We start from the raw sequence: 72089 nt of genomic DNA on the forward strand, positions 1-72089 counted from the left end.
GCCTAGAAGTGGATACTGAGACCCGTCAAGCTGTAACCAAAGTTTACCACAGCTTCCTGGATGTTTTCAGTAAAAAGGGTGCAGAAACTCTCCTTCCACATAGGCCATACGATTGCCCAATAGAACTTCTTCCCAGGGCAGAGATCCCTTTTGGAAGAATTTTCCCATTGTCAGAATTGGAATTAGGGACATTGAAGACTTACCTTGATGACAACCTAGAAAAAGGGTTTATCCGACCCTCCACCTCCCCGGTGGGTGCAGGAATTTTCTTTGTGGAGAAAAAAGATCACTCCCTATGTCCATGCGTAGATTATCGGGCACTTAACAAAATTACAATTAAGAACCGATATCCTCTGCTTTTAGTGCCAGAACTGTTCCAAAGACTGGGGTCTGCAGTAGTGTTCTCCAAGCTGGATCTTCGGGGTGCCTATAACCTAGTCCGCATTCGGAGTGGAGATGAGTGGAAAACCGCCTTTTGCACACAGTTCGGGCACTTTGAATACTTAGTTATGCCTTTCGGCCTTTGCAATGCCCCTGCCACATTCCAACACTTCGTGAATTACAGTTTCAGAGACTATCTTGACATATTTGTTATTATTTACTTGGATGATATTCTGATTTTTTCCTCCTCCTTAGCTGAACATCGAGAACACATTAAAAACGTTTTAACACGACTCCGACTTCACGGTTTATATGCCAAACCTGAAAAATGTATCTTCGAACAACAGAGCATCCAGTTCCTTGGTCTGATCATTTCGGTGGAAGGCATTAAAATGGACCCTCAGAAGGTTTCTGCCATTCTGGACTGGCCAGCCCCTACCGACAGGAAAGGAATTCAATGGTTTGTGGGCTTCGCAAACTTCTACAGGAAGTTCATAAGGGGATTTTCCACCATCATTTGCCCCATCACAAGATTAACCAAGCAGCCTAAAGTTCCAGTGGACTCCTGAAGCTCAAGCAGCCTTTACAACTTTGAAGGATATGTTCATCTCAGCCTCAGTTTTAAAGCACCCTGACTTGACCCTGCCAGACATCTTGGAAGTAGATGCCTCAGAGATAGCGGTTGGGGCAGTGCTTTCCCAGAGACAAGGACCTGAATCCCTTCTGCACCCAGTTGCGTTTTTCTCTTGTAAGTTATCCGAAGCAGAGAAGAACTACGATGTTGGCGATTGAGAATTATTTGCAATCAAGGCTGCGCTTGAAGAATGGCGCTATCTTCTGGAAGGAGCAGCTCACCCGATCCTTGTTTATACAGATCATAATAATCTGGAATATTTAAAGACTGCCAAGAGACTCAGACCCCTCGGGTCGAAGAACACCAAGCCTGACGCCTTGTCGCGAATGTACAATGAACCTGAAGCTCTTTTGTCCCCAAACACCATCCTGTCTTCAGGAAGCTTCCTCCTGCTCCAAGGGGATTTACTTTCTCAAATCAAACAAGCTTCCATTGGTGCTACTTCCCCGCCTGACACCTCTCTACAGGTCAGAGATGACCTTCTATGGTATAAGGACAAGATTTTCGTTCCCCAGGAAGTGCGAGTTTTGGTCCTTAGTTCCTGTCACAATCACATGCTGGACGGCCGTTTCGGGGTGCACAAGACCTCTGAACTGCTTCAACGCACGTTCTGGTGGTCACAGTTACGGAAGGACTGTAAGGATTATGTGGAGGCATGTGCTACCTGCATCCAGAACAAAGGCAGCAGGTCTAAGGCATGGGGCTTGTTGAAGCCATTACCTGTCCCAGAGAGACCATGGAGGATGATCTCCATGGATTTCATTGTCGAGCTGCCACCCTCAGAAAATTGTACTACAATCTTTGTGGTGGTGGATAGATTGTCCAAAATGGCTCACTTTTTGCCAATGAAGGGCACACCCTCTGCCGCAGAGACGGCCAAGACATTCATCAAGGAGATAGTGAGACTCCATGGCATCCCTGCAAATATTACATCAGATCGAGCAGTGCAATTCACTTCCAAGTTTCTGTGGGGCTCTGAAGATTGACCTCTCCTTCTCCTCTGCCTATTACGCTCAAACAAATGGCCAGATGGAGAGAACGAATCAGACGCTGGAACAGTATCTGCACTGCTTTTCCTCGTTCTCCCAGGATGATTGGGCTCCTCTTCTACCTCTTGCCGAATTTGCATATAATAATTCTGTTCATTCTGCCACAAAACAATCCCTGTTTTTTGCAAATTACGGTTTCCATCCTCTGTTCCTGTCCAACAACCTCCCGGAGTGTCCGGTACCAGCTGTCCAAGAGAACCTAAACTCCTTCGAGTCAAACAACAAGCTACTGCCGGAGACTATGACAAGGACTCAGAATTACAATAAAGAGGTGTTTGACAAGAAAAGAAGGGGGGAGATTGATCTCAAAGCCGGGGATCAGGTCTGGCTATCAACCTTGAACTTGAAATTGGCATGCCCGTCCAAGAAATTGGGCCCAACATTTGTGGGTCCCTTTCCAGTTGTAAGGAAAATTAAGCTACCGGAATCATTACGGATTCACCCGGTCTTTCGCGTGGCCCTACTCAAACCCGCAGTTCCAGATCCCTTTGCCAACCGGAAGGTCGGTCCCCCTGAACCTGTGATCATCGATGGAGAAGTTGAATATGAGGTTGAATCCATCTTGGATTGCAGGAAAAGACGCAATCAAGTTCACTTTCTGGTGAAGTGGAAAGGGTACGGGCCTGAGGAAAACTCCTGGGATGCCGGAGTCCAACAACCTTGCCAAGAGATTGATTCTTGCTTTTAAGAAGTCCCATCCGTGTAAGATGGCAATGTCAAGAAGGATGTCCCGGTTATCCAGCGGTATATGGAAGCCTGCCCGCAGAATCCCTATCCTAAGAGCTAACCGGCGCACACGGGTGCACGTTAGCGTGAATGGGCGCACACGGGTAAGCGTCAGCACGCATTGGCGCACGTGGGGTGCTCAATAGCGCGAACAGGCGCACACGAGTGAGCGAACGGGTGCACACGGGTATGCGATAGTGTGTTACTGCCTGACCTCTGAGCACCTTCCTGCAACCTGCCTATCCAGCCCTCCTGCTGTACTACAGGACACCTCCCAGCTGTCTGCAGTATTTCAGTCACCAGTTCCAGCTTGCTGTTCCTGCCTGCCTTTCTCCTGCTACTTCAGAGGTCCGGACCAGTCCCACACCTGCCATCTATCAGGCACTTGTGCCCTCTGAACTCTTGAGTCCCTGTCTCCACTACCAGGGGTTCTCAAGCCAGATGCTTACAAGAGGCCGCTCCCTGCATTCTGGGCTCCAGCACCAGGTACGTGACAGGTCCAGGACATCTTGCGGCAGGCAAGGAAAATCTCGGCCCATTTCTTACACGGCCATGGCTCGCCTTGCTGACATTCTGTGGCGATACAATCTGCCGGTCAGACATCTTATTTGCGATTGCCCAACGCGATGGAACTCAACCTTCTATATGCTTGATAGGCTGTTCCAGCAGAAATGTGCAGTTAACGACTACTTGTACGAACTCTGCAGCAGAAAATGTTCTGGGGAGCTTGGTTTTTTTTCACTGCGCCAGTGGCTGCTCATGCGCAACGCATGCGTGATGAATGCAGACTTCTGCGGCCATTTGCTGAGATCACCAAACTGGTCAGTCGCAGCCATGGCGCCATCAGTGACATGGTACCTTATGCCTTCTTTATGGAGCATGCATTGCGTTGTGTCATTAATTAAACCATGGAGGAGCAGGAGCAGGAAGATGAGGAAGTCGCAATGTTGGATGAATTCCCAGGGGGGGCTACTCTATCTGAGACAAGTCAACAACAGGAGTCTGAAGAGGAGTCAGAAGAGGATGGTGCAGGGGCGGATGAGGAAGAGCAAGAAGAGCATGCTTTAAACCTTTCTGGGATCCTTGTTGTTGTCCGTGGATGGGGAGAGGAGAACGAGGAGGACGACATTATCCTGGATGATGAGCAGGAGCCAGGCCACCACACCACTTCCAGTTTAGTGCAAATGGGGGCCTTCATGCTCTAGTGTTTTAACAGGGACCCCGTATAAAAAGCATAAAGGTAAAGGACTGTACTGGGTGGCAACGTACTTAGACCCCCGGTACAAACACAAATTGGCGGAAATGTTACCACCATCACAGAGGGCTGTCAGCATGGAGCACTTACAAGCCTTGCTTAGAGAAATTATGCGTTTGCGTGCGCTGGCAGAGAAATTCCCACTCCTAGAGAAAGAGTTGCAGGTACCAATCCAACAGTGCCTGCAAGAAGAGGGCTGTTTGAAGATGTGTTGGTCACTTCTGATATGAGGTCATTCTTTCAGCCGACCCATCGATAGGTGTCATCCGGATCCAGCATCAGGGAATGCCTAGACCGACAGGTGTCCGACTACATTGGGTGAACGGCCGATGTGGATGCTCTGAGAAGTGATGAACCCCTGGACTACTGGGTGGGCAGGCTTGACTTCTGGCCAGAGCTTGCACAATTTGCAATGGAACTGTTAGCTTGCCCCTCGTCCAGTGTCTTATCCGAAAGGACGTTCAGTGCAGCAGGGGGGATCGTGACCGATTAAGCGCACTCGCCTAGCTCACGACAGTTTTGACTACTTCACATTTATAAAAATGAATAAGGCATGGATCTCGGAGGAATTCAACACATGTGACCAGTAGACCATGTATATGCATAACTCTATAAACGATTTATATAATCTAGCACACGGACCTTTTTTCTACCTTTGGCTCACTTGTATAAAAAAAGCACACCGTAATATATGCCTGTACCCTCCTGTTTGAAGAGGTTGAGCGTTGTCATATTTTTGGGTCCCGCAGCGAGTTGCTGGTATCAGTGCTACTGTCAGTGCTCTCTATCTCGGTGCTGTTGTGGTGTCAGTGCTCTCTATCACGGTGCTGGTGTGGTGCCAGTGCTCTCTATCTCGGTGCTGGTGTCAGTGCTCTCTATCACGGTGCTGGTGTCAGTGCTCTCTATCACGGTGCTGGTGTGGTGTCAGTGCTCTCTATCATGGTGATTGTGTGGTGTCAGTGCTCTCTATCTCAGTGCTGGTGTCAGTTCTCTCTATCACAGTGCTGGTGTGGTGTCAGTGCTCTCTATCTTGGTGCTGGTATCAGTGCTCTCTATCACGGTGCTGGTGTGGTGTCAGTGCTCTCTATCTCGGTGCTGGTGTCAGTGCTCTCAATCACGGTGCTGGTGTCAGTGCTCTCAATCACGGTGCTGGTGTCAGTGCTCTCTATCATGGTGCTGGTGTCAATGCTCTCTATCACGGTGCTGGTGTGGTGTCAGTGCTCTTTATCATGGTGCTGGTGTGGTGTCAGTGCTCTCTATCTCAGTGCTGGTGTCAGTGCTCTCTAGCACGGTGCTGGTGTCAGTGCTCTCTATCTCGGTGCTGGTGTGGTGGCAGTGCTCTCTATCACGGTGCTGGTGTGGTGTCAGTGCTCTCTATCTCGGTGCTGGTGTCAGTGCTCTCTATCACGGTGCTGGTGCGGTGTCAGTGCTCTCTATCTTGGTGCTGGTGTCAGTGCTCTCTATCATGGTGCTGATGTGGTGTCAGTGTTCTCTATCACAGTGCTGGTGTCAGTGCTCTCTATCATGGTGCTGGTGTCAGTGCTCTCTCTCTATCTTGGTGCTGGTGTCAGTGCTCTCTCTCTATCTCGGTGCTGGTGTGGTCTCAGTGCTCTCTATCACGGTGCTGGTGTCAGTGCTCTCTATCTCGGCGCTGGTGTCAGTGTTCTCTATCACGGTGCTGGTGTCAGTGCTCAGTCTCTATCGCGGTGCTGGTTTCAGACAGTGAGGGAGATAGCAGCGGAGAAGCCAATCAGCAGGCAGTGCCAGAACCATGGCTGAGGATCAGCACTAGACTGGCACCTCCGGACCACCGCAGTGGAGCCCTGCATAGGTGGGGGTAAGGGCCGGGCAGAGGAAGGGGCTCAAGCCCAGGTTGGCACACTGGGACACTGGCACAGGACTGCGCTGCCCTGACTGTGGCACTGATCATCTACTGCATCCCCTTCATAGCCTGGCCTGACCTTGCGTCTCCTTCATGGCCTTCATGCGCTCCTGCATTGTCAAAATTTCACAGATAAAAAAAGAATGCTTGTCGTTGTTGATCCCTGATTCTTTTTTTTTAAATTGTATTTTTATTGAAAATATAAAGATAACAATGACAAAGTGTTTGCATAAATGCACAGGTAAACAGTAAGTCCATCAAATAAAACAAATCAGAAACAGCGAGGGGGGAGGGAGGAGAGGGGAGGGAGGAGAGGGGAGGGAAGAAAGAGGAGGGGGGGGGGTAGGATATTTCAGCACATTCTGTATATCCTCACATTAATTAACAATTATTTGTGGTACAAAACAGCAATCGTCACAATCAAATAGGCATAGGACAGTGAGCAGGAAATGTGGAAACTTCATTCCTTTAGAAGGGCATGGAACAGTGTGAATGTGCAATTTGAGCCTTAAACTCAGCGTAGGAGGTCCAAACTCAGAAGACTATATTAAGTAGCAGTATATAGTTTAGAGCGATACCACAGATCCCAAATCATTGAGAACTTAGGCATAGTGTCATGGACTATGGCTGTAAGCTTTTCCATACGGCCGATATGTTCTAGGTTCTGCAAGACTTGGGGGAAAGTGGGCGGGGTACGTGATAGCCACCGTATAGGGATAGCTCTCTTAGCTGCTAACAAAATAAAGGTGGCAAGCTTCTGAGCATGTCTAGAGAGTCCAGGAATCGGCAACCCTAGTAAGAAATACAGAGGGTCTAATGGGAGAGAAATCTCCAACAAGTCTTGGACGAAGGATTGTATTGTAATCCAAAATGGACGGATCAATGGGCATGCCCAGAAGATATGGAAATGGGAACCTATATCTCCCCGACATCTCCAGCACATCGCAGGGGTCTTGGGATCATATTTATTTAAAATTTCAGGCGTTCTATACCAAAAGAGCAGAATCTTGTAAGCCGTTTCCTTCTGTTCCACACAGCGGGATGTCTTAGAGACGGCCTCCCAGATTCTCTGCCATTGTGGGAGTAGGATGGGATGTTCTAACACTTGAGACCACTTACGCATATATGAATGAGAAGATTCCGTAAGGGGCACCGATTCATGGAGTATTCTATAAATGTCAGTGATTAAATGGGCCTGGTATGGGCCCTGAGCACATAAAAATTCAAATGGAGTTGGCTTATCAAGACAGAGAGTGGGGGATTTAGAAGCAAAGTAGTGTCTGATTTGCAGATAGGAGTGGAAGAGTTGTTTGGGAATTTGGTGCTGTTTCTGCAAGTCCGCAAATGATAGAAGCCTCCTGGTGAGCGGATGCACTATATTGCGGAGTTGAAACAAACCAGCTTCAGACCAAGGAATCACTCTATCATATGCTAGGCTGTCTGGGATATCTGGATTAAACAGTATGTTTAGCAAAGGAGGGCATTGGGAAGCCAGAGGAAACAACTTTAGGCATTTCCTCCAGATTTCCAAGGAGAACAGCATCGGGGCCAGACAGATGCTACGAAGTGGACCCATGGAGGTATTAAGGTCTGCCCAAAGCATGGCACAGATGTGTGCAGGCCTGGTGATGCTCATCTCAATTTCAGCCCATACTGTGGGGGCTTTCCGGGATGACCAGGTAATAACTGGTTTAAGGTGTGTAGCATAGTAATATTTGATCAGATCTGGGGCTCCCAGACCTCCACGCCATTTAGGAGCCAACATCACCGAACCTGCAACCCTATGCGCTCGATAATGCCAAATGAAGTTAAGAAAAGCTCTTTGGACAGCCTTAAGTTGGGACATAGGGATTGGGATTGGAAGAGTATCAAAAAGGTAGAGGAGTCTAGGCATCACTGACATTTTTAGGACATTGATACGACCCAAAAGTGAGAGGGGAAGCGAATCCCATTGCTTCAAAAGCCTAGCAATGTCACGAAAAAGTGGGGGGTAGTTAGCCGAGTATAAGGTCGAATAGGAGGGAGTAATGTTAATCCCCAGGTATTTAATGGAGTCTGTGCACCAGTGAAAGGAATAGTTGTCTTGCAGTATTGTGAGAGCAGAAGAGTGAATGTGTAAAGGTAAAGCTTCAGTTTTACTGGTGTTAATCTTGTACCCTGATATGGAGCTAAAATCTTTCAGCAAGGACAACAGGTTCGGAAGTGAGATATGGGGATTGGTCAATGTCAGGAGGATGTCGTCTGCAAATAGGGACATTTTATATTCCCTGTGGCATAGGCATATCCCTCTAATGTCTGGGTGAACGCGGATGGCCTCCGCCAGGGGTTCGAGGCAGAGGATAAAAAGAAGAGGCGACAGGGGGCAACCCTGTCTCGTGCCATTGCTCAAAGGGAATGAAGACGATAGGTAGGATGCCAATTTGACCTGGGAAGAGGGGCAGGAGTAAAGGGCTTCAAGAGCTGAAACAAAAGGGCCTGTGAAACCATATCTTGCAAGAGTAGCAAACATATACGGCCAGCTAAGCCTGTCGAAGGCCTTCTGAGCATCTAGACTAAGAATAAGGGCTGGACGGGAGGTTTTGTTCAATAAATCAATCAGGTCTATTGTGCGTCTGGTATTATCACCTGCGTGACGAGTGCGTACAAAGCCAACTTGATCTCTATGGATGAGTGTAGGGATTATATGGGTCAGCCTATTAGCCAGGATCTTTGTAAAAATGTTATAGTCTGAGTTTAATAGCGCTATAGGCCTATAATTGTCAGGTAAGGAGGGATCTTTACCAGGTTTTGGTATGACCGAAACATGAGCGTGTAGGAATTGGGCGTGTGGAGTGGAACCTTTAAGTAGGGAAGTATAGAGCGAGATCATGTGGGGACTCAGGACAGGTAGGAAAGTTTTGTAATAGGAATAGGGTAACCCGTCGGGGCCCGGGGCTTTTTGGCTGGGGAGTTGTGTAATTACTGCTTCAAGTTCGTCGGGTGAAATGGCCGAATTCAGGGTTGCAAGATGGTCGGGGAGGAGTTTAGGCAATTTCAAGTGTTCAAAAAAGAGATCAAATCTCCCTTGTGAAAAGTCATAATTTGGGTCTTTCTGTAGGCAGTTATATAAATTATGGTAGAAGTCTCCGAAGATCCGTGACATAGTCAGGGGGCAATAAGTAGGTGTACCATCAGGATGTCGTAAAAAGTCGGGAGAGGGTTGAAAAGGACGTGGTTTCAACCTATTTACCAGCAGCTTATGAGGTTTGTTTGAGAATTCATAAAACTTCTGTTTGGACCACAAAAGAGATTTGTCTATTTTGCTCATTGCTAGGGATTTGAGCCGATTACGCAGGGAAATGACTTTTCGGAGTCTGTCCACCGTGGGGGAGGCCAACAGCAGTCTCTCTGCTAAGCGCAAATCGGTCATAATGGCAAAGCGCTGGGATGCCGCATCCCTTTTAAGACGGGATCCCAGCGCTATGCACCGACCGCGAAAAACAGCCTTGTGGGCCTCCCACAGGGTGGAGGGACCCGTGACCGAGCCCGTGTTAAGTTGGAAGTATTCTGTGAGTCCATCTGTCAAAAGACTTTTAGTTTCTGGAGAGTGAAGAAATGTCTCATTCAGTCTCCAATGACAGGTCTTAGGAAACGAAGATGAAAGGTGGACGTCTAAGTGGACTGAAGAGTGGTCGGACCACGTCATAGGGTTGATTTCAGAGGAGACTGCTGATGTTAACAAGGGCGAGGAGATAAAGAAGTGATCTAGCCTTGAATAAAGCTTGTGAGGATGAGAAAAAAAAGTGTACTGTTTGTGAGTAGGGTGTTTTATCCTCCAGATGTCTAACAAGCCTCTAGACCTGATCAACTTGCGAAATGATTTAGACAATTGAGTGGCTCGGGGTGGGGAAGCCGAGGGGAAGAGAGTGCGTCTATCTTTGTCTGACGACATTGTCATATTAAAATCACCTCCTAAAATCATAAACGGTTGAGCAAAGCGGTCTAGAACGTCAAAGACTGAGGACAAAAAGGTAAGCTGACCCGAGTTGGGAGCATAGATATTAACTAAGGTGAGAGATTTAGCAAATAGGGAACATTTCAGAATAATAAATCTTCCATGAGGGTCTAAATGGGACGAAGTGACCCGTAACGGGCAATGCCGACCAATCAGTATAGCTACCCCTGCCTTACCCGACGGGTCAGACGCTAGAAAGGAGGTCGGGAACTGTTTGCTAGCAAAATTAAAAGAGCCTCCAGCACGGAAGTGGGTCTCTTGGACCATTATCACGTCCACCCCGGAAGCCCTAAACTCCTTCAGAGCAAGCCATCTCTTTTGAATGGAATTCAACCCTTTAACGTTATAGGTCAGGAGTTTCAATGCCATGATAGGTCAGATAGGGGCCAGAACATGACAGAAAACCTCACACGTGTAACAAGCAGGATATAACAGTGGACCCAAAACAAATATACCTTACATAATAAAGCAATGTGCATGACACAAATAACAATATGATCGTATAACAAAATCTGTACCAAAAGCAAGCGGGTTCGGTGGAAAATCGGGATTAATCCCAGTGGCTCATCCACAATGGTAAAAATGTACCAAAAAAGAAAAAGGAAAGAGGGGAGGGATGGGGGTGGAATAAGGGGTCGGGGTTTAACGACCAACCAACAAAAACCTGGATAGCTAAGCGCCACCAGGGAACCCAGGTCTAAGCCATGGGTCTGAAGTGGAGAATTGTACATCTCCAAAATATGCAAAAATAGAAAAATTTGAAAAACTTGAAAAAATAAAAGTCGGAGGGGAGTGGGAGGATCCCCAGCCTCTCTCCAAAGTGAGCAGGTTGCCCCCAAGATAAACAGTAGACCCTGGTCGTGGAAAAAAAAAAAAAAAAAAAGGGGGGGGGGGAGGGGGAGCTATGTAGACTTATGTACATATCCGCAGACACGTACACACAAGCAAATAACCTTTAGCATTATAACCTCTATCAGAGAAATTAAAAAAAAATGAATAGTTCACAACCTGTTAAGGGGAGAAGAATAACATTTTTTGGGGTTAAACTGGAGGCAACGTCAGATACGTTCGGCCACCCACCCCCCGGGCCAGGGGGTAAGTAAACCCACTATGGGGTGTTGACTACCCATAACATCAGTGGGGTGTCAAGGTAAATAAGGCATCCAGAGGAAATCCGGAGAAAGCAGTTCAGGTCGGGAGTCTGGAGGCACGACTTTTCTGGGGTGTAAAGTGGGATCTGGACGTCTTCTGTCGCACCGGGGTCCAGATGCGGCTTGGAGCCAGCGGAGGCTTGGGCGTTGCTGGAAGAGGCTGTGAATCTTCTTCTGGAAGAGGTGGGAGACCCAAGTTGCGCAGGAAGGTGTCACTTTCTTGCAGATCGCGTAGGGAATATTGGGTGCCGTCCTTGGAAACGGATAGGCGGAAAGGGAAACCCCACCGGTAGGCCACCTTGTGAGACTGTAAGTGCAAAGTTAGTGGACGGAGGGTTCTCCTCCTTGTCAGGGTAATAGGTGACAGGTCACTGAAGATTTGTAGCTTAGAGCCTTTAAATTCAACTCTGGACTGATTACGAGATGCAAGAGTCAGGGCTTCCTTGCTGTCATAATAGTGAAAACGCACAATCACATCTCTCGGATTGGCCCCTAGAGGGGGTTTTGGAGCCAGTGACCGATGTGCTCTGTCCAGGTGCCAATCTATGTCTGGGATATTCGGGGCTACAAAGTTGAAAAGGCTTAGGAGGTAGGTGCGCAGGTCTTTGTCTTCCACCGTTTCAGGAATACCCCTGAATCGAAGGTTTTGTCTACGTTCCCTGTTTTCCAAATCCTCCTGCTGGGCCTGTAATTGGGTCACGGTGTTTTTTATAGTGGCGTTGTCGTCCTCGAGAACCTGGACATATTGCACCATTTCATCAAATTTATATTCCAAAGAGTCTGTGCGTTCACCTAGCTGATCAATCTCCCCTCTCAATTCCTTGGCCACTTTCCCTACCTCTTGTGCAATGGTATGAGTGATTGCTTGTAATAGGGAGTGTAATTTAGTGTCCAGTAGCTCCGCCGTTAGGGGGGGAGATGGGGAGGATGAGAGTGTGGAGGTATCATTGAAGAGCATGTTGGTGCAAATGTCAGGCTGTTCCGGTGGGATCTGGGAGCTGTCAGAAACCCTTGGAGTAGCTTGTGGGGGTTTGTTCAGATAGCGGTCCATCGCTACAGGGGGCTGCGATTTAATAGCAGAGGAATAGGTGCGACGTTGATCCCCAATTTTGCCCATGGGGTGCGTGGCCGATTGAAATGAGTCAATAAGGAGACACCCTGTCAGTAAAGATCACATAAGCGTAAGATGGGAGTCACGGAGAGAGGACAGGGGGTCCAGGTCCCGTCTCTAATAGTCCATCACATCTGTAAGCCTTGTGTGACTGGCCGGGACTGTAATATCTTGCTATTGGGGGGAAGCGTGTAGATCTGAGGGGGGTGTCAAGCTTCTTCAAAACTGTGAAGGGGAGGAGAGGGTGTAGCTGCACCAAACTGCGACTCCTTTAATAGCCCAGATGCAGGGGTATAGTAGGTGCGGAACTCAGGACACACTTCAGGTGGGGGCAACACAAACTGGTCGTTTAAAGAGCAGTAAGGTGTAACAGTACTGAGGGAGGGTGAAGCAAGATGGCCCCCAGGGAAATATCAAACAGAGCTCAGGCCTGGGAGCTTCAGAGCAGCTGAGGTTTACTTAGCAGAAAAGTTAGTTAGTCAGGGTGAGGATAACTGGGGCAGCTTGGCTGTATCCAAATGATAGGGGAGAGGGAGAGTCCACACAGGCCTAGAGTAGAGTGGGCCTGAGGTGTACCAATATGGCCGCCGTGTTCCTCACCTGTCCTGTGTTCTCTGGGCCCGTTCGTTGGATCCTCCGCTCCTGGATACGTGGCTCTCAGGGGACCGCTGTGAGGGGGGTCCTCGACTGACCTTCGGGAGAAGCAGGGGGGCCCGTGGAACGCCGCGGGCCGGCGTTAGGCTTCCGGATTTAGTAGGCCCCAAGATGGCGGCGCCGCGTCCCCGGGTGGCGGCCAGCAACGGCCCGGAGGACGGCGTTTGCGGTGGGTGCCGAGGACGATACGGGCATCGGACTGTGCCCCACACTAGCGGCAACCCCGATGGACGGTGGGGAACCGCTGAGAAGCTCGCCGGGCTCGGATGGCCCACGATCGTCAGAAGGCCTCGGCGGAGCTCCTCGGATATGCGTCCGCCTCCTTCCGCTTCCGGTCACGCCCCCGTTGATCCCTGATTCACTTAATACTTCTGGTATGTCAGTGTCCATGTTGTGGGACTATGTGTGCACAGCTAGTAAGTATTTTGTGGCTGAAAATATGATCTGGAGGTTTTAATGTTTGCCTGCCATTAAAGTGAATGGGGTTCGCGAACATTTGGGCACGTTCGCGGATCGCGTTCGCGGATCGCGTCCCGTCGGAAGTTCGTCCATCACTACTCAGAACAGGCCTCACCATGGTCGACCAAAGAAGTTCAGTGCACATGCTCAGTGTCATATCCAGAGGTTATCTTTGGGAAATAGACGCATGAGTGCTGGCAGCTTTGCTGCAAAGGTTGAAGGGGTGGGGGGTCAGCCTATCAGATCATACACTGCACACCACATCAAAATGGTCTGCATGGCTGTTATGTGAGAATGAAGCCTCTTCTAAAGATGGTGGACAAGAAAGCCTGCATACAGTTTGCTGAAGACAAGCAAACTAAAGACATGGATTACTGGAACCATGTCCTGTGGTCTGATGAGACCAATATAAACTTATTTGGTTCAGATGGTGTCGCAGCAACCAGGTAAGGAGTACAAAGACAAGTGTGTCTCACCTACAGTCAAGCTTGGTGGCGAGAGTGTCATGGACTGGAGCTGCATGAGTGCTGCCGACACTGGGATGCTACAGTTCATTAGGGGAACCATGAATTCCAACATGTACTGTGACATACTGAAGCAGAGCATGATCCCCTCCTTTTCGGAGGCTGAACTGCAGGGCAGTATTCCAACATGACAACGACCCCAAACACACCTCCAAGATGACCACTGCCTTGCTAACGAAGTTGAGGGTAAAGGTGATGGACTGGCCAAGCATGTCTCCAGACCTAAACCCTATTGAGCATCTGTGGGGCGTCCTAAAATGGAAGGTGGAGGAGTGCAAGGTCTCTAACATCCACCAGCTCCATGATCTCATCATGGAGGATTTAAAGAGGACTCCATTGGCAACCTGTGAAGCTCTGGTGAACTCCATACCCAAGAGGGTTAAGGCAGTGCTGGAAAATAATGGTGGCCACACAAAATATTGACATGTTAGGCCCAATTTGAACATTTTTACTGAGCCCACGTACACATGGTCGGGGATTTTGCCAACCAAATCCGTCGGATTTTGCCCGTCGGATTTAGTCCGACGGATTGTGTCCGAAACTGTTGCATACACACGGTCGGGCCAAGTTGGCGAAAAATCCGATCTTTCAGAACGTGATGACGTAATTTCGATACGATAGGACTACATTCAGGCTAGTAGCCAATAGCTTTGATGTAGGAATTTGATCTGAGCATGCGTGGCACTTGGTCCGATGAAAATGCTCTACACATGATCGGATTAGGTCCGTCCGGCCCAGTTGGTCGGGAAATATTTCCAACATGTTGGAAAATTGGGTCGGACGGAGATTCGGACGGAACCAGTCCGATGCATACCACACACAGTCGGATTATCTGACAACACGGTCCGATAAGACTCATTCCGACAGATTCTCCGATCGTGTGTACGTGGGCTTAGGGGTGTACTCATTTTTTTTGTCATTGGTTTAGACATTAATGGCTGTGTGTTGAGTTATTTTGAGAGGACAGCAAACTTACACTGTTATACAAGCTGTTCACTCACTACTTTACATTGTAACAAAGTATAATTTCTTCAGTGTTGTCATATGAAAATATATAATAAATTACTTACAAAAATGTGAGGGGTGTACTCACTTTTGTGAAATATTGTATGCACACCCTGCTAATCCATTACTTAAACACAGCTAAATACTGTATCCCTGCCAAATTGACCAATGATGTGTCAATGGGCGGCTGCATTCAGTGAACTCATAGAGATAGAGGTTCTTATCTCCTCCACCATCAAGAGGAAACATTTCAGAAGACCTGACACCACTTATGATTTTGTCCTCCTGAGTTATATTGGAGATACTGTATATAGTTTCATTGGGAATGGGCAAAGGTGTAGAAACACAAAATATTGTTTCTTTTTAATTATTTATTTATTATTATTATTATTATTATTATTTAACATGGAGATACACTCCTGTACCTAGAGAGGTACTTAGCAATTAAAATAATTAAATCCCTTTGCTGTTTAATAAACAAACAGGGAAATAGTACCATAAAAAAAAAGCTCACAGGGAATCAGTAGACTGCTATATAATGCATATGAACACCGACTTGTTTTTGCTGGCTGGTTGTTGTCAACTGACCTAAAAATGATTCAAAGTACCATGATTTCTATATTTTCTTTGACCTCAATTTGGATTTGCTGAGTAAGAGGACAAAATATTTATTATAGATAATTGACTTGACAGACATCAAGGTGAGAAGTCACTAGAGCTGTATTTAGACAGCACACTATCTTAGGTTCACCAAATTGCGTACATCTTTTTGTACAAACATCACAGATAGCAGTGTGAGTTCCTCCTCCTACATACCAATCATCAACTAGGTTACAGCAGGCTCACTTAACAGATATTGTTGACCTAGTTAATACAGGTAAAGGTGCATTCAGATGTCCACTCAGCTCTTGCAGCAGGCAGACTCAGCAGGTCCCTGGCCGTTTATGTCTCTCTGATATGCAATGTGATATCCCAAGGCTCACACTAAATTCAGCACATGAATACCACCTCTTGCATATAACTCATGCACTCAATGAAGGTTACAGAGAGAAATGAGAAAAAACACACAAAAACACTTTTGTTCAAGATATAACGCATAAAAAATATGAAACGCTATAAACAAATTGCACTTGCATTGTTATTGTTCTGTGTGTTTCACACTAGATGGACTTCTTCAGGAGCTCATGAAGACGCTCATGAAGAAGATGTAGGACAGACATAGACACAGAAGTATAATTTTATTCAAAGTATACATTCTATAAAACAATTAAATACTGTATAAAAATGGCACCACATTATCATTTTATGTGTTCATCCTAGATTGACGTCTTCAGGAGCTCATGAAGACGCTCATGAAGAAGCTGTAGGACCAGCATAGATTAAAAAAAGTATACTTATACTCATATAGTATAAATTTCATAAAACAATACATCAGTATAAATTTCATAAAACAATAAAACAGTGTATAAAAACTGTACCACATTATCACTGTATGTGTTTCATCCTGGATGGACTTGTTCAGGAGTAGGGATGGGCTTTATATTTGGGTCGAACATGAGTTCGATTCGAACATTGGCTGGTCGCCCGTTGGTCAAAGAGCGAACAATTTGGGGTGTTCGGGGGAAATTCGAAAGCCATAGAACACCCTTTAAAAGTCTATGGGAGAAATCAAAAGTGCTAATTTTAAAGGCTTATATGAAAGCTATTGGTAGTGATTTTAATAATGCTTAAAGTGAAACAATACAAGTGTAATATTCCTTAAATTTCGTACCTGGGGGGTATCTATAGTATGCCTGTAATTGGGCAAATGTTTCTCATGTTTAGAACAGTCTGACAGCAAAATTACATTTATAAAGGAAAAACTACTCACGGCTATAAGGAATTGTCAGCCCGACAATACACATAAAAGTACATTTTTTAAAAGAAATGGCATGGGGGTCTCCCTCAAAATCCATTCCAGACCCTTCAGGTCTGGTATGGATTTTAAGGGGAACTCTGCGCCAATTTTTTTTTTAAAATGGCGTGGGGTCCCCACAAAAATCCATACCAGACCCTTATCCAAGCACACAACCTGGCAGGCCTCAGGAAAAGAGGGGGGGACGAGAGAGAGCCCCCCTCCTGAACTGTACCAGGCCACATGGCCTCAACATTGGGAGGGTACTTTGGGGTAGCGACCCCCCCAAAGTACCTTGTCCCCATGTTGATGGGGAGAAGGGCCTCATCCCCACAACCCTTGCGCCAGTGGTTGTGGGGGTCTGCGGGCAGGGGGCTTTTTGGAATCTGGAATCCCCCTTTAAGAAGGGGACCCCCAGATCCTGCCCCCCTGTGTGAATTGGTAATGTGGTACAAATGTACCCCTACCATTTCACAAAAAAAGTGTCAAAAAGGTTAAAAAACACAAGAGACCCCCACAAACACCAGGCAAGGGTTGTGGGGATGAGGCCCTTCTCCCCATCAATATGGGGACAAGGTGCTTTGGGGGGCTGCTACCCCACGCACCCTCCCAATGTTGAGGGCATGTGGCCTGGTACGGTTCAGGAGGGGGGCGCTCTCTTGTTCCCCCCTCTTTTCCTGCGGCCTGCCAGGTTGCATGCCCAAATAAGGGCCTGGTATGGAATTTAGGGGGACCCCCAAGCATTTTTTTTTTCATTTTGATTCGGGGTTCCCCTGTGTTAAAATCCCATGCCGTTGTTATCAATGAACTTTTATGTGTATTGTCAGACCGACAATTCATTGTAACCACGAGTAGTTTGACTTTTCCTTTAGAAATGTAATTTTGCACTCGGACTGTTCTAAACATGGGAAACATGTGCCCCTTTACAGGCATACTATAGACGTCCCCCAGTACAAAATTTAAAGGAATATTACACTTTTGTTTCACTTTAAGCATTATTAAAATCACTGCTCCCGAAAAAAAGACAGTTTTTAAAATGATACATGTCCCCTGGGGCAGGACTGGGGTCCCCAAACACTTTTTATGACAATAACTTGCATATAAAACATGAGTGCTCAACCTGTGGCCCTCTAGCTGTTGCGGAATTACAAGTCCCATGAGGCATTGCAAGGCTGGCAGTTACAAGCATGACTTCCAAAGGATGAGGCATGATGGGACTTGTAGTTCCGCAACATCTGGAGGGCCACAGGTTGAGGTTCATGTTCGTGTCCCATAGACTTTAACAGTATTTGCGTGTTGGAACACATTTTTTGCCTGTTCACATGTTCTAGATGCGAACCGAACCGGGGGGTTTTGGCCCATCGCTATTCAGGAGCTCACAGAGACGTTCATGAAGAGGCTATTGTGCAAGCACAGACACAAAAGTATACTTATACTCAAGTATAATTTCATGAAACAATAAAAGACTGCATAAAATCATACCACTTTATCACTGTACGTGTTTCATCCTAGATGGACTTTTTCAGGAGCTCGCAAAGACGTGTGTCAAACATAGATATAGACATGGAAGAGCTGACTCAGAAGGCAACAGTAATGGAGAACAAATCATCCAGAACATTAGTATTTGAGTAGCAGAGGCATCTACAGCCGGGAATCTGCTGAAAGGAGGGAGGCTTGCTGAAATAGTCAAGTGTATATCTGCATTCTCATACTAGGGTAACACCATCTGGTAAGTGATCCCACTGCTCAGGATCAACACTTAGAAGGATAAACATGCACTGCTATTGGTTTTGTTGTTACAAAAGCTGTTACAATAGTTTTGAAACTTCATTCATTTGTTCCCAATCCTCAAAAATGCATTCATAGTTTTCTGTTATGATGATTTCCTGCAACCAGACACGAATCACTGAGTTCATTCTGATGGGGATTCAGGGTTCTGAGATCCTGAATTATTCACTTTTTCTTATATTTTCTATCACCTACATTTTCACAATAGCAGGAAATGCCGTTATAATTCTGCTGATTTTGAGATGTGACAAGCTTCACACTCCGATGTATTTTTTTTTGTGTAATTTATCCCTTTCCGACATCTTACTGTCTACAAACGTGGTTCCATACCTGTTGTGTACCTTATTAAGTAAAGCCAGACCCATGATGGTGAGTGCTTGTGTCACACAGTACTATTTTTGTGGCTCCTCAGCCATTTCTGAATGTTTCCTCCTGACGGCGATGTCTTACGATCGATACTTGGCCATCTGCATTCCATTACACTATATCACAATAATGGACATTAAAGTTCGTTTTCACCTCGTTGCTTGGTCTTGGTCACTTGGGTTTCTTCTCAGCCTGGCCTCCATCATTCCAGTGTCTCTTTTGGAATTCTGTGGTTGCAACATCATTGACCACATCTACTGTGACCTTGCTCCTCTCCTTGCTGTGTCCTGTTCAGACACCTATGCCTTGGAAATAGAAACTATTTTATTTTCTATACCTATTGTGCTTCTTCCCTTTGTGTTTGTGATAGTGACTTACGTTAGAATCTTCTTTGCTATCCTGAAGATTTCCACCATCTTTGGAAGAAGGAAAGCCTTCTCCACCTGCAGCTCTCACATTATAGTAGTTACAATATACTATGGAACATTAATCGCTAAATACACAGCTCCTTCTTCTGGAAGTTCATTGAATGTCAACAAAATAATCTCCCTCTTATATACAGTCTTTACACCCCTACTGAATCCTACTGTATATAGTCTACGGAACCAGGAAATAAGAGAAGCTTTGCATAAATGGGTACATGTGAAATAACTGAATTGATTTATTTTTGAATGGGGGGCAAATGGGATGTTGTGATCTGGAAAACTGTATTGTGTGTTTTCTATGTAAGCTGAAAATCCAACGTCAGTTAGGGCTGAGAATAAATTCAGCTTGCCCCGTACCTATCACTTATCAATAACCAGGTAGAACAATCTTTTTTTGTGATCAACCACCATTCCCCATGAGTGTAACGGGGATAATGATTCTCACTGAACCACATCAAGTGGTAATAAACTAAAAACCCCAAAAATGTATATATTGCAGCTTACATATTCTTAGACGTGATAGCTTCATTCGTTTTGTTTTGTGTCATTTATTTTCCTTTATTTTCCCAGCTGATCCCACCAGTATTTATATTGTTCTTCAACTTCCTTTATCAAACCAAACTATCCAACAAAAGTGGTAGTAAGGCCTAATGTACACGGGACATTTTTACAACCTCTCCTGAACTATTTAACTTGACAGATAGTAACCCAGGTTTAAAACATTTTAGAGGGTTGACCAAAACCATTTACAACTGACAGGAAAGCGTACAATAATCAGCTTTTATTTTTTTTTCGTAAAACCTTTATCTCAAAAGAAAAAAAAAAATTGTTATCTAATATTTTACTGTATTTTGTTAGTCCGATCTGATTAATTATGCTATTCTATCAGACATTACCCTCGCCCCAGGTTGACAATATTGCTGTCCAATGGTGTCTCCATTACCCTCCCATCCAGGGTGGAGCCAATCTAAGAAACAAAGCGTGCTACTGTCCTGGTAAAAAATGAAAGGGAAAAAAAAAAAAGAAAATGAATGGAAACATTATACTAAGGTAGGGGTAGGCAACTGCAGCCCTCCAACTGTTGAGGAACTGCTTGTCTGATGAGGTATTGCAAAATTGACAGTTACAAGCTTGACCCAAAAAGGCAGAGGCCTGATGGGACTTGTAGTTCCACAGCAATGGGAGGGCCACAGTCACCCATCCCTGCACTAAGAACTGCTAAGCTGCAATATACTCAACGTTAGCTTTTGGGTTTAGCTCTCATTTAGCTGATGAACATTTTACTTTAGCCAATATTTTTTGATCTGTAAGCCTAGAACACACCATGAGATTATCAGACTAATGATCATCTGTTTTTTTTTTTTTTTGTTTTTTGTTTTTTTTTAAATGCTAAGCTCCATTTTGAAAATGAATAGGTTACTAAAGTACGAAAATTCTTGTATGACAGAATAAAAGTTAGGAAGCAATGTAATGTATTTGTATTGTATTTCCAAACGAAAACTGTACTGATTAAATAAAAAGTCGTACGATGTATTAAAAATTTTCGTGTTTGTCATTTTGGAAAATTTTGGACAAAAGCTGTGGACTAACGATCAGATTATTTGTACAAAAAGCAATATTTATTCTACGATATTATGATTGTGTGTACTAGGCTTAAGGGTACACTTCCATCACAATTAAAAATTACGAAATAAATTGCATATGGGAGAGCAGCTTAGGTGGTTTTAAAGTTTAGGCAAGTGATTCTCACTTTTTGCAATTGCAATTTTTTTTGGTTTTGAAAACAAGGAGTTAAAGCGGTTGTAAACTGCTAGTACTTAAAAAAAATAATAATCCTGCAATGCATAGCATACTAGCACATCATAAGAAACCTTACCTTAGAACAAAGCCCTCCAGTTCTGTGATGTCACTGTTGAGACGGCTGACATCTTCCCCTGGTCTTCCTTTCAGGTTTGTTGTCTTCAGCTACATGAGTCACTCCCGCGCATTCGCACAGAAGCCGTCATTTCCGGTAGGGGCTCTGAAGGTCTGGCACTGTAAGCTGGACCTTCAGAGCACATGCGCTGATGATTTCATTGGCTGCTTGCACTCTGAATATCTCCTAAACTGTGCATGTTTAGTAGATATTTACAGTACCTACAGGTAAGCCTTATTATAGGTACATAGTAACCAATCAGTTTCTAGGTTTTAGGCCCCTTTCACACAGGCAATCTGACCAGGTCTATCTGTCACTTTTTCATGCTGACCTGATCGGATGGTCCATGTATCCCTATGGACCAGTGGGTGTAAAAGGACTTGTGTCCCTTAACACCCAGCAACCTTCAATATGATCCAATCCACCGAAAAAAAAAGGGGGAGGGATCTGTTCCCCTCCATTTAAGCAGATGGGATAGGAAGGCAGTCGGGTATACACCTGACAGCCCATAGAGCAGAGCAGGCTGTATCCATGTCCATATGCTCGGCTCTGCTTAGCAGAGGATCAGATGACAGATCCCCTCCATTTGATAGAGACTTTATTGTCAAGTTGAAGTTAAAAGCTGATTGGTTACTGTGCACAGCTGCACCAGATTCTGTGTGCTTCAGTTTTGGTAAATACCCCGCATAGTTTCCCTAATGGCAAGTACCAATGGATTCAAAGACACAATGAAAATTATCAAGGATAGTAAACACTCCAGTAGCATCCTGGAGGAAAACTGAAAAGGCTGAGACTCATGCACCGCAGAAAGGTTGGAGTACAGAGTGGATACCCAAGCCAAGATGAACTCTTCAAAGCCCCAGATTTGAGGCCAGGATAGGAAATCAAAGGTTTCGTAAATGTAAATGGCTAAATGTAGGCCAAGGATCTTATGTTGTTGTATTATATGTAAAAGTTGTACTATGCTCTTGAAATTGTCACCAGCTTCTAAATATAAAAAAGTGGCCGCAGAACAAAAAAACAAAGAAACTATTTCAGTGTATGTGCAACATCTGGCGCAGCTGTGCCTGGTAGCCAATCAGTTTCTAAATTCAGCTTATTCAATTAAGCTTTGACAACAAAACCTGGAAGCTACCATGCACAGCTTTTACCAGATTTTACACTACAGTTTTAGTAAATCAATCCCCTCACGTATTGCCTCACAGAACATGAATGGTATAAATATACCAAATACTGTGCAGGGCAGGGGCAGCCCGTCTATTACTGGGACACAGCCCCCCCCCCCTATCCTCACCATCCCTACATGAATCTATGCACTGCCGCCGTTGCCGCCCCCTATTCATGTGTCCGGACCCTTTACGGGTCACAGGGCATAAGAATTAGAGTGGTCAGGTTTTTTTTTTAAGCACTTGAATAGAGCCAAAGCCTCTAATAGGCTGCAAAATAGGGTGGACTCGGGATACAGAGCATTACGTCTGGAGCCAACTGTGGTGTGTTGCAACAGCGAATGAAAATTTGCTGTTGCAGTACTGATCCTCCTCCCAGCCAATCACAAAGCAGGTATGAAAAAAAAAGGGTTTCCCAATTGGCCAAAATGTTAGGCCAACCTATTGGAGGACTATCACTGGGAGAAGGAGAGAGGAGACAACACGGAAGCTGCTCCAGGAGAGGACTTTGGAGCAGCTTTCCCTGAGCCCGCCATGCTCTCATTGTTATACTTTCTTTCACCTACATTTTCACCATAGCTGAGAACATTCTAATCATTGTGCTGATTTTGAGAAGTGACAAGCTTCATACTCCGATGTATTTCTTTTTGTGTCATTTATCCTTTTCTGACATCTTACTGTCTACAAACGTGGTTCCATACCTGTTGTGTATGCTATTAGGTAAATGTAAAACTATGTTGGTGAGTTCTTGCCTTACACAGTACTTTTTTGGTTCCTCTTCAACTGTTTCTGAATGTTTCTTCCTAACGGCAATGTCTTATGATCGATACTTGGCCATCTGTAGCCCATTACACTGCCACACTATAATGGGCATGGAGGTTTGTTTTGTCTTGGGCAGTTGGATTTATCCTTAATCTATCTTCTCTTATTCCAGTGACTCAGATGGAGTTCTGTGGTTGTAACATCATTGATGACCTTTACTGTGACCATGCTCCTCTCCTCCATGCTTCCTGCTCTGACACCTACATCATAGAACTGGAAACCATGATATTTTCCATACCTGTTGTGCTATTTCCCGTCATGTTTATGATTATGACTTATGTTAGAATCTTCTTTACTATCCTGAAGATTTTCACCACCTCCGGAAGAAGGAAATCTTTAGCCCCGTACACACGAGAGGACTTATGTCCGACAGACTTCTGAAGGAGTTCTGCCAGAGTTCTGCCGGAGTTCCAACAGAGTTCTGACGGACTTTTCGGCTGAGCGGACTTGGCCACACACAATCACACTAAACTCCGACGGATTTGAACGTGATGACGTACGACTGGACTCGAATAAGGAAGTTCATAGCCAGTAGCCAATAGCTGCCCTAGCGTCGGTTTTAGTCCGTCGGAATAGCATACACACGAGCAAATTTTTCGAAGGGACCGGGTCCGGCGGAGTTCTGTCGGAAAAATTTGAAGCATGTTCCATATTCTAAAGTCCGTGTCCGTCAGACTTTGGTGAATCAAAAGTCCGTTGCAGCCCACACACGATCGAATAGTCTGACGGAATCAGTCCGTCTGACTTTGGATGTTGAAAAGTCCGCTCGTGTGTACGGGGCTTTTCTCTACCTGCAGTTCCCACATTGTCAAGGTTGCAATATATTATGGAACCTTAATTGCTAAATACACAGCTCCTTCTTCAGGAAGGTCACTGAATTTAAACAAAGTTATCTCCCTCTTATATACTGCATTTACTCCACTACTGAAACCTGCTGTATACAGTCTACGGAACCGTGAAATAAGAGAAGCTATGCGTAAATGCATAGATGTTGCATAAAGTTATGAAAAGGGAATGCTAACATTTTTTGGTCAATTGATCTATATTTTAAAAGATCCTGTGGGTGAACTAAGCATAAAGATATCTTCCCCAAGTTGTCTTTTCTTGGGCCGAACTTTAATACTTGAAAGCTCCATGTTTATAAATCTTTGGCTTTCCCATCATGTTTTCTTACATCTGGACCCAAACGGAACCCTGCAAACAAATGAAAACATATGAAAACTATATAATTAGTAGATTAAAATTGTTAAAAATTATGTCAATGAATTGACCATATTAAGACAATCACATGTTTGTAAGTATGGATAAAATTAATAAATTGTTGTAAAATAAAATATGCCACTGACTGCTTTACTTGTAAGAACCTTGTAGTCTAGAAAGGGCTGAATATATATATATATATATATATATATATATATATATATATATATATATATATATATATATATATGATGTGGCTTTTCTTTCCATTGCCTTTAAATTTGAAACCATCTCACAGGAGTTTAGACCTCTTTCACACTGATGTGGTGAGGTTTGACCACACCATGGGTGTAGCTCAGTATACCCCGCTGGTTTGGTGCAGGTTTGCTGTGCTTTCTTATAGAGTTATGTACATTGAATTTGATGCTCTTTCTGAAAGCACACCAAAACCGCTGGACATAATAGAACGCACATCAAACCTGCGGGTACACTGCTCTACAAATCTAGTGTGGTCAAGCCACACTGTATCAGTGTGAAAGGGGCCTAAGTGTGACATGATGACATCACGTATATCAAACATGCATTACATGATGATGTCGCTTATGTGTGACATCATATCATTTGATCATCCATAAATGCCACTGGACAGTTTTTCTGTAAAATGGCACCATGAACAATGTCACAAAAATGACACAACACGCTTTGATACCCCTTAAGAAGTCATGAAAATAAAGGCAAAACATGATGTGTGAGGGTCTTAATAAGAACACTTTTTGCTACCCTGGACCAGTTATGTGCACCTACAAGGACCCCAACAACCAACACAGTGACATTTTATACTTCATCACACCTCTGGTACAGTAACATTTTTCATGTTTTGGGAGCGCCCTGATGCATGGACTTTTTGTACTTCCAGTGACACCATCAATGCAGTGGAATTTTTTTTTACTATCATCGATGCTGAGGCAGCAGCAACTTTTCTTTCCAGTGACACCCTTGACACCGGGACAATTTCTCCTCATGCCAATGTAGTGACATTATTTATTTTTCCACTCTAAGACCCCATACACACTATTAGATTTTCTGCAGATTTTTGTCTGGTTGCATATAAATTTAAACTCTTAAGGTTTGACCTCATATTATATGGTTTTGGTAAAACTGCAGAACATCTAATAGTGTGTATGGAGTCTTAGCCTCATATTTTACTGGTGAACAGTATGTACATCGTTATTAAACTCTTCAATTTGCTACAGTGTGCCACAACCATGGGCACTATTTCAGCAAATGCAGCAATCCTACATACATTTTGGTATGGTACACTTTTGCACATGCCACTATTGGCCACGTCTCTGCTCCACCTGAGAGGAATGGGGCACAGTTAAGTATCTTCACTTTGGCAACCAGATGACCTTATCCCAGCCCTGTTTCCAGCACAGGGCATTGGCTGTTTAGCAGTAAGTAAAATATGCAAACGGTTCCAGCATAAGCGACTTTTGCAGATCATGTTACTGTTGAAAAAGTAAATTTCACAAACAACAATGGCATGGTGAATGATGACTGAGGGGCAGGGTAGTTCTATTTTCATGTTGTTCTCCAATATAACTCAGAAGGACAAAATCATAAGTGGTGTCAGGTCTTCTGAAATGTTTCCTCTTAATGGTGGAGGAGATAAGAACCTCTATCTCCATGAGTTCCTTGAATGCAGCAGCCCATTGACACATCATTGGCCAATTTGGCAGGGATACAGTATTTAGCTGTGCTTAAGTAATGGATTAGTGAGTGCACATGCACGAGTGCCCCCAGCATAAGCGCCCTCAGCACACCACTCAGCCCTGCTCCAGCGCCATCTGATCACCGCTCGTGGCCCTCACACACCGGAGATCACTCCCAGATGTCTGCTCTACAAAACCGTCCGGTTGTACAGCCACATTCCACCACCGCCACTCACCCCGGGTGGACTGCCGGACCACAATAGTCAAGGAAGCAGCGCTACCTCCTCTCTGCCTCTAGCTGCAAAGCACCCCGCAAGGTACCTACAACCCCCCACTCAGGAGATCTCCCCTGCATGTCCAGACCCAGTGCCAGACAGAGTCTGGACCAGGAATTCACCGCCACCTCACAGCCCGGGGGTACCAAGATGGCCGCCATGTCTGCTGATGCTTCACAGCCTTCTCTCCCCCTCACAGAAACCACACCAGATCACAGGTACGTGATAGCCCCTGCTCTGCTTCAATTCACTTCTGGGGCCCACATCACAGGAGCACAGGCTCAGACTCCTTCTCCAGCCACCACTGAGTCCTTGCTCAGCCATTCATTCGGGGACCAGGCCCTCTTCCCAGCAGTGACACCCGCCATGGTTGCCCCCAGCCCTCATGGCTTTGCCACCCACATCTCTCAGTTCTCGTGAACAATCTATTTCTTATATTCTCAACACTCCTGGAAAGGACACCGGCTGCTACTGTGGGTACTATTACAGGAGACAGCAAAGCAGACCTCCAGAACATTGGATCCAGGATGGATTCCATAGAAGGCAAGCTAGATCAGACAGCAGCAGTCTCCCACCAGAACTCTGACCTTACCCAAACGTTGCAAGAACAACTAGACACTGCGTTCTCACGTATAGATGACTTGAAAAATAGGTCCAGGAGACTCAATTTCAGGATTAGAGGCCTACCAGAATTGATTCTTGATGTCACAGCAGCCACACAGGATTTAATGAAGTCACTCATCCCAAACATCCCACCGTCTCGCCTAGAGCTGGACAGAGTACACAGAGCCCTGCCCCCCCCCCCCCCCCCCCAGGAAGGATTGCTCTCCCAGGGACATCATTGCTAAACCACATTAATATACTGTCAAATAATCTGTCATGAAACAAGCCCGGGCCCTCTCCCAGGTCACCAGCCAAGGACACCCCGTTCAAATCTTGGTAGATCTCTCTCCCTCCACCATTCAACGGAGAAGAGCTCTGAGACCGCTCTTGTCTGCCATGGCCCAGAGGGACATTAAGTACAAATGGGCCTTCCCATTTGTGGTGAAATTCTCCCACAAAGTTCAGCAACACTCTTCTCCAACTTCATTACGGGTGAGAAGCTACTCCCCAACTTGAAAATAATATCTCAGGAGATGGACACGGAAGCTCCTTCCTCCCTATCGGGATCCAACAAACGTCCTCCTCCGACAAGCTCACCGAACCCTTTCTGGAACAAGACCAAGTCCAGAAGATCTTCTCACAACGGACCTGCATGATTACGGGTTACCTTTGATACCAAAAAACGATTCTCAGACCAGTCTCTGCATTTAAATATTTTTATTTGTTATAAAGTCTGGTTCTCTCCCAACACATGGGAGTGGGTGAGCCAGATTTCTCCCTTAACTTGAGGGAGAGGACAAATCCCCTTGCTGACTAGTCAGTCCCCCTAAGGACGCCGGGCCTGCCCTCCCTGCAAACCCCCCCTTTTCCATTTTTTCCCCTGGGTGGTTTTATTAGCTACGTATGTTATAACCTGTTTTATTATTGTTTTTTATTCTCTGTTGGTAGCACAGCACTACAGGTTTAAGGGCGCTCTGGTGCAGTGTGGTACACATGTGCCTCCTCCTATCCCTTTGATGCCTCCTGTTGTCGGGGGGATAGGGCGTCCAACCATTTTGGTTGGTATTTTTGACCTTCCTACAACATCTCACGACTTTCAGTGAGATGACTACCGGGGACTTTTCTCTTCCTTGGGTCCTCGGCACCCTTGGAGGGTGTAAACTCCACTCTTCCTTGACTCTGCTTTCTTTTCAACTCTCTCTCTTTCTCTCCTTGGAGCACCACTCACTCTTAATATCTGTTACAGACCTATTCTACGGTGGGCCGAAGCAGATGGAAACTACATGCGGGAGCCGCATAATATGCCCCCTCTCAGCTTACGCCCAGCAGAACTTTTTGAAGGTAAGTGGCGATGGATCTTACAGCTCACCCCCTCCCAAACCCATGGCTGATCGCACACACAATGTCTTACGGGTTGCTACCCATAACGTTCAGTGCTTAACCCCCCCCAGCAGAACTTTTTGAAGGTAAGTGGCGATGGATCTTACAGCTCACCCCCTCCCAAACCCATGGCTGATCGCACACACAATGTCTTACGGGTTGCTACCCATAACGTTCAGTGCTTAACCCCCCCCCCCCCCTCAAGCGTAAGAACGTTTTCAACGCTTACAAATCCTCAAAACTTGATATTGTCTTACTGCAAGAACTAATTTCCCCACTAGGTACTGTCCCAAGTTTCTCCATTCCCACTTGCCCAAATTTTGCATGGCGAGTGCAGGAAATAAAACCAAAGGGGTGGCAGTTGTGATAGCTAAAACATGCAATTTCAATTGGGTGTCAGATACTAGAAATCCAGGAGGCAGATACATCATGGTCAAGGGAACAATAGATGGTCAGCTCTACTCCCTGATCTCCTACTATGCCCCTAATAAGGGGCAGGCAGCTTTCTTAAGACGTCTCTTCTAAACCCTCTCCCCATCACTGGAGGGCACGGTCAATTTTGAGGGTGACTCAAATGTGGCTTTTGACCAAGGGCTAGATAAATCTAGACCTCTTAATGATCAGCTTACTCGCCCAATCAACGAAAGCCTCAAAACAGAAAGACTCATTCATGCCCAAGGGTTGACGAACATCTGGAGGGAGCTGAACCCCAACTCCAGCCTTTATAGGATAGGACATTTTTTCAAGGCTGCAGGCCCTTTCACCCTAAAAACACTGCACAAAAAAGTTCGACCTCCCCCACTCAGAACTATATCAGTTTCACCAAATACACCATTTCCTGCACTCCCTATGTAAACATAACCCTCTCCCTGGACCAGAGGGGGGATCTCGATAATCTATTTGTCACTTGCCTCTCCTACATCTAAAACGTCCTTCATGGAAGCCTGGGAATCAATTCCATTGCAACATGGAGAAATGGCATTCAGTATGCTCTAAATCTTTCAAGGGCATCCTTAATACCACCTTAATGGAAGCCAGCTTAAAAGTGATAACCAGGTGGTACTATACACCTTCCAGACTGGCCTCAATGTTCCATACTGTCAGCCCTCTATGCTTCAGGGGTTGCCAACTTACAGGTACAATGTCACATATTTGATGGGAGTACCCAAAGATTTGTACTTTCTGGAAAAAAGTCTTTAACACAATTGATAAGTAAGTGGGCTCCCAAATTCCCACGACTCCCATGGTGGCCCTCCTAAATGACTAGATCCCCTGAATCTCGAAACCCTCCGGTAAATTAGCACATTTCATGCTCTTTTCCTGTCCCGCAAAGCTTCGTAAGTGCTTTTACATTTGTCCTGCTCTTACTCCCGTTTTGCCGAACAGTATTGCTCACCTGGCTGTTCCTATTCTCTTGCAGCTCCCAGGAGGGAATATTCAAACCAACGCTATAATTGATTCAGGGGCTTGCAGTGGCTTCATGGACCTGTCCTTTGCTTCCAAACATCACATACCCCTTCGGCCTAGGACTTTCAATGTATTTGGCCGATGGCTCTACTCTTAAATCAGGGACAGTAACTCAGGACTAGGGATGAGCCGAACACCCCCCTGTTCGGTTTGCACCAGAACCTGCGAACAGACCTAAACTTCGTGTGAACTTTAGAACCCTATTAAAGTCTATGGGACTCGAACGTTCACAATCTAAAGTGCTTATTTTAAAGGGTAATATGCAGGTTACTGTCCTAAAAAGTGTTTGCGGACCCGGGTCCTGCCCCAGGGGACATGGATCAATGCAAAAAGAAGTTTTAAAAATGGCCGTTTTTTCAGGAGCAGTGATTTTAATAATGATTAAAGTGAAACAATAAAAGTGTAATATTCCTTAAAATTTCGTAGCTGGGGGGTATCTATAGTATGCCTGTAAAGGGGCGCATGTTTCTGGGGCTTAGAACTGTCTCTGCACAAAGTGTCATTTGTGCAGGAAAAAAAGTCTTTTAAAATCACTTGCGGCTAAATTGTCGGCTCCCCGTAATACAGAGAACACTCAATGAGTGTTCTCTGTATTAGCCGACAATTCATTCATTCATTGATTAAGAAAAAAAAATAAAATAAAAGCGTGGGGGTTCCCCTAAATTCAATTACCAGGCCCTTCAGGTCTGACATGGATATTAAGGGGAACCCCGTGTCAAATTAAAAAAAAAATGACGTGGGGGTCCCCCTAAATATCCATACCAGACCCTTCAGGTCTGATATGGATATTAAGGGGAACCCCGCATCAAATTAAAAAAAAAAATTGACGTGGGGGTCCCCCTAAAAATCCATATCAGACCCTTTATCCGAGCACGCAACCTGGCAGGCCGCAGGAAAAGAGGGGGGACGAGAGAGCGCCCCCCCTCCCTCCTGAACCATACCAGGCCAAATACCCTCAACATTGGGAGGATGCTTTGGGGGTCTGTGACCCCTCAAAGCACCTTGTCCCCATGTTGATGAGGACAAGGGCCTCATCCTCACAACCCTGGCCGTTGGTTGTGAGGGTCTGCGGGCTGGGGGCTTATCAGAATCTGGAAGCCCCCTTTAACAAGGGGACCCCCAGATCCCGCCCCCCCCTGTTTGAAATGGTAAGGGGGTACAAAAGTACCCCTACCATTTCACAAAGAAAGTGTCAAAATGGTTAAATAAGACAAACACACTTTTGAAAAATTCCTTTATTAAAAATGAAAAAAATAAAAAAAAGATTACAGCGGTGCTAATCCACTCTTGCTATCCAGCGACGGATCTCCGGGGTCCAGCGATGGATGATCATATCCAGCGACGGGGGATCTCTCAGTCCAGCGCTGTCCATACATCCTTCTTCTGTCTCCACTCCGGAGACACTGCAGAGAGCCCAGCGCTGACGTTTCTTATATTAGGAGGGCGGGGCCACCCGTCACCTGACCCCGCCCCTCTGATGCTGGAGAGGGAAGCCAGGGGTTCCCCAGTGACATGTGGGTGACCCCGCCCCCTCTGATGTAACGCAGGTTTCCGTTACATCAGAGGGGGCGGGGTCACCCACACGTCACTGGGGAACCCCTGGCTCCCTTCACCAGCGTCAGAGGGGGCAGGGTCAGGTGATGGGTGGCCCCGCCCTCCTATTATAAGAAACAGGCTCTCTGCAGTGTCTCCGGAGTGGAGACAGAAGAAGGATGTATGGACAGCGCTGGACTGAGAGATCCCCCGTCACTGGATATGATCATCCATCGCTGGACCCCGGAGATCCGTCGCTGGATAGCAAGAGTGGATTAGCACCGCTGGAATCTTTTTTTTATTTTTTTCATTTTTAATAAAGGAATTTTTCAAAAGTGTGTTTGTCTTATTTAACCATTTTGACACTTTCTTTGTGAAATGGTAGGGGTACTTTTGTACCCCCTTACCATTTCAAACAGGGGGGGGGGCGGGATCTGGGGGTCCCCTTGTTAAAGGGGGCTTCCAGATTCTGATAAGCCCCCCGCCCGCAGACCCTCACAACCAATGGCCAGGGTTGTGAGGATGAGGCTCTTGTCCTCATCAACATTGGGACAAGGTGCTTTGAGGGGTCACAGACCCCCAAAGCATCCTCCCAATGTTGAGGGTATTTGGCCTGGTATGGTTCAGGAGGGAGGGGGGGCCGCTCTCTCGTCCCCCCCTCTTTTCCTGCGGCCTGCCAGGTTGCGTGCTCGGATAAAGGGTCTGATATGGATTTTTAGGGGGACCCCCACGTCAATTTTTTTTTTAAATTTGATGCGGGGTTCCCCTTAATATCCATATCAGACCTGAAGGGTCTGGTATGGATATTTAGGGGGACCCCCACGTCAATTTTTTTTTAAATTTGACACGGGGTTCCCCTTAATATCCATGTCAGACCTGAAGGGCCTGGTAATTGAATTTAGGGGAACCCCTACGCTTTTTTTTTTTTTAATCAATGAATGAATGAATGGTCAGCTAATACAGAGAACACTCATTGAGTGTTCTCTGTATTACGGGACTCGACAATATAGCCGCAAGTGATTTTAAAAGACTTTTTTTCCTGCACAAATGACACTTTGTGCAGGGACAGTTCTAAGCACCAGAAATATGCGCCCCTTCACAGGCATACTATAGATACCCCCCAGCTACGAAATTTAAAGGAATATTACACTTTTATTGTTTCATTTTAATCATTATTAAAATCACTGCTCCTGAAAAAACGGCTGTTTTTACACTTTCAAAAGTTTTTTATTGGTAACAGGAACAAAGGATACAAAGATATCAGCCATATAGTATCAGTAGAGAATAAAAAGCAAGAGTCTGATACATAGCAAATAAGGCCAGACAGAGTACATCCTAGGCGCATGTTAACACATATGGCGGGTTTTTTAAACGTGCTCATAGAACGGGTCCCAGAGCTGTCACGGGCTCCAAGGGAGGCCTGCTACATGACAGGGCCGGGACCCCCATGAATTTAACACACGGAGTGCAGCTTATTGCAATCTTGCAGGAAACAGTGCAAGAACATAATCAGGGCTGCCAATAACCTATGTTACCTAAATAGGTATCAAAGAGACATAGAGGATATACACAAACAGAGAGCAGTAAAGAAGGAGAATAGGGGAACTGAGGGGGTAGGAAGATCGGGGAAAGAGGAGGAGTAGGAGAACAAGATGGAAGAGAAGAGGAAAAAGGACAGAGGCGTCAGGGAAAAGAAGAGGGGGGAGAGGGAGGAGGTCGGCCGACTCACACCAAAGAAACGAAGGGCATACACTAACAACTGGGTCAGGGGATATGTATGTTTAAGGGTTCAGTAACTGTCTATCAAAGTTCGGTGGCAGGTAATGGTCAACCCAGGGTTGCCAAATTTTAGTGTGGCGAGGGATCTTGTCCAAAACAGTGGCTTCAACTCGGCTATGAATCATAGCTTGCGTGACCCGATTTTTCACTTCGGTTATATGAAGGACTGGGCTTTTCCATGCTTTGGCAATTGTTTGCTTGCCGCCCTGGTGAGCTGTAGGGATAGGCGTATTTGCGCCGTGGTGTGGGAATCCGGATAGAAATTCAAAAGAGCCAGTGCGGGGTCAGGGTTTATCGGTTCCCGGAACATGGTGGATAGCATTTGGAATATTGTTGCCCAGAAGCATTGCGCCACAGGGCATGTCCACCAGATGTGCATATGGGTACCTCTTCCACTGCAGTTGCGGAAACAATTTGGCGAGTAGGACGGTAGAAACTTAGCAATTCTGTCAGGCACTAGGTACCATCTCATAAGCACTTTGTAACTAGCTTCAAGGGCAACAATATTGTGCGACGAGATTTTTGTGTTGTGCCATACACTGGACCAATCCTCCTCATCTATGGTTAGTGATAAGTCTTTGGCCCATTGTTGTGCATAAGTCGGTAGTGTCGTGGACTGGGAGGTAAGGTGCTCGTATAGTTGAGATATAATGCCCAGTGCGTGAGGGTCGGAGTCACAAATCTTCTCAAATATGGAAATAGCATGTAGGGTTACAGCCGGGTTAATGACCCCCCGTACAAAGTGAGAGATTTGGAGGTAACGAAAGTATTCAGTATTGGGAAGTTTGGCTTGGGTTTGAATGGACAGGAATGTTTTGATAGCGCCACCAGTCACTAGGTCACAAATACGAGTTAAACCTGCATGGGCCCACGCCCGGAAAGAGGCAGGTTCTGTATGTGCCGGATAGAAGTGTTTATGGCCCATGAATGAGAGGAGCGGGGAGTGCAGGGATCGTAAGTTAAACCGTTTACATAAGCTATCCCAGAGCTTCAGAGTGTGTTGGGTGATGGGGTTAATAATGGGATCCCGTGCTGTTTGGGGGAGCCATAACAGATTTGCCAAAGGTACCGGGTGTATGTCTATCGCTTCCAGGCTCACCCACAGAGGGATCTCAAACTTAGCATGGTACAGGGTCATTTGGGCCAGCTGGGCTGCGTGGTAGTAATGGGAAAAGTTAGGAACCCCCAGTCCCCCCCATTTATGATGACGGAGTAGCACAGATCTTGTCACCCTGGGCCTAGTGGATCCCCAGACTAAGCTGAAGTCCCGGCTCTGGATGACACGATGAAAGTAGGGGGGCACTGGTACAGGAAGAACCCTGTAAAGGTATAAAAGTTTAGGTAGAAGGGACATTTTGATGGCAGCAATGCGACCCATCCATGAGATATGAAGGGAACTCCAGTCATGAAGTAGGGAAGACAGGGGTTTCAGCATCGGGGTATAGTTTATACGAAAGAGATTTGCTGGGTCACTAGACAGTTTAATACCTAGATACGGAATAGAGGTGTCAGACCATTGAAAGGAGAAGTTCTGTTGTAGAAGAGTGACAGTATCCCTCGGCAGAGACACATTCAGAGCCTTTGATTTAGCCTGGTTAACTTCTAGGCCGGAGATCTGAGCAAACCGATCAAGGAGGTGGAGTAGGTTGGGGATGGAAGTGTGGGGAGAGGTGACAAATAATAAAGCGTCATCTGCAAACAAACACAATTTGTGTACAGTTGATGCTATCTCCAAGCCCTTAATATCAGGATTCACCTGTATCATTGCTGCTAGCGGCTCTATAGCCAAGGCAAAGAGCAGTGGGGATAGGGGGCAACCCTGGCGGGTCCCTCTCCGTATCGGAAAACTTTGGGAGCGAAAACCAGAGTATTTAACTGAGGCATGAGGGTCATTATACAGAGATGTAATCCATTGGAGGAAGTGTGGTCCAAAACCCCAACGCTGCAGGACAAAGTGTAAATAGGGCCAGGATACGGTATCAAACGCCTTTCTAATGTCCAGAGACAAAAGGTGCATAGGAATGGAGCGCGATCTCGCTAGGTGTTGTAATAATATGACACGACGAATATTGTCGCTGGCTTGCCTATGAGGGATAAACCCCACTTGGTCCTTATGAATTAATTTGCCGATGAGTGGATTAAGACGCAGCGCTAGAATTTTGGACAACATTTTTATGTCCACGTTGAGCAGAGATATGGGGCGAAAGTTAGACCATAGGGTGTTATCAGTGTTGGGTTTGGGTATCATGGCTATGGACGCTGCGAGAGTGTCTCTGCCGAAGGTCTGCTGCCTCAATAGGGCGTTAAACGCGTTTGCTAAGAGAGGGGCCAGTACGTCAGAGAACTTCTTGTAGTAATTGGCAGGCAAATCATCAGGACCCGGGCGTTTTCGGGGCTTAAGGGATTTTATGGCTGTGAGCACCTCCTCTACAGTGATTAAGCTGTCTATTGATTCCCTAGCAGATTGCGGGAGTTCAGGGATGGGCAAGTCTTGAAATAAGACGTTTGCTTGTTGGGGGGAAAATTTGGTTTTAGCTGCATATAGGTCGGCCAATTTCTGTCGGAACTCGGAGAGTATCTTGATAGGGTCACTAGTGTATGTGTTCTTATTTATTTTAAGGCGTATAGGTTTGCGGATCCTATCAGGCTGTCGGAGACGTAGGACCATAAAGGTGTCGGGTTTATTGGCTTTAGTGTAAATTGTGTGATTATTCCTGCGTAGGATCTTATCTGCTGATTCTGCTAGGAGGAGGTCTAGTTCAAGCTTAGTTTTTTCAAGGGTCAGTCTATGGGGTTCTGTGGGTGAGGCTTGGAATTGGAGGAAGTGCGAATGATAGTCTGATTCTAGCTGTAGTTGTCTGAGTACTCTATCCTTCTTAAGGTGGGTGGCAATTGATATACAACTGCCCCGAATTACGGGTTTGTGAGCCTCCCAGAGGAGAACCGGGGAGATCTCGGGAGTATTATTATGTTGCAGATAGTCTGTGAGGGAAAAGCGAATGTCGAAACAGAAGGGTTGGCTAGTGAGGTGTGCCTCATTCATAGACCAGGTTCTATCTGTAGTCTGAGGGATCAACGAAGATACAGTGGTGAGCACCGCACAGTGGTCCGACCAGGGGATTGGGCAAATTATGGACTGGATCACAGTCGGGAAGGTAGCTACCGGTGTAAGAATGTGGTCTATTCTAGAGAAGGATTTGTGTGGGTATGAATAGAAGGTGTAATTACGTTTGAGGGGATTACATTCTCTCCAGGTGTCAAGGAGGGAAGCTTTCTGTAGTTGTTGACATAATTGGACCGAAAGGGAGTGTTGCTCTGGGGCGTATGGTGACTTATCGAGATGGGGGTGTAGGGTCAGATTAGTATCACCACAAATAAAGAGTGAGCCTTTTCGGTGCGTGTTGACAACCTGCAGGAGGTGTGAGAAAAAGGGATTCGGGTTTCCATTAGGTGCATAATAGGAGACTAGGGTGGTTTCAGTGTCCTGGAGTAATCCCACTAGGATAATATAACGCCCTTCAGGGTCTCTAATTTCCGAACTGGGGGTGAACGGGGAAGTGTGATGGAAAGCTATCAGGACCCCTCTATGTTTAGTGTTAGCCGAGGCCATGAAAACTTGGGGATAACTTGAACTAAAAAATTTCGGGGTATGGGACACGGCATAGTGGGTTTCCTGTAGGGCTACAATGTTAGCTTTCAAGGATGCAAAGTTACGGAAGGCTTTAATCCTCTTATTGGGGGAGTTGAGACCCTTGACGTTAAGGGATAGTATGTTCAGCGGGGCCATAAGAGCTGGATGGGGGGAGGCTTATAGGGCATAGTAGAGGGCGTGGGAGTCGACCGACCTAAGGTAAGTGGGGGGAACCTTACAGGGATAAGAAAGAAGAGGTGGGAAAAGAAGAAGGGGAGAAGGACTCTGCGTATAGGGCGAGCCATGAAAGGGTAAAGACACAAAGTAGCCAGGCTAAATCGCCCAACCAAGCAATGCTCAATCTCCGGGACCAAAAAGGGATGGCCCAGAAGAAGATGCATTGAAAAACGGGGGAGCAGTGGCTGTTCCCCGCCGCCAGCGGGAAAATTTCGTTATCCAGAAGCATAACATACATGTCATTTGTGAAACACAATATAGACTAATATTAGGTGCAACATAACAAGTAAACCACCCAAACTGTCAACATATTAAATGAAACAACAGTAAAAACATAAAACCGGAGTCAAAGAGAATCTTTGAAAGGGGTATCAAGGGATCTAAGGGGACAGGGTAGGGGGAAGAGGATGCGGGAAGGGGGGGGGGAAAGTCTGAGGGGAGGGAAGGGAAAGGGTACCGAGGGAAGGAGGGTAAGAGGAGCAGGAGGAGTAGAAAGGAAAGGGACAAGGGGAGGGAGTTAGGGGGGGTCGGGGTAAGGAAAGGTGAAGGGGGGAGGATAAGGGAGCAGGAGGGGAACAAGGGGGGGAAGGAATTGGAGGGTAGAGGGAATTACAGCGGATACATAGCTGATAGGTAATCACTATGAGCGTAAATTTACAAGCACAGTTGCGCAGCAAGCGGATAACCTCTATATTTCTCGTGCTTCAGTGACAGTGGGAACTATGGGTGATGCTGTAGAAAAGTAGGGTGGTAGAGGAGTTAAAAGGACAAAAATCAAAAAGTAAATAACATGAGATGTATCAGATAAGGAAAAAAAGCAAAAAAAATATATATATAAAAAAAAAAAAAAATTTGTAAAAAAAAGAACGAGTCTGTGAAAAAAGTTGAAAGGTACCGAACCATATGAGGGTTAAGAGGTGTAAACATCAGGCTGTAGAAAGAAGGACACAGGATGATTTTGAACCAGGAGGACAGGGCACAGAGTCAAGTTGGAGTGGGATCAGCTATGAAGCAGGGTTAACCAGACCTCCAGGGGGGTATCAGGAGCAGGTTAGGCCAGGAGATGGTAACAGGGGCCAGCTGAAAAAAAAATCATAGACAGAGGGAGAGGACAGATTCGGCGAGCCGGAGCCCGAGAGTAAGCAGGGGCTCATTAGGGTCAGAAAGAGTACATACCAGCTGGCGGGTCCCAAGGTTTCGGTGGAAGGAGATCCCCAGCAGGAGGATCAGTGACTCCCTTCCTCACGGTAGACCGAAACCTACAAAAAAATAAGGGGGCAAAGTGGTGCGCTTACAGCGAAGCGGGGAGGAGAGATGACAAACCCAGCGTCTTCAGCGTGGTGTTCGGGATTTAGGTGTAGTGATTCTGTCCATCTCGGGTCTCGATGGGGTTCCCTTGCGGATAGAAGCTGGGCCTGGCAGTTGGCGTAGCAGTGTATTCAAGTAAGGATGAGCTGCTGGGCGAGCTGGAGTACGAGGGAGATTAGTTTCAGGTTGTTGATCCAGAGGGACGAGGCGGAGAGATTCCAGCAGGCGTTGCAGGGAGTCCGGGGATGAGCAGGTGTGCTGTTGGCCCTGGTAGGCGAATTGGATGGCTTTCTGGAGCATAGACTCCATATGTTTAAGGAAGTCATTTTGCGACATACCTGCTGATGGTAGCGAGGGAGAGCTAGCGATCGCTGGTTCCTCGTCTGCACGATCTTCTTCGCTATCAGAGTTGTCTCTGCTAGGTGTGGAGGCCGCTCTCTGGCTTGCAAGGGCCTTCGCCGCCATCTTGGATGAGGCGCGGGCGAGAGCTTCCTTGATCGGTTTCGGCTTATTCTTACCCCTATGGCTGGTCAGCACCATTCCACCTGGTGCTCGGATATTTCAGGGGGTAGTATGTCCGGAATATAGCGTTGGATCTGGTTCGGTACGCTAGTTTAGTCCCGATGTGGCGGCGAGGAGTGCGGAGCACTAGCGGAAAGCGTCCTCCATGCTAGGCTTCGCGCATGCGCCCCCAAAGCGGCTGTTTTTAAAACTTTTTTTTGCATTGATCCATGTCCCCTGGGGCAGGACCCAGGTCCCCCAACACTTTTTAGGACAGTAACCTGCATATTACCCTTTAAAATGAGCACTTTAGATTTCTCCCATAGACTTGTATAGGGTGTTCCGGGTTTTCGAATTTGCTGCGAACAGCCCAAATTGTTCACTGTTCGCTGAACAGGCGAACAGGCAATGTTCGAGTTGAACATGAAATCGACTCGAACTCGAAGCTCATCCCTACTCAGGACACTTTACCTCTGCTTATCACCATTGCCGGGACTCACCAGGAGTTACTGTGTTTAGATGTCATCAAGTCTCCACTATTTCCCATCATACTAGGCATGCCCTGGCTGAGAGTTCTATATAAAAGTGTAGCGCTTAAAAGCCAGGCATATTATACCATCCTTAAATAAAATAATATATACTCATATGTGAAACTTGTGCATATGTGTTCATTAAACATTAACAGCGTGTAAAAATGGGGTGACCTATAAAGTCTCACTATAAATCGCATGTATATAGTAATTACTATATATATATATATATAAACATGAAGTAATTTTCATAAAACAAAAAGAAATCCAAACAGAGAGAAAGTCCAAAAAAACAGAGATGCAGAGTCTCTTGTATGTGATATCTGTGTCTGATCCACAGGTGTGCAAGAAATCACCATCCACCTTCTTTATATATAAAGATCATGCAGGCACCACGTGGCATTCCCTTCACCAAGCGAGATGTACGCTTACCAAATCTATTGGATCCAAGCGAATATACATTCGGAGGATCACAAAAGCTATATGTTTGTGTGTAGATTCCTTCAGCAGTGCATTTTCCAAGGGGATTTCAAGTGTAACCATTCCGTTTGTGTGCTGGGCACTATTTGGTCCCTATTTTCCTTTACATGTGTTCAACTATTTTTATGGATGTGTATGGCTGGAGATAATCTACTGCCCAGTACACAAACCCTATCACTTCACGCATAGGCCGCTACATAGACTTCTACTTACAGCCCCTTGTTAAAAAAAAACCCTCATACCTTAAGGATACCGGTGCCACAATTAGGAGACTTGAAAATGTAACACTCCGGGAACAATGCATTATTGCCACAGCGGACGTGGCTTCTCTCTATACCTGCATACCACACGGGAGAGGCATAGAGGCCGTCCGGCACTTTTTAAATCTCGAGGATTCTTTAGCACCATTCCAATGCGATTATCTCATTGAACTCTTAGAATTCGCCACGGAGCATAATTATTTCTGGTTTAACGAGCATTATTATTTACAACAAAGAGGCGTGGCAATGGGGGCTAAATTTGCCCCCAGCCTCGCAAATTTATTCATGGCCAAATGGGAGGAGGATGTCGTCTATGCCCAACAGAACTCTTCATTGGTTCTATGGGCAAGGTATATAGACGACATCCTTCTCCTGTGGAATGGCACATCGGATTCTTTGAGAGAATTCTTTGAAGTCTTGAACCATAATGACAGAGGTATCTCGCTGTCTTTTGAGATGAGTGCCTCTAGGATCAACTTTTTAGATCGGGAGATAGAAATGGTGAACAACAAATTTGTGTTTAAAACACATTTTAAAGCGACAGACCGCAATAGTTTTTTCTCTCTTGATAGTTGTCACCATAAATCCTGGTTGAGTTCGGTCCCACGTAGTAAATTTTTACGTTTACGAAGGAATTGTACAGATTTAAATACATTTAAGATACAGGCAGGAATCCTTAAACAGAAATTTCAGGATAAAGGATATGATGCTCTGGTCCTAGATATACTAACAGGGAAAACCTTGTTGCAGATAGATCACAACGTGAATCTGATGACACCTATAGATGCTCCATGTTGACATCTTTTTCATTACAACACAAACAGATTAAGACCATTATAAATAAGCATTGGGAGGTGTTAAAGAGAGATCCTATCTTAGGCTCCAGATTGCCTGAACGGGCTAAGGTGCTCTTTAGGGGAGCACCATCTCTGCAGAGCCGTATCGCCCCCAATGTCTTGAATCCACCTAGTCGTCCGACATTTTTTCACAACATGACGGGATTTTACCCTTGCAAGAAATGTATTGTGTGTCGATACAATACATCTGGGAGACACAAAACGACTGAATTCACATCAACAACCACCAACAGGACACATACTATTAAACCATTTTGTACTTGCGACACTAAATACGTGGTGTACCTGATTACTTGCCCATGTGGCAAACAGTATGTAGGGAGGACAATAAGAACATTTGCAATCAGAGTAGAAGAGCATATAGCTCTGATAAAGAGTAGGGATCCTAAACATACTGTCCCAAGACACTATAAAGAGTGCCATAACAGTGATCCTACAGGAACGCAATTTCTGGTCATTGATAAATATATACCACCATGGAGGGGGGGTGCCATGACCAGAGGCATTTCCAGATTAGAGACCTACTGGATATACACGATTAAATCCCACTCCCCGTTCGGATTGAACGTGGAGTGGGATATTAATGCGTTTATTAACGATGGGTAATGAGGGGCTATTCAGTTTTGAGTGGATATATTTTATTCTCTTTGTTGTGTTTCATTTTATCCTGTTTTTTGGGATACTACTGTAATCTGTTCTGTATTTTTGATGTTATTGTATATTTTACCACCCTTTGGGTTATGATTTTGTCCATCCTGTGTGTCAACGTATCGGGCAAGTCTATGTATGTTGTCACGTCCGGGATTAGGGCGTGGTTACATACATGGGTGACTATATGTGTTTATTTAATTATAGTTTTAACCAATAAAATGAAAATGATGCTGAATTTGAAACATCATAACTATGGGGGACTGGCTCTATTTGAGCTGCCACCCTGTAGTTTAAATTGATATGTATGTCTAATATGGCCTTCTTGGTTTCCAGTACAATGTATATTAGTCACCCTTTGACAATATATGGAGGCTAGAATGAGGTTCAACCTCCTACATAGGGATCGGTATTGATATATTCCTTTTAAATATAATACAATTCTGTGTTTTTTTAATAAGTTTATTCCTCCCTTTTGGTTGAGGATTTGGATCGGAGGAGTGTTTGCTTACATAAATACTCTTTATAATATGTGCACCTGTCCACAGGGATGTTTCCAGTGTTATGTGCGTTCCACCGCGGGTTTGGGTGCGGTTCATTGATTTGTGGAAGTGACGTGATCGCATTCGTGTCACTTCCGTGATTGGATATACCTTTTTGGTTCAAATAATACTTCCTATAGGCGGTGCGTTCCATTATACATCTATTTGCGGTCCACCGATTCCGGAAGTGACGTGATTATATCTGCCTCACTTCCGTGGTGTAAGATGACTCTCCGCCTGATCAGCGCCGGATTGCGACGCCGATTGGCTAGATGATGGCTGGAGCAGGCGCAATAACATTCGCGCCATGCTCCTTTTTCTTTTTTATCTTATTGGATATGACTCAAGATACAACCCGGAAGTGATTCCTGGCTTTCGGATGCGGTGTGGCCATGTGAGGCTCCCCGAGTTGATTTGTATCTATAAGGTAGAAGGCTAAGTACTCCGGAGTTGGCCTGGTGTTGATGCCAACCAGTGGCTAACATATAATATAGAATTTTACTATGTTAAGTCCTGTTTCTAAGGAATAACATTACAACAAGGCGTGGAATGCACACTGGCGGCCATGTTTTTACCGGAAGTAAGATGCGGTGACATGGATGGACGGAATTTACGCCTAATTGGGTGTTTGGATATATAAGTAAGTGGGCTGCGGTGGAGTAGTACCCCAGATGACATCTTCTAGGACAAAACGCATCGGACTCCACTACAGCCGTGTTTTTTATTGAAAAGCGCTTGATCTACTGTACACATGTGAGTTTACTACCTTTTATAAAATTTCTTTTAAAAAACGGAATTACACTATTTGGTCCCTATTTTCCTTTACATGTGTTCAACTATTTTTATGGATGTGTATGGCTGGAGATAATCTACTGCCCAGTACACAAACGGAACGGTTACACTTGAAATCCCCTTGGAAAATGCACTGCTGAAGGAATCTACACACAAACATATAAGCTTTTGTGATCCTTCGAATGTATATTCGCTTGGATCCAATAGATTTGGTAAGCTTACATCTCGCTTGGTGAAGGGAATACCACGTGGTGCCTGCATGATCTTTATATATAAAGAAGGTGGATGGTGATTTCTTGCACACCTGTGGATCAGACACAGATATCACATACAAGAGACTCTGCATCTCTGTTTTTTTGAACTTTCTCTCTGTTTGGATTTCTTTTTGTTTTATGAAAATTACTTCATGATATATATATATATATATATATATATATATATATATATATATATATATATATATATATATATATATATATATATAGTAATTACTATATACATGCGATTTATAGTGAGACTTTATAGGTCACCCCATTTTTACACGCTGTTAATGTTTAATGAACACATATGCACAAGTTTCACATATGAGTATATATTATTTTATTTAAGGATGGTATAATATGCCTGGCTTTTAAGCGCTACACTTTTATATAGAACTTATAACGTTGCACTTTCAAATATCCTCGTGGTGTGTTAGCAGCTTACTTTTGTTTGTGTTTTTTATTTGTTTTAAAGGATAGCGCAGTGTTTGTTGGATAGTTTATGCCCTGGCTGAGAGCCCATAATCCACAAATCGATTGGATCTTGGGGAAGATTGAATTCCTCTCACCCTACTGTCATCAACATTGTCTACCAGAAGTCAGCGATGCCCCTTCTTCTCTACTATGCCTAGAAGTGGATGCTGAGACCCGTCAAGCTGTAACCGAAGTATAACACAGCTTCCTGGACATTTTCAATAAAAAGGGTGCAGAAACTCTCTCTCCACATAGGCCGTACAATTGCCCAATAGAACTTCTTCCCGGAGCAGAGATCCCTTTTGGAAGAATTTTCCCATTGTCAGAATTGGAATTAGGGACATTGAAGACTTACCTTGATGACAACCTAGAAAAAGGATTTATTCGACCTTCCACCTCCCCGGCTGGTGCAGGAATTTTCTTTGTGGAGAAAAAAGATCACTCCCTACGTCCATGCGTAGATTATCGGGTACTTAACAAAATTACAATTAAGAACCAATATCCTCTGCTTTTAGTGCCAGAACTGTTCCAAAGACTGGGGTCTGCAGTAGCGTTCTCCAAGCTGGATCTTCGGGATGCCTATAATCTAGTCTGCATTTGGAGTGGAGATGAGTGGAAAACCGCCTTCCGCACACAGTTCGGGCACTTTGAATACTTAGTTATGCCTTTCAGCCTTTGCAATGCCCCTGCCACATTCCAACACTTCGTGAATTACATTTTCAGAGACTATCTTGACCTATTTGTTATTATTTACTTGGATGATATTCTGATTTTTTCCTCCTCCTTAGCTGAACATCGAGAACACGTTAGAAACGTTTTAACATGACTCCGACTTCGCGGTTTATACGCCAAACCTGAAAAATGTATCTTCGAACAACAGAGCATCCAGTTCCTTGGTTTGATCATTTCGGTGGAAGGCATTAAAATGGACCCTCAGAAGGTTTCTGCCATTCTGGACTGGCCAGCCCCTACCCACAGGAAAGGAATTCAATGGTTTGTGGGCTTCGCAAACTTCTACAGGAAGTTCATAAGGGGATTTTCCACCATAATTTCCCCTATCACAAGATTAACCAAGCAGGGCCTAAAGTTCCAGTGGACTCCTGAAGCTCAAGCAGCCTTTACAACTTTGAAGGATCTGTTCATCTCAGCCTCAGTTTTAAAGCACCCTGATTCGACCCTGCCAGACATCTTGGAAGTAGATGCCTCAGAGATAGCGGTTGGGGCAGTGCTTTCCCAGAGACAAGGACCTAAATCCCTTCTGCACCCAGTTGCGTTTTTCTCTTGTAAGTTATCCGAAGCAGAGAAGAACTATGATGTTGGCGCTTGAAGAATGGTGCTATCTTCTGGAAAGAGCAGCTCACCCGATCCTTGTTTATACAGATCATAAGAATCTGGAATATTTAAAGATTGCCAAGAGACTCAGACCGCCCCGGGTCGAAGAACACCAAGCCTGACGTCTTGTCGTGAATGTACAATGAACCTGAAGCTCTTTTGTCCCCAAACACCATCCTGTCTTCAGGAAGCTTCCTTCTGCTCCAAGGGGATTTACTTTCTCAAATCAAACAAGCTTCCATTGGTGCTGCTTCCCCGCCTGACACCACTCTACAGGTCAGAGATGACCTTCTATGGTATAAGGACAAGATTTTCGTTCCCCAGGAAGTGCGAGTTTTGGTCCTTAGTACCTGTCACAATCACATGCTGGACGGCCATTTCGGGGTGCACAAGACCTCTGAACTGCTTCAGTGCACGTTCTGGTGGCCACAGTTACGGAAGGACTGTAAGGATTATGTGGAAGACTGTGCTACCTGCATCCAGAACAAAGGCAGCAAGTCTAAGGCATGGGGCTTGTTGAAGCCATTACCCATCCCAGAGAGACCATGGAGGATGATCTCTATGGATTTCATTGTCGAGCTGCCACCCTCAGAAAATTGTACTACAATCTTTGTGGTGGTGGATAGATTGTCCAAAATGGCTCACTTTTTGCCAATGAAGGGCTCACCCTCTGCCGCGGAGACGGCCAAGACATTCATCAAGGAGATAGTGAGACTCCATGGCATCCCTGCAAATATTACATCAGATCGAGCAGTGCAATTCACTTCCAAGTTTTGGAGGGCACTTTGTGGGGCTCTGAAGATTGACCTCTCCTTCTCCTCTGCCTATTACCCTCAAACAAGATGGAGCTAGATGGAGAGAAGGAATCAGACGCTGGAACAGTGTCTGCCCTGCTTTTCCTCGTTCTCCCAGGATGATTGGGCTCCTCTTCTACCTCTTGCCAAATTTGCATATAATAATTCTGTTCATTCTGCCACAAAACAATCCCCATTTTTTGCAAATTACGGCTTCCATCCTCTGTTCCTGTCCAAAAACCTCCCGGAGTGTCCGGTACCAGCTGTCCAAGAGAACCTAAACTCCTTCGAGTCAAACAACAAGCTTCTGCTGGAGACTATGACAAGGACTCAGAATTACAATAAAGAGGTGTTTGACAAGAAAAGAAGGGGTGAGCTTGATCTCAAAGCCGGGGATCAGGGCTGGCTATCGACCTTGAACTTGAAATTGGCATGCCCGTCCAAGAAATTGGGCCCAAAAATTTGTGGGTCCCTTTCCATTTGTAAAGAAGATTAAGGTACCGGAATCATTTTGGATTCACCCGGTCTTTCACCTTTGCCAACCGGAAGCTCGGTCCCCTTGAACCTGTGATCATCGATGGAGAAGTTGAATATGAGGTTGAATCCATCTTGGATTGCAGGAAAAGACGCAATCAAGTTCAGTTTCTGGTGAAGTGAAAGGGGTACGGGCCTGAGGAAAACTCCTGGGATGCCGGAGTCCAACAACTATGCCAAGAGATTGATTCTTGCCTTTAAGAAGTCCCATCCATGTAAGATGGCAATGTCAAGAAGGACGTCCCGGTTATCCAGTAGTATATGGAAGACCTGCCCGCAGAATCCCTATCCTAAAAGCTAACCGGCGCACACGGGTGCGCGATAGCATGAACGGGCGCACACGGTGCACGATAGCACGAACGGGCGCACACGGGTGCGCGATAGCGCGAGCGGGCGGACGCGGGTGCACGATGACACGAACGGGCGGAAGCGCACGGGTGTGCGCGGGTGCGCGCAGATGCGCCATGTGACTGTTGTTGCTTCCCAGAGAGCTATTTAAGGGAATCTGTCACTGTGCTTCCTTGCTGTCCAGTCTACAGTGTTTCCTGTGACCCTGCTACCTTTTACCAGTTGACTTGATTCCTGTCTACCCGGCCTGTTCCTGATGACGTCTGTTTGCTGGCTGCCTCTGACCCAGCCCTGTCCGACTACCCTTCTGCCTCTTCCTTTGGATTGATTGCTGCCCGCCTGTTACCGACCCCGCCTGTACGTCGACTACCCTTCTGCCTCCGTTTGGTACCTGCTCTGCCCGCTAGTATTGATCCGGCCTGTCTGACTCTGCCTTTGTTACTGCCTGACCTCTGAGCACCTTCCTGCAACCTGCTTATCCAGCCCTCCTGCTGTACTACAGGACACCTCCCAGCTGTCTGCAGTATTCCAGTCACCAGTTCCAGCTTGCTGTTCCTGCCTGCCTTTCTCCTGCTACTTCAGAGGTCCGGACCAGTCCCACACCTGCCATCTATCAGGCACTTGTGCCCTCTGAACTCTTGAGTCCCTGTCTCCACTACCAGGGGTTCTCGAGCCAGAGGCTTACGAGAGGCCGCTCCCTGCATTCTGGGCTCCAGCACCAGGTACGTGACAGGTCCAGGACGTCTTGCGGCAGGCAAGGAAAATCTCGGCCCATTTCAGAAGATCTTACACGGCCATGGTTCGCCTTGCTGACATTCAGCGGCGACACAATCTGCCGGTCAGACGTCTTATTTGCGATTGCCCAACGTGATGGAACTCAACCTTCTATATGCTTGATAGGCTGCTCCAGCAGAAATGTGCAGTTAAGGACTACTTGTACGAACTCTGCAGCAGAACATGTTCTGGGGAGCTTGTTTTTTTTCACCGCGCTAGTGGCTGCTCATGCGCGATGCATGCGTGACTCAAGCAGACTTCTGCGGCCATTTGATGAGATCACCAAACTGGTCAGTCGCAGCCATGGTGCCATCAGTGACATGGTACCTTATGCCTTGTTTATGGAGCATGCATTGCGTTGTGTCATTGATCAAGCCGTGGAGGAGCAGGAAGATAAGGAAGTTGCAATGCTGGATGAGTTCCCAGGGGGGGCTACTCTATCTGAGACAAGTCAACAACAGGAGTCTGAAGAGGAGTCAGAGGAGGATGGTGCCGGGGCAGATGAGGAGGAGCAAGAATAGCATGCTTTAAACCTTTCTGGGATCCCTGTTGTTGTTAGTGGATGGGGAGAGGAGAATGAGGAGGAGGACATTATCCTGGATGATGAGCAGGAGCCAGGCCACCACACTGCTTCCAGTTTAGTGCAAATGGGGGCCTTCATGCTCTAGTGTTTTAACAGGGACCCCGTATAAAAAGCATAAAGGTCAAGGACCAGTACTGGGTGGCAACGTACTTAGACCCCGGTACAAACACAAAATGGCGGAAATGTTACCACCATCACAGAGGGTTGTCAGCATGGAGCACTTACAGGCCTTGCTTAGAGAAATGATACATTCTGCTTTTGCGTGCGCTGGCAGAGGAATTCCCACTCCCAGAGAAAGAGTTGCGGGTACCAATCCAACAGTGCCTGCAAGAAGAGGGCGGTTTGAAGATGTGTTGGTCACTTCTGATATGAGGTCAGTCTTTCAGCCGACCCATCGACAGGTGTCATCCGGATCCAGCATCAGGGAACGCCTAGACCGACAGGTGTCCGACTACATCAGGTGAAAGGACGATGTGGACGTTCTGAGAAGTGATGAACCCCTGGACTACTGGGTGGGCAGGCTTGACCTCTGGCCAGAGCTTGCACAATTCGCAATGGAACGAGCTTGCCCCTCGTCCAGTGTCTTGTCTGAAAGGACATTCAGCGCAGCAGGGGGGATCGTGACTGATTAAGCGCACTCGCCTAGCTCACAACAGTTTTGACTACTTCACATTTATAAAAATGAATGAGGCATGGATCTCAGAGGAATTCAACACATGTGACCAGTAGACCATGTATATGCATAACTCTATAAAAGATTTATATAATCTAGCACACGGACCTTTTTTCTAACTTTGGCTCACTTGTACAAAAAAAGTACACCGTACTATATGCCCGTACCCTCCTGTTTGAAGAGGTTGAGCGGTGTCATATTTTTGGGTCCCGCAGCAAGTTGCTGGTATCAGTGCTGGTGTCAGTGCTCTCTATCTCGGTGCTGATGTGGTGTCAGTGCTCTCTATCATGGTGCTGGTGTGGTGTCAGTGCTCTCTATCTCGGTACTGGTGTCAGTGCTCTCTATCACGGTGCTGGTGTCAGTGCTCTCTATCTTGGTGCTGGTTTGGTGTCAGTGCTCTCTATCATAGTGCTGGTGTGGTGTCAGTGCTCTCTTTCTCGGTGCTGGTGTCAGTGCTCTCTATCACAGTGCTGGTGTCAGTGCTCTCTATCACGGTGCTGGTGTGGTGTCAGTGCTCTCTATCACGGTGCTGGTGTGGTGTCAGTGCTCTCTATCTCGGTGCTGGTGTCAGTTCTCTCTATCACTGTGCTGGTGTGGTGTCAGTGCTCTCTATCGCGGTGCTGGTGTGGTGTCAGTACTCTCTATCTTGGTGCTGGTGTCAGTGCTCTCTATCACGGTGCTGGTGTGGTGTCAGTGCTTTCTATCTCGGTGCTGGTGTCAGTGCTCTCTATCACGGTGCTGGTGTCAGTGCTCTCTATCACGGTGCTTGTGTCAATGCTCTCTATCACTGGGGGGATTGTGACCGATTAAACGCACTCGCCTAGCTCACGACAGTTTTGACTACTTCACATTTATAAAAATGAATGAGGCATGGATCTCGGAGGAATTCAACACATGTGACCAGTAGACCATGTATATGCATAACTCTATAAACTATTTATATAATCTAGCACATGGACCTTTTTTCTACCTTTGGCTCACTTGTACAAAAAAAGCACACCATACTATATGCCCGTACCCTCCTGTTTGAAGAGGGTGAGCAGTGTCATATTTTTGGGTCCTGCAGCGAGTTGCTGGTATCAGTGCTGGTGTCAGTGCTCTCTATCTCAGTGCTGGTGTGGTGTCAGTGCTCTCTATAACGGTGCTGGTGTGGTGTCAGTGCTCTCTATCTCAGTGCTGGTGTCAGTGCTCTCTAGCACGGTGCTGGTGTGGTGTCAGTGCTCTCTATCATGGTGCTGGTGTCAGTGCTCTCTCTCTATCTCTGTGCTGGTCTCAGTGCTCTCTCTCTATCTCGGTGCTGGTGTGGTGTCAGTGCTCTCTATCTCGGTGCTGGTGTGGTCTCAGTGCTCTCTATCACGGTGCTGGTGTCAGTGCTCTCTATCTCGGTGCTGGTGTCAGTGCTCTCTATCTCGGTGCTGGTGTCAGTGCTCTCTATCACGGTGCTGGTGTCAGTGCTCAGTCTCTATCACGGTGCTGGTTTCAGACAGTGAGGGAGATAGCAGCGGAGAAGCCAATCAGCAGGCAGTGCCAGATCAGCACTGGACTGGCACCTCCAGACCACCGCAGTGGAGCCCTGCATAGGTGGAGGTAAGGGCCGGGCAGAGGGAGGGGCTCAAGCCCAGGTTGGCACACTGGGACACTGGCACAGGACTGCACTGCCCTGACTGTGGCACTGATCATCTACTGCATATACTACTCCTTCATGGCCTTCATGCGCTCCTGAATTGTCAAAATTTCACAGATAAAAAAAGAATGCTTGTCGTTGTCGATCCCTGATTCACTTAATACTTCTGGTATGTCAGTGTCCATGTTGTGGGACTATGTGTGTGCAGCTAGTAAGTATTTTGTACTTTGTGGCTGAAAATATGACCTGGAGGTTTTTAAGGTTCGCCTGCCATTAAAGTTGCGGTTCGTGAACATTTGGGCACGTTCGTGGATCTCGTTCGTGAAGCGTCCCGTCGGAAGTTCGTCCATCACTACTCAGAACAGGCCTCACCATGGTCGACCAAAGAAGTTCAGTGCACGTGCTCAGTGTCATATCCAGAGGTTATCTTTGGGAAATAGACGCATGAGTGGTGGCAGCTTTGCTGCAAAAGTTGAAGGGGTGGGGGGGTCAGCCTATCAGACCATACACTGCACACCACATCAAAATGGTCTGCATGGCTGTTATGTGAGAAGGAAGCCTCTTCTAAAGATGGTGGACAAGAAAGCCTGCATACAGTTTGCTGAAGACAAGCAAACAAAAGACATGGATTACTGGAACCATGTCCTGTGGTCTGCTGAGACCAAGATAAACTTATTTGGTTCAGATGGTGTCGCGGCAACCAGGTAAGGAGTACAAAGATAAGTGTGTCTCACTTACAGTCAAGCTTGGTGGCGAGAGTGTCATGGACTGGAGCTGCCGACACTGGGATGCTACAGTTCATTAGGGGAACCATGAATTCCAGCATGTACTGTGACATACTGAAGCAGAGCACGATCCCCTCCCTTTCGGAGGCTGAACTGCAGGGCAGTATTCCAACATGCAATGACCCAAAACACACCTCCAAGATGACCACTGCCTTGCTAATGAAGTTGAGGTTAAAGGTGATGGACTGGCTAAGCATGTCTCCAGACCTAAACCCTATTGAGCATCTGTGGGGCATCCTAAAATGGAAGATGGAGGAGCACAATGTCTCTAACATCCACCAGCTCCATGATCTCATCATGGAGGAGTTAAAAAGGACTCCAGTGGCAACCTGTGAAGCTCTGGTGAACTCCATAATCAAGAGGGTTAGGGCAGTGCTGGAAAATAATGGTGGCCACACAAAATATTGACATGTTAGCCCCAATTTGGACATTTTCACTTAGGGGTGTACTTACTTTTGTTGTCATTGGTTTAGACATTAATGGCTGTGTGTTGAGTTATTTTGAGGGGACAGCAAACTTACACTGTTATACAAGCTGTCCACTCACTACTTTACATTGTAGCAAAGTGTCATTTCTTCAGTGTTGTCATATGAAAATATATAATAAAATACTTACAAAAATGTGAGGGGTGTACTCACTTTTGTGAAATATTGTATGCACACCCTGCTAATCCATTACTTAAACACAGCTAAATACTGTATCCCTGCCAAATTGACCAATGATGTGTAAATGGGCTGCTGCATTCAGTGAACTCATGGAGATAGAGGTTCTTATCTCCTCCACCATCAAGAGGAAACATTTCAGAAGACCTGACACCACTTATGACTTTGTCCACCTGAGTTGTATTGGAGATACTGTATATAGTTTCATTGGGAATGGGCAAAGGTGTAGGAACACAAAATATTGTTTCTTTTTAATTATTTATTTATTATTATTATTATTATTATTTTACATGGAGATGCACTCCTGTACCTAGAGAGGTACTTAGCAATTAAAATAATTAAATCCCTTTGCTGTTTAATAAACAAACAGGGAAATAGTACCATAAAAAAAAAGCTCACAGGGAATCAGTAGACTGCTATATAATGCATATGAACACCGATTTGTTTTTGCTGGCTGGTTGTTGTCAACTGACCTAAAAATGATTCAAAGTGACATGATTTCTATATTTTCTTTGACCTCAATTTGGATTTGCTGAGCAAGAGGACAAAATATTTATTATAGATAATTGACTTGACGGACATCAAGGTGAGAAGACACTAGAGCTGTATTTAGACAGCACACTGTCTTAGGTTCACCAAATTGCGTACATCTTTTTGTACAAACATCACAGATAGCAGTGTGAGTTCCTCCTCCTACAATCATCAACTAGGTTACAGCAGGCTCACTTAACAGACATTGTTGACCTAGTTAATACAGGTAAAGGTGCATTCAGATGTCCACTCAGGCAGACTCAGCAGGTCCCTGGCTGTTTATGTCTCTCTGATATGCAATGTGATATCCCAAGGCTCACACTGAATTCAGCACATGAATACCACCTCTTGCATATCACTCATGCACTCTCAATGAAGGTTACAGAGAGAAATGAGAAAAACACAAGATGGTCTCCTCATGCAAATTATCCTTTTGTTCAAGATATAACATGCATAAAAATATGAAATGCTGTATACAAATTGCACCACGTTACTGTTCTGTGTGTTTCACACTAGATGGACTTCTTCAGGAGCTCATGAAGACGCTCATGAAGAAGATGTAGGACAAACATAGATACAGAAGTATAATTTTATTCAAAGCATACATTCTATAAAACAATGAAATGCTGTATAAAAATGGCACCACATTATCATTCTATGTGTTCATCCTAGATGGACGTCTTCAGGAGCTCATGAAGACGCTCATGAAGAAGCTGTAGGACAGGCATAGATAAAAAAAAGTATACTTATACTCAAAGTATAAATTTCATAAAACAATACATCAGTATAAATTTCATAAAACAATAAAACCGTGTATAAAAACTGTACCACATTATCACTGTCTATGTTTCATCCTGGATGGACTTGTTCAGGAGTAGGGATGGGCTTTATATTAGGGTCGAACATGAGTACGATTCGAACATTGGCTGGTCGCCCGTTGGTCAAAGAGCGAACAATTTGGGGTGTTCGGGGGAAATTCGAAAGCCATAGAACACCCTTTAAAAGTCTATGGGAGAAATCAAAAGTGCTAATTTTAAAGGCTTATATGAAAGCTATTGGTAGTGATTTTAATAATGCTTAAAGTGAAACAATACAAGTGTAATATTCCTTTAAATTTCGTACCTGGGGGGTATCTATAGTATGCCTGTAAATGGGCAAATGTTTCTCATGTTTAGAACAGTCTGACAGCAAAATGACATTTCTAAAGGAAAAACTACTCACGGTTATAAGGAATTGTCAATCCAACAATACACATAAAAGTTCATTTTAAAAAAAAAATGGCGTGGAGGTCCCCTCAAAATCCATTCCAGACCCTTCAGGTCTGGTATGGACCTTAAGGGGAACTCTGTGCCAATTTATTTTTAAAAATGGCGTGGGGTCGCCACAAAAATCCATACCAGACCCTTATCCAAGCACACAACCTGGCAGGCCGCAGGAAAAGAGGGGGGGACAAGAGAGCGCCCCCCTCCTGAACCGTACCAGGGCACATGGCTTCAACATTGGGAGGGTGCTTTGGGGTAGCGACCCCCCCAAAGCACCTTGTCCCCATGTTGATGGGGAGAAGGGCCTCATCTCCACAACCCTTGCGCCGGTGGTTGTGAGGGTCTGCTGGTGGGGGGCTTTTTGGAATCTGGAAGCCCCCTTTAACAAGGGGACCCCCAGATCATGCCCCCCCTGTGTGAATTGGTAATGGGGTACAAATGTACCCCTACCATTTCACAAAAAAAGTGTCAAAAAGGTTAAAAAACACAAGAGACCCCCCACAAACACCAGGCAAGGGTTGTGGGGATGAGGACCTTCTCCCCATCAATATGGGGACAAGGTGCATTGGGGGGCTGCTACCCCACACACCCTCCCAATGTTGAAGGCATGTGGCCTGGTACGGTTCAGGAGGGGGGGGCGCTATCTTGTTCCCCCCTCTTTTCCTGCGGCCTGCCAGGTTGCATGCTCAGATAAGGGCCTGGTATGGAATTTAGGGGGACCCCCAAGCATTTTTTTTTTAATTTTGATTCGGGGTTCCCCTGTGTGAAAATCCCATGCCGTTGTTATCAATTAACTTTTATGTGTATTGTCAGACCGACAATTCATTGTAACCGCAAGTAGTTTTAAATGACTTTTCCTTTAGAGATGTAATTTTGCACTCGGACTGTTCTAAACATGGGAAACATGTGCCCCTTTATAGGCATACTATAGACGTCCCCTAGTACAAAATTTAAAGGAATATTACACTTTTATTGTTTCACTTTAAGCATTAATAAAATCAGTGCTCCCGAAAAAAATACAGTTTTTAAAACTTTTTTTGCATTGATACATGTCCCCTGGGGCAGGACCCGGGTCCCCAAACACTTTTTATGACAATAACTTGCATATAAAACATGAGTGCTCAACCTGTGGCCCTCCAGCTTTTGCGGAACCACAAGTCCCATGAGGCATTGCAAGGCTGGCAGTTACAAGCATGACTTCCAAAGGATGAGGCATGATGGGACTTGTAGTTCCGCAACATCTGGAGGGCCACAGGTTGATCACCCATTCTTTAAAATTAGCACTTTTGATTATTCATGTTCGTGTCCCATAGACTTTAACAGTATTTGCGTGTTGGAACACATTTTTTGCCTGTTCACATGTTCTGGATGCGAACCGAACCGGGGGGTTTTGGCCCATCGCTATTCAGGAGCTCACAGAGACGTTCATGAAGAGGCTATTGGGCAAGCACAGACACAAAAGTATACTTATACTCAAGTATAATTTCATGAAACAATAAAAGACTGCATAAAATCATACCACTTTATCACTGTACGTGTTTCACCCTAGATGGATTTTTTCAGAAGCTCATGAAGACGTGTGTCAAACATAGATATAGACATGGAAGAGCTGACTCAGGAGGCAACAGTAATGGAGAACAAATCATCCAGAACATTAGTATTTGAGTAGCAGAGGCATCTACAGCCGGGAATCTGCTGAAAGGAGGGAGGCTTGCTGAAATAGTCAAGTGTATATCTGCATTCTCATACTAGGGTAACACCATCTGGTAAGTGATCCCTCTGCTCAGGATCAACACTTAGAAGGATAAACATGCACTGCTATTGGTTTTGTTGTTGCAAAAGCTGTTACAAAAGTTTTGAAAGTTCATTCATTTGTTCCCAATCCTCAAAAATGCATTCATAGTTTTCTGTTATGATGATTTCCTGCAACCAGACACGAATCACTGAGTTCATTCTGATGGGGATTCAGGGTTCTGAGATTCTGAATTATTCACTTTTTCTTATATTTTCTATCACCTACATTTTCACAATAGCAGGAAATGCCATTATAATTCTGCTGATTTTGAGATGTGACAAGCTTCACACTCCGATGTATTTTTTTTTGTGTCATCTATCCCTTTCCGACATCTTACTGTCTACAAACGTGGTTCCATACCTGTTGTGTACCTTATTAAGTAAAGCCAGACCCATGATGGTGAGTGCTTGTGTCACACAGTTCTATTTTTGTGGCTCCTCAACCATTTCTGAATGTTTCCTCCTGGCGGCGATGTCTTATGATCGATACTTGGCCATCTGCATTCCATTACACTATATCACAATAATGGACATTAAAGTTTGTTTCCACCTCGTTGTTTGGTCTTGGTCCCTTGGGTTTCTTCTCAACCTGGCCTCCATCATTCCAGTGTCTCTTTTGGAATTCTGTGGTTGCAACATCATTGACCACATCTACTGTGACCTTGCTCCTCTCCTTGCTGTGTCCTGTTCAGACACCTATGCCTTGGAAATAGAAACTATTTTATTTTCTATACCTATTGTGCTTCTTCCCTTTGTGTTTGTGATAGTGACTTACGTTAGAATCTTCTTTGCTATCCTGAAGATTTCCACCACCTTTGGAAGAAGGAAAGCCTTCTCCACCTGCAGCTCTCACATTATAGTAGTCACAATATACTATGGGACATTAATCGCTAAATACACAGCTCCTTCTTCTGGAAGTTCACTTAATGTCAACAAAATAATCTCCCTCTTATATACAGTCTTTACACCCCTACTGAATCCTACTGTATATAGTCTACGGAACCAGGAAATAAGAGAAGCTTTGCATAAATGGGTACATGTGAAATAACTGGATTGATTTATTTTTGAGTGGGGGGCAAATGGGATGCTGCAATCTGGAAAACTGTATTGTGTGTTTTCTATGTGATCTGAAAATCCAACGTCAGTTAGGGCTGAGAATAAATTCAGCTTGCCCCGTACCTATCACTTATCAATAACCAGGTAGAACAATCTTTTTTTGTGATCAACCACCATTCCCCATGAATGTAACAGACAATAATGATTCTCATTCAACCATATCAAGTGGAAATAAACTAAAAATCCAAAAATGTATATATTGCAGCTTACAAATTCTTAGACGTGATAGCTTCATTCGTTTTGTTTTGTATCATTTATTTTCCTTTATTTTCCCTGCTGATCCCACCAGTATTTATACTGTTCTTCAACTTCCTTTATCAAACCAAACCATCCAACAAAAGTGGTAGTTAGAGGGTTGACACGAACCATTTACCACTGACAGAGCCTGGCAGACAAGATGGGTGAACTAGAGATACTGTTGTATGAGGAGGATTTGGATTTTGTGGGACCTGGTTCAACAGCTCTTATGATTGGCTGGCAAAAATTCAAGGGTATACCCTTTATCGAAAGGATAGAGAGGGTAAACAAGAGGGAGGGGTATTCCTATATAGCAAGAATAATGTACAAGTGAATGTGAGAGATGACATCACTAAGGGGGCTAGGGAGGAGGTGGAATCCTTATGGGTAGAGCTACAAAGGGATGAAGCTAAGGGGAAAATAATACTGGGAGTATTTTATAGGACCCCTAACCTGAGGGAGGAAGGGGAGACAGATCTCCTATCACAATTTGGATTAGCAGCAAGGATGGGAAGTGTTATCATAATGGGGTATTTTAACTATCCAGACATAGATTGGGAGGAGAGAACCGCGCATACATCTAAGACTTGCCAGTTCCTAAATGTCTTGCAGGACAATTTCATGGATCAGATGGTAGAGGCACCAAGTAGAAATAAAGCGTTACTGGATCTACTGATTAAAATGTATTAGAAAGTGGTGCTGCGCTGTTCCCAACAGAATCGGAAAATATACTGCTACAGGTAGCAGTACAAATATAAATTCAATGAGTCAGTGATGGTCAAAGTGGGTGCAAAGTGAAAGGAATTTTGCTAATACCACCGTTACACTGCTACCGGTAGTAATACAATATATAAAGATAAAATAATAAATATTCATTCAAGTGCAAAGCGCAACAGATTGCTAATAACACCTTTAAAATTCCAAATAAATCGTGACATCCAAAATTCTTTATGGTGATAACAAAGTGCAAAGTGCCAAAAATCGGTTGTGCAAATAAACAAAAATGGTGCAAAATCAGCAATAAAGTGCAAAACCAGCAATAGGCAAAAAAAATGCACAATCAGCAATATAGTGCACAAAATAATAAAACTTCATGTGCTGAGTGCAACTAGCCTGTGAAAAAATGCAAAAATGCAATCCAAAGTGCAAAATATATAACACAATAAATAGTGCTGACTATAAGCTTGAGCTGGTCCATGCAAATCCACAGTGTGCAAGAAGGCAATTGCAAATGGTGAGTAGAGTCTATTGAAATAATTTCTTCTTAATGTGAATATACATTCCAATGTGCAGGTATCAGAATAAAGTGCTGGATGAATAGTGTGTAAGCACACACTAGTAAGAAGTGGCCTCTTACCTTGTGGTAATGAGGTAAGCGCATATAAATAAACACTGGAAATGACTGATTTGTCTCCCTTGTATCCCTGGACCAAAGTGGGTTTTCTATCTGTCTTTGTCTCTCAGCCGTACAGGAGCAGTAATAGAAAAGAGGGGGTGCCGGATAGTTTAGTATATGAGGGTATTCACATAAAACAAATGAAAAAAACACTTATCTCCACGAGTGGCAAGCTCGTTTGTCTACGTCAGTAAAGGGTGCCTATCCCGTCCCTACGCGTGACGTAACAACCACGTGACTTCATCAGGGGCTGATCTGAACTTTTTCTGTCTGAAAAATTGAGAATCTGCTCTCAATCTTTTGCTGGCCGAAATTCCACCAGCAAAAGTCAGATGGAGCATACACACGATTGAATTTTCCGACCAAAAGCTCTCATCAGACTTTTGCTGGCAGAATTTCCGATCCTGTGTACAGGGCAAAAGAGCAGCAAGGATGTGGAATTCCCTTCCACAGGCGGTGGTCTCAATGGGGGGCATTGATAGTTTCAAGAAACTATTAGATAATCCCTGAATGACCGCAACATACAGGGATATACAATGTAATACTATAATCACACACATTGGTTGGACTAGATGGACTTGTGTCTTTTTTCAACCTCACCTACTATGTAAGTTGTAAAACAAACTTTTACCTTGGAATGGAAGATTACATAATAAAAACAGCTGTAACTGCCAAATCAAATGCATCTGCCCACTACCTCCACACTACACCATACTGGTTGGCTGTACAAAAGTTTGGATAATCTTATGGATTTTGAGTTTTATTCCATTGTTATAATTGCTAACTTATATCAATCATCTTTATATCAGGGAACACAATTTTTTATACAATTAGACGAGCTAGGCTATTAAAGAGTTTGTTTTCAATCAGTCATACCTGCAGTAGTGGCCGTTCCATAAGGGGCCCAGGGGCACATAGGCACCCCCCCCCCCCCCATCAAGTTCCCAAAGTTAGTTTGCCAAATAAGAAAGCTAATCATAAAACAAATTATTTTTAAATAAATGATAATATGACTAACATTTTTTAGTCATATTATCGTTGTGCACTGTGTGGGGCGCTGGACTATGGGATTGTGTATTAGGTCTGTAAATTTTTGACAAAGGTGATTTGAGCCTGAGGCTCTAATTGGCTTGTCTTAAGTTGTCCTCAGGGTGTAGTGAACCCTCCCACTTTTGATTTTAGCGAATAAATAATCGCGTTACTTCCTATTTCCAGCTTCTCATCCCAACCAATCAGGAGGCTGAAGATTTGGAATCTGGAAAGAAGACTGGGTTAATACAGAGGCCGCCGGGTATCACGGGAGTCATGACAGCCCATCCCTGGAGGTAAGTCTTGCAGCGTTCTCTGGTGAGTGTGGGCCTAGAGGGGTTTCTAATTTCCCCTTAATAGCATGAAGTTGAGTAAGGGAAAGATGCCCCCTACTCGGCTCTATAACATTGGTCTTAATGGGGAAGTTTTATTTTTTTTAAAAGAAGACATTTATTTTTATTTTATTTTATTTTTTTGTATTTAAGTGTAACTGTGGGATGTGAGGCATGAGGCATTTTTGACCCCAGATTTCACATTAAAGAGGTCCTGTCGGGGGGCGTGGCTTGCCGGCTAGTGCGGATGGCTGACTGAATCCTCTGCTCCGCAGTAAACCAGCCACAACGACATTACAATCAGCACTAGAGAAGGGAAAAAACGATCTCAAGACATCTGACAGCCTCACACAGTAAGCGGTCATGCTTAAAAGGAGAAAGAGATCCTCTCTCCCTAAGAAACTGGCAGATTATTTCCCCTCACCTGACGAACAGGGCAGCCAAAATGGCGGCGGAGGCGGCCGTGATTCCTCAGCGCGGTCCTCCTCCTCACAGACACTTCAGAGTTCCCTGATGGCCTCGGGACCCCAGCGCTTACACACCGCTCAGGGTGAGTGTTCTCCACCTACCTCCCCTACAACATCCAGCCCTGCTAAGTCCAGGCTCAGGACGGAGGAGCCATTACATCCCCTCTCAGCTCCCAGCATGTACTCCCTCCCTCCACCGCAACAGGCCTCTGTGCTGGAGACTTTTCCTGCCTCAGATCAACCTCTCTCAGAGAATACTATGAAGAGCATGCTGCTCTCACTGAGGCAGACACTGTATACTGATATATCCTCAGCAATCTCATCACTATCTATAGTAGTAAACCAACATGACACTGCTATTACCCATATAGAGAATAAATTGGGAGACATGCTTACTGCACATAATGATTTGGTTGATGGATTTGCAGACCATGAAGACGAGCTCCAATTAATCAACCTTAAAATCGCAGATTTGGAAGATCGTTCCAGAAGGAACAATATTAAATTCCGCAATATCCCAGAATCGATCCAACAACCCGAGCTCATACAATTTATACAAGCACTGATGCAGGCTCTTTTACCTGACCTGACTACCCGTGATCTAGAAATTGACAGAGCACACAGAATTCCCAAGCCGTCGCACCTTCCTGCTTCTACTCCCAGAGATGTATTGGCGCGCATCCATTTTTTTTCTGTCAAAGACAGGATTCTAAACGCAGCCAAAAGAGCAACGAATCTTCCTGATCCCTTCACCAACATTGCATTGTATGCGGATCTCTCAAAAGCAACGATGGATAATCACAGACAACTTGTCACCATAACAAAAGCGCTCCGAAATCATAATATACCCTATAAATGGGGCTTCCCTACTAAGCTTCTTATCACGCATCACAACAAAACCCATGCAGTGCGCACCCTCCCTATGGGGCTTTCTCTTCTGAAACAATGGCGTATCATTCCAGACGACTCGCTGACCCCTTCTGTCCAAATGCCGACCCTCATGGAAACCGGAGGGGATCCATCTGATGGACATCCTGCATAGACTTTACCCTTCTCTACAAAGCCACTATGGCTGGCTAACTGCAGCATTCCTATCCAGCACTTGCTTGCCTGTTTAGAGATCCTTGTCCCACGTTGCGGACGTAAGATCTCTCTACCCCGCTTTCTTTTTTGCAGTAATTTCTGCACATTGAGCTCAGACCCTTTTTCGTTACTGAGCTCTCACTTTTTAATCCCTATCCCTCGTCCACACCCAGCACAAGTTACTCTTCTTTCACTTTCTATCCTACATTGCATCAGGTCTCTAGCACTATAACATATAGCGCACTCCTACCATAGTTGGACTAGCAAAACAGCCCTCCACATATTACTACTCTGCTGTTTCTACGGACGTCCATACCTCTATCCAATCCTCAGAATGGCTTTCAAACTAGTCTCTATTAACGCAAGGGGCTTAAACTCCCCTCAAAAACGATCTGCACTCATTAAGGAGGCTACCAACCACAAAGCTGACATCCTCTTAGTACAAGAGACTCATTTTGCAGCTGCAAAATCTCCTACACTCAAGATAAAAAACTATGACCATATTATCTTAGCCTCAGGGCCGAAGAAAAGAAATGGGGTACTCACTGCTATACGAAACACTGTACAGTTTACGCTACATCAATCAATTGTCGATCCACAAGGCAGATTCCTAATTATAGTCTGCGACATTAACCAAACTACCTACACTCTGGTGAATGTATACGGCCCAAATACACATCAACTGCGTTTCCTCAACCGACTATACAAAAAAGTCACGCAAATTCGAAAAGGGAGGCTCCTCATGGGTGGAGACTTTAACATTATTGGAGATTCCTCTCTAGACACTACTTCTAAACCTAAAACCCAACGGTCCATACTGAATCCCTTTCTTCAGGCAAATGACCTCTATGATCCCTGGAGGTGCCACCACAGCAATGAACGGGACTTCTCCTACTTCTCCTCATCACAACTTTCTTATTCCAGAATTGACTTCTTTGTTGTCGATAGACTTACCTTGCAAGATGTAACGAAATCTGAGATAGGCAGTATCACGTGGTCGGATCACGCACCTGTCTCCCTTTATGTGGGAAATTGCAGACTTAACACTGCCCGGTTGTGGAGACTTGACTCTTCTCTCCTCTCGGATCCCAAGGTTATTCAGCTTCTCACTGCTGAACACCAATTGTATTTCCAAACCAATGATCAACCGGGCACTGATAAGTTTGTACTTTGGTCAGCTTATAAAGCTTACATGCGTGGCATTCTAATTAAGTTACATAGTAATGTTAAATACCAGAGGTCGCAGCAAGTCGACGAGGTCCTCCGCCAAATTGCTCTCCTGGAACAGCAAAATAAACAGAAACCCTCCCAAAAATTGACTGCTGAGCTCCTAGAACAGAGACAGAAACTCCGATCTCTTTTACTTTCTAAATTTGAGCATAATCTCAAATTGACCAAAGCCAAATACTATGCTTTAGGCAATAAAGCTGGTGCTCTACTAGCCAGACAGGTCAAAGCTCAACGCCTTAAAAATAAGATAAGTTCCCTCAGACACCCTACCTCCGACGCACTCTTGACAAATCCTCAGGATATAGCTAATGCCTTTAGCGACTATTACTCTTCGCTATATAACCTGGCTAAAGACACAGATACCCCTCAACCCAACGACCAAATTATCCAAAATTTTCTATCCTCAGTAGATCTTCCGACTATAACTAGCCATCAACTAGAGGAGCTATCCCGTCCATTCTCCTTAAATGAAACCCTAAAGGCCATCAACTCTCTTCCGCTTCACAAATCTCCAGGTGAAGATGGATACACTAATGAATTCTATAAATCTTTCGCCGCCATTATTGCTCCCCATCTTACGGACCTCTTCGACTCTGCTGCCACCTCTGGTTCTCTACCGGTAGATATGCTGCGTTCCACTATCACCACTATTCCCAAACCGGAAAAAGACCACACCTCCACTAAAAATTATAGACCTATCTCTCTCCTAAACACTGATATAAAAGTATTTGCTAAAATTATTGCTTCTCGACTTGTAGACTATCTTCCCGACCTTGTGCACCCTGATCAAGTTGGCTTTATGCCAGCTAGGCAAGCTCCGGACGCCACTAGAAGGGTCCTTAACCTGATTCACCAGGCCACCCAAACTCGAACGCCTTCTCTGCTGTTGTCGCTAGACGCAGAGAAGGCGTTCGACAGGGTGCATTGGGGATTCCTCAAAAACATACTAACCAAATTTGGCATCACAGGATGGTTCCAAGCGGCCATACTCTCATTGTACTCAAACCCTTCGGCCAGAGTACTGACTAACGGTACTCTTTCTAATCCCTTTAAGATTTCTAATGGTACTCGCCAAGGATGCCCGCTCTCCCCTCTCATCTTTGCCTTGATTATGGAACCCCTAGCGGCAAGGATTAGAGAGGACAAGCGCGTCTCAGGACTTATACATCACGGCACTGAACATAAAATCAGTCTATTTGCTGATGATGTCATCTTAATGGTCACGAACCCACATGTCTCCATACCTGCAATTCAAGACATCATTAGCCAATTTAGTGCGGCCTCCTACTACAAACTTAATTCTTCAAAATCCTTAATCCTTCCACTTAATCTCTCACATAGACAACAATCTCTTTTAGAAAGTACTCTCCCCTACTCTTGGACAAAAAGCTCCCTCCCATATCTTGGAATAAATTTAGCCCCTACCCTGTCCCAACTTTATGACCTCAACTATCGGGCCTTTCAAAAACGGCTACCTCATTTGTTGAATCAGTTGCGCACGACGGGTCTCTCCAAACTAGGTCGTATTGCATCTTTTAAAATGCTAATTCTTCCTAAGTTACTTTACCTTTTTAGGACTATAATCTCACCAATACCCCACTCCTTCTTCACCTCCATTCAAAGACAAATCTCCAGATTTATATGGGATAATAAACCACCACGTTGTGCCCAATATATCCTAACTAGACATCACAGAAAAGGAGGGACCGGCCTTCCTAATATTCAGAATTACTATTACGCCTCCATTTTAGACCAACTATACTATTGGTGGCATCCAACTCCTACTAAGGCCTGGTCTATTTTAGAATCCCTATCACTCCATCCTAACACCCTACGGGAATCTCTGCTCGCTACTTCGGCAGGCTTCCCTTTCTCTTCAACTCATAAATCCCCGGCCATAATGGCCTCTTTAACAGTCTGGAAGAAAGTCACCCAGAGGAAAATCTTAGATCAACCGAGTCACCTATTACAAATTCCCTTTGGAGCGATACTGTCACACTTACCTGGCGTAAATTTAAACAATTGGTTGAACTGTAAAATATCTACTTTATCAGATCTATACCACACTAACCACAACCTGAAAACCTTTAATACTCTCCAAAACGAATTTGGCCTCCCCGACACTGAAACATTCTCATATATTAGGATTACACACCTTCTTCGCCATACCACCCTTTCCACAGTTCTGACTTTTCCTGAGAAACTCCACGATTTTTACACTAACTCAACATATCCGAAACGAGGTATCTCTTTGATGTACTCTATTCTAAATGATAATCGGCCTTACTCGCATATACCATCTTTATCTAGATGGGTTGACGAACTAAACACTCGGGTCACACCTGACATGTGGACACGTGCCTTTAGATCCACTTACACAGCCTCCCGCTGCTCTAATCATTGGGAATCTTACCAAAAAACACTACATAGATGGTATCTCACACCTTATCGTCTCTCTAAATTTTTCCCAGACCATCCTTCTACCTGTTGGAGATCATGTGGAAGTACCGGTACCATAGCGCACACCCTATGGTTTTGCAAATCTTTGAGTTCCTTCTGGAAACAAATTTTTGCCTTGATATCAAACCTGTCACAAATCCCTACACCTCCCGACCCTACATTGGCTCTTTTACACTTAAGTATCGACAAATTTCCAATGCATACAAGGGTTGTGATCATACATCTACTTCTTGCAGCGAAAATGAACATAACTAAACTTTGGAAAACCTCTTCTTCTCCTTCTCTCCTACACACAATTGCAGACTTAAACTTTCAATGTGAGATGGAAAGGATAGTTGCTCGAAAACAATTAAGTATGAAAAAGTTTCTTTCTGACTGGCGTATTTGGCTTTCACACCCGAAATGTACGGTAACTACCTAATCTTAGTTCCTACTTGCTATTCCTTATCAATAGTATTGTCCGACTAATGTACTCTCATCTGTAACCATTCCCTCCTGATGTATCCATGGTGTTCCTAACTGGTGCTATCCTATCTATTCCCTTCCCCCCTTCCCACCGACTGGAGATATTACATATCTACTCTATTGCTCTAATATTTGTACCCAATATTATTTCACCTAGTTTGCATATTAGACTAGCTATGTGTTACGTTACTCTGATCTATAGGATCTGTATCTGCTTCTCTAGTCGGAACCTCTGATAAGCTGTTATAAATTGTTTATCTTGTTTTAAACACTGAAATTCAATAAAGAAATATTGAAATAAAGAGGTCCTGTCATGCTTTTTTTCTATTACAAGGGATGTTTACATTGAATACCAGTTACCAGTGAATATTATAAAAGAAAAGGATTAGTGCACTCGCAGCATTCTCCTTTTGTTCCTCATACCTCATACCTTCATTCCTGGTTACTATAGTGGGCAGCGTGCACCTTGCACCAACTTTTCTGAGTCCTTCAGTGTCTTCTTGCCCGTTCTGTGCATGTGCGGACATCAGGAGCTTTCTCGGTGGGCCAGGCTGAGTCAGGCGGGCCACATAGTTCCTAGTGCTGCCGGCCGTGCATGCCTGGTCTGGCCCGAGGTCATGGTGGCCATTTTGAATAGGGGCACATTTTAAATTTTTTGCCCATGTTTGTTAGAATAATTTTTTAGAGGGTTGTATCTTCCACAGATGTCCCTCCCTTCTCCATTATTTATTACTGGGGGCTTTCAGCATGGCAGCCTGTTGTTGTCTGAGGGGGTTGCCTATGTGGGGAGCTCATGGAGGGGATCCTGCTTTTTGCCAACGGTAATTTCTTTCTTTCTTTTTCTTTACTCAGGAATACCGTTTTCTTGCTCCAGCTTAAATACCAGTCGCTAACTCATTTATCTTTCTCTAGCTGCTTTTTCTGTCTGTTGCCTAAAACATGCAGTATGCCACCTGAACAAGACCCTCTCCAAAAATTATGGTAGGGACCGTCGTCCAAGTAAGTAAAAAAAATAAAAATAAAAATAAAAAGAGCACTTATCCTGGTACTTATATGTATTTCAGCCTTGTACGCCAGAAGAAGTCCACGAGGACATCAAGGTGACATAAACAAACCTATGACGGCCCCAACAGATCAGGATACCATGCAAGTGGCGAGGGTTCATCTGTGAAAAGACATAGTTCTTCACATTCACCAACTCTCAATTCCATAAATGCCGAGCATGCAGGGTCATCCCATTACCAGCCAATTGGTCAGCAAAAGCTGTTTTAGAGTCTATGCAGCAGACAGAAAGTCAGAGGGTTAACAGGTAATCTGTCCTACTCAAAGATGGACAGGGGGTACATAGCAGAACGAGCAACAGCAGTTCCATTGCAGCAATTAGCTCAATCTCCTCCAGAGGAGTTAACTATTCGTGGCCCATCCTCGAGAGAATTCTCTCACTATGCAGCAAGTATCCCTCCTAGATGCCTGGATGATGGTGGGCCATCTGAGGATACCTGAGAAAAGCTCGGCCCTCGGACTTCAACTTTTTACTAGTTTAGCCCTATGTCCAGGCTGTGCCCTTGGTCAGTTTGTTGATATCATCAGTTGCCATAGCTATAAAAGCCTTCAGATTTTCATTCTGAGTTAGAGATGGAAACTTATTAGACTTTTTCTTTATTCTAGATTTTCCCTGGATTCCCCCTACCGTAGGGGTAATATGCGCCATTAGGAGGGGTTCTAGGTCTATATTGTCAATCAACTCCTTTTGTTCTTGTTCCTCCAGCAAAGACACCAAATCATGCAGTGCTTATTTCTCTTTTAGGCAAAAAGTCTTAACCTGTTTAGGTTTGGTGTACATACTTTTAAGAATTAGCTTGCATGCAAATAAGTGTAAGTTCTTAATGGTTTCAAAGGTGTCGATTTGGAGGAAGGGCAAAAAGTGAGACCCTTACTTAATATGACTTTTTCATCCACCGATGGCACATAGTCAGATAGATTTATAATGTTTAGAGCAGGGATATGCAATTAGCGGACCTCCAGCTGTTGTAGAACTACAATTCCCATGAGGCATAGCAAGACCCTGACAGCCACAAGCATGACACCCAGACCGAGAGGCATGATGGGATTTGTAGTTTTGCAACAGCTGGAGGTCCGCTAATTGCATATCCCTGGTTTAGAGTATCATCAAAAGTCGCTTTCCCTGCTGTATGTCAATGTCCCTCCACCATGTAATTCCTAGCCCCTACCCCGGGAGGGTCCTCAGTAGACCGTCCCTGTCCAGATGGGCCACCACGTGAGTTAAATGACCTCAATGTGCGCTCAGTGTCCACCACTGAAGAAGAAAGTTGTGTGGATTTGTATAAATACCCTTTTTTTGATGGTAAATCACTCTTTGCAGAAATGTTACAGAAAGCAATTTCCCACATCACAGGAGGAAATTCAGAATTTATTCCCAGGAACTGCAGAATTAGATGTACCCAGGGATTCAGGGATGCTTACTTACACGCACCCATACTACAGCTGTTACAGAAGTATCTGAGATTTTCGGTTGGCTAGGCCCAGCTACAATTCCAGCATCTCTCCTTCGGACTCTGCACTTCCCTCAGAGCCCTCATGAGGGCTCTGATAACTATCCAAGCTTCTTTATGAGAACTAGGTCTCAGTTCTTATCCCTTACCAGATGATATCCTCCTTTTATGAAAAGATCCAACCCAGCTAGTGGAACACAGGTGAATGCTGTGGCCCACACTATCATGATATGGTTGGATGGATCTCCAATTTAGCTTATTCAATACCACAAAAGGAACGGTGTCCCTACCATCTCAGAAAGTGTGGGCAATCATTCAGAAAGTAAGGAAAGTGAGGACACGGTCCTACATAACCGCCTTGAGCTAACTCACCTTAATAGGTATTTTTGTCTTTTTGTGTCCAGATGGTCCCATGGACACATGGATACCCCGGGCTCCTTTTAGCTAGTATTCCTGAAGAAATGGAGCGAACCGTCTATCCCAGTCCATATATCAAACAACTTTAATGCACAGGGGGTCTGCACTAGTGGACAAAGAGGGAGATGTCTGTAAAGCCACATCCATTAACGTATGTCTTCTGGACCACAGTTACCACAGAAGCCAATGCAATAGGCTAGGAGGCACACAGATGTTGGTTCAAGAGAGATGGGAGTTCAATGCGGCAGACATCATCACAAATATCTTGGAAATCCAGGCGGCTTATCTTGCATCAACAGCATTTGCTCTCTCAGATCAAGGACAAATCAGTTCTGATTCAGATAGACAATGGAGCTGTAATATCATACAGATATCACCAAGGCGGAGTCAACAACAGTTCCTTACTAAGGCATGTGGAACCCATCTTCATTTGAGCACAGGGGAATCTCAAGGGCCTAAGGGTAGCCTATCTTCCAGCCCACTTAAACACAGACACCGATCACCTATCCCAAGAATTCCTGAATCCCAACAAATGGTCCCTACAACCAAATTTATTCAGTTGGATTGTGGGCCAGTGGACCTTTTCTGAACTGCATCCTTTTGCTACAGCAAGCGATATCAAGCTGCAGAGGTTTATTTCACATCTACCTCACCTTTGGGCAGAAGTAATAGATGCCCTGTCAAGTCCTTGGGCATGCAATCTAATTTAGGCCTCCTCCAGCCTCCTACCTTGAAAATGTTCTCAAGACTTGCAATATCAACAATAAACGGCGATAACAGTCCTTCCATATTTGCAGGGAGACCCATGATTCCCTAGGGCAATATTTCTTAGTGTCAAGCCTCTGGTAAATGTTCCTCTGATATCCTTCCTTCTGGCTCGAGGCATCACACCCATCGGAATCCTCACAGATTGAACCTTCACATTAGAATGTTAAAACAGAGGCTTTAATCATTAGGATGTCTCTCCAGAGTTGTTTCAACTCTACTCAAAGCACAGGAGCCTTTAATGAACAATATGTGTGACAAGGTTTAGAAAAGTTTAGATCTTAAGCAATTTAAAGGTACAACTGGTGACAATCTCTGCTGAGACAACAAGAGATGGGCCGAAGATTCTTTAATAATCAAATTTTTCAAGAAAAAATATAAGCCCACCCATTAAAACAAATCTTTCCCACTGTGGATCCCTTTATCACTCTGGAGCCCTTATCCAAACAGCCTTTTGCCCCATCTGATTCAGGATCTTTGTGGAATCTCACTTGGAAACTATTTTCTTTTATCTTTGTGGTGATGGCATTGGCCTGGGGAGTATCAGAACTTCAGGCTCTGGGATAAGAAGACAATAATGCTAGTTATTTGTCATAGGTATGCTGCCATGGAGGCACCAGGAAAACAGAAAGTTTTTTCATACTTCCAGCCTCTTCTAAAGATGATGCACAATAAAGCCTGCAAACAGTTTGCTGAAGACAAGCAGACTATGGACAGGGATTACTGGAACAATGTCCAGTGATCTGATGAGACCAAGATAAACTTATTTGGTTCAGATGGTGTCAAGCGTGTGTGGCGGCAACCAGGTGAGGAGGACAAAGACAAGAGTGTCTTGCCTACAGTCAAGCATGGTGATGGGAGTGCCATGGTCTGGGGCTGCATGAGTGCTGCCGGCACTGGGGAGCTACAGTTCATTGAGGGAACCATGAATGCCAACATGTACTGTGACATACTGAAGCAGAGCATGATCCCCTCCCTTCGGCAACAAGCCCACAGGGAAGTATTTCGACATGATAACCTCCCCAAACACACCTTCAAGACGACAGCTGCCTTGCTAAAGAAGCAGAGGGTAAAGGTGATGGACTGGCTAAGCATGTCTCCAGACCTAAACCCTATTGAGAATCTGTGGGGAATACTGAAATGGAAGATGGAGGAACGCAAGGTCTCTAACATCCACCAGCTCTGTGATGTCATCATGGAGGAGTGGAAGAGGACTCCAGTGGCAACCTGTGAAGCTCTGGTGAACTCCATGCCCAAGAGGGTTAAGGCAGTGCTGGAAAATAATGGTGGCCACACAAAATATTGACACTTTGGACCCAATTTGAACATTTTCACTTAGGGGTGTACTCACTTTTGTTGCCAGCGGTTTCGACATGAATGGATGTGCATTGAGTTATTTTGAGGGGGCAACACATTTGCACTGGTATACAAGCTATACACTCACTACTTTACATTGTAGCAAAGTGTAATTTCTTCAGTGTGGTCACATGAAAAGATAGAATAAAATATTTACAGAAATGTGAGGGGTGTACTCACATTTGTGAGATATTGTATGTGTGTGCGTGTGTGCATATTTTTAAAAAAATGGTCCAGACTCTATGGATCACTTTGTGTTTCTTCTGCTGTTATGCTTCTATACTTGTTTATGTGTCTGACATAAGGCTCTCCTATCACCATGTCTATTCTCATGATCAGGAAACGTTATACAATAATCCTATAAGCACAGTAATTAATCACAGCCATTGAGCTTCTATGAATTGATGGTTGAAACCATATGGTTTTATAATGGAGGCCAAAGTCTTAGTGGCACCTGGAGCTTGTTTTTGATTGTTTTATTTCTTTTTAATATTAAGGTTTTAATATTCTAATCTTGAACAGATTGATTTATTTGTGCTTTTTGGTTGACTGCTTTCAGAAAATATTTAGCTGGGAAAATGGAATGTGATTGAATTACATATGTCAATTAAATTTCCCATCCAATGCAAATACAAAGGAGCCTCAGCAGTGTTCACTTTCAACAAAGGTGCAGCTGTGCACCACTTATAAACTGCTGAAAAATAAAAAAAACCCGACTAAAAAGGAGTTATTTGTAATTAACGTTGTTCTAAGATTTTGTTCCATAAATCTGTGTTATTAACCACTTCAGTTCTCATACCTGTATACCTTTTATAGACCAGAGCCATTTTTATGTTTCCTCTATGGCCTGTTTATTGCACTAAATAGATGTTTCTGGTATAAAGAATGGTAAAATTATTAGAAAATTAGAAAGGCTTTTTTTCTTTTTCCTGCAATGCTACACTGAAAGAAGTAAGAAATAATCTAAATTAACTACTTAAGCCCCGGACCATTTTGCTGGCCAAAGACCAGAGCACTTTTTGCGAATTTGGCACTGCGTCGCTTTAACTGACAATTGCGCGGTCGTGCGACATAGCTCCCAAACAAAATTGATGTATTTTTTTCCCCGCAAATAGAGCTTTATTTTTGTGGTATTTAATCACCTCTGCTGTTTTAATTTTTTGCGCTCTAAACAAAAAAAGAGCGACAATTTTGAAAAAAAAAAAAATATTTTTTTGCTTTTTGTTATAATAAATATCCCCCAAAAATATATAAAAAAAACATTGTTTTCCTCAGTTTAGGCCGATACGTATTCTTCTACATATTTTTGGTTAAAAAAAATCGCAACAAGCATTTACTGATTGGTTTGCGCAAAAGTTATAGTGTCTACAAAAAAGGGGATAGTTTTAGGGCATTTTTATTTTTTATTTTTATTAGTAATGGCGGCGATCAGCGATTTTTATCATGACTGCGACATTATGGTGGACACGTCGAACAATTTTGGCGTGATTTTTGGACCATTCACATCTATACAGCGATCAGTGCGATTAAAATTGCATTGATTACTGTGTAAATGTGACTGGCAGTAAAGGGGTTAACACCAGGTGGCGCTGTAGGGGTTAAGTGTGTCCTGGGGAGTGTTTCTAACTGTAGGGGGGATGGGCTAGCTGTGACATGTCACTGATCAGCGCTCCCGATCACAGGGAGAGCTGATCAGTGACACTGTCACTAGGCAAAATGGGGAGATGCTTGCTTACATTAGCATCTCCCCGTTCTTTCTCTCTGTGAGATGATCCCCACGGACACCGAGTCCACGGGACCCGACTCATGGAGCTCCTGGCCGGCGCACATGCACCGCCGGTGGCGTGCACACAATGG

At 44.8% G+C, this 72089-nt stretch overlaps 2 protein-coding genes and 1 pseudogene across 2 annotated transcripts; all 3 read left to right on the top strand.

Annotated features, from left to right (window-relative positions):
* The first annotated feature begins 15402 nt into the window (after positions 1 to 15402).
* LOC143961464 (olfactory receptor 6B1-like) lies at positions 15403 to 56634 on the top strand. Its single transcript, XM_077470758.1, has 2 exons — positions 15403 to 15526; positions 55122 to 56634. The coding sequence occupies exon 2, from the start codon at positions 55485 to 55487 to the stop codon at positions 56412 to 56414; it is 930 nt and encodes a 309-aa protein (XP_077326884.1). The 5' UTR covers positions 15403 to 15526; positions 55122 to 55484; the 3' UTR covers positions 56415 to 56634.
* Positions 18579 to 19941, top strand: LOC143961465 (olfactory receptor 6B1-like). Its single transcript, XM_077470759.1, has one exon. It carries the CDS (start codon positions 18595 to 18597, stop codon positions 19522 to 19524), a length of 930 nt encoding a protein of 309 aa, XP_077326885.1. The 5' UTR covers positions 18579 to 18594; the 3' UTR covers positions 19525 to 19941.
* On the top strand, positions 22350 to 24200 carry LOC143962369 (olfactory receptor 5P52-like; annotated as a pseudogene).
* Positions 56635 to 72089: the final 15455 nt, after the last annotated feature.

This window comes from Lithobates pipiens, unplaced genomic scaffold (genome assembly GCF_037356315.1).
Source record: "Lithobates pipiens isolate NorthernLeopardFrog02 unplaced genomic scaffold, aLitPip1_a1.2 Scaffold_8, whole genome shotgun sequence".
Classification (NCBI taxonomy): domain Eukaryota; kingdom Metazoa; phylum Chordata; class Amphibia; order Anura; family Ranidae; genus Lithobates; species Lithobates pipiens.

Coding starts and splice junctions, on each gene's coding strand:
- LOC143961464 (XM_077470758.1), top strand. CDS start 55,485: ATGATGATTTCCTGCAACCAGACACGAATCACTGAGTTCATTCTGATG.
- LOC143961465 (XM_077470759.1), top strand. CDS start 18,595: ATGATGATTTCCTGCAACCAGACACGAATCACTGAGTTCATTCTGATG.